Consider the following 70662-nt stretch of genomic DNA (forward strand, 5'->3'; position numbering starts at 1 on the left):
AATCTGTATTCAGACACCATCAGTTCTTTCTCCACAAATGGATAGCGTTTTTCATCATAAGTCCTTCAGAGTTCTCTTGGATCACTCTATTGCAGAGAATAGCTGGTCACTCACAACTGATCATCTTACAATATTGCTGTTAGTTTGTATACAATGCATTTCACTTTGTATCAGCTCATGTAAGTCTTTCCAGGTTCTTCTGAGAACATGCTGCTCTTCATTTCTTACAGGACAACAATATTTCATCATAATCACTTACCACATACCATAATTTGTTAAGTGTTCCCATTTATTTATTTCCTTTTTTTAACTACTGAAACATAAATGTAAATAAAAGAACATATTACCAACTTAAATATTTTAACTTAAATACAAAGGGGAAAAAAGCATGTCATGTGCACAGCAGAATGTAAGATGATTCAAAATATATAGCAACAAATTTCCATCTCAAGAAAGCCTATATAATGCTGTTCATCTTTGGTTTGCTTCCTTGTTGGTTTTCTTTTGTTCTCTGCTGTGCACTTTTTGTTTTTTTTTCCCTCTTTATCTCCCGCCCAGGATATAATTAAGCACAGACACATTTATATATAGATATACACGAACATGCATAAACATACACTTTCTGTAACAAATTCTTCTTCTGATCTTTGGTCTCACGTTTGTGCTACCTCATCTCCTAACCCTCCTACCTCTTCTACTTTACTGACATTCCACACCTTGCCCTCCAATTACTTAACCTGTCCATCCTTCAAGGATTGCTCCCTTATTCTCCATTTCCATTAATCTAAAGTAAAAGTAATTAGGCCTTTTTTTGTGTGGGGAGAGGATACATTGGTGTCTCTGGCTATAATTCTCTGATGCCCACGATTTCTAGTGTTACAGCACAGGACAAAGAAACCTACCCCAAGGGCTCTGGCCTGAGATGCTATTTCAGGAAAGCTGCAACTTGCACTCACCTTCCCGGGCCCGGGTTTCGGGGCAGAAGCCATTCCCTCTTCCTCCAGGCTGTCCTCCTGGGGCAGAGCAAAGGCCACAGAAGGCAGAGCTGGGGAGGAAAGGAGAAGCAGGAGAGTGAGGGGTCACGCTGGAGGTCTGCCCTGCTCAGACCAGACGTTCTCACTTCTCCAGTGCGGGGAGATCAGGGGCGGGGGCAGGGACCAAAAGGAAGCGGTCATTTCTCTCCCGGGGGGCGGGGAGGCCTTTCTTGAGTCCAGCATCTCCTTACAAAGTGGAGGACAAACAGATGACCCTTTCAACACGGGGAGGGCACGGGCCCAGGCAGCATCAGGGAAGGCTTCCCGGAGGAGGGGCTAACCAGGACGATGCTGAGCGAGGAGTGAGAACCAGAGAGACACACGCCGGGAGCACGTTCCCTGGGAGTCTGGGCAAGGGGCAAGCACAGAAGCCTGGAGGGGCAGACCCTGACCAGGGTCACTGGATGCGGGCGTGACTAAGGAAGGATTAAACACCGCTCCCAGGCTCCGCCTCCGCCCGCTCGGCCTCCAACCCCCACCTCTCCCCCCACCACAGTCCGCCCCAGACCCCTGGTAGTCTCGGGGGCTTCCTGCCTCCTCTAACGGACGCTCCTCCCATTCTCCGAGTGCTCCCCAGCCAGCCCCCGGTGCGCCGACCCCGCCGCACCCCCGCACCGGCTCCGCCAGAGACTGGCCCCGCTCTCTGTCCCCGCTCACCCCAACACACTTCAGCCTACCACAGAGAAAAGGAGGCGGGAAGCAGCAAGCCTGGAAAACTGGGAGAGAAAAGGAAGCGGAAGTGTCGTAAAAAGAAGGAACTCTCTCCCTCCCGCCCTTGAGCTTGTATAATGCCCGTGAAGTGAGCACGGCTTTAAGGGAATCCTAGTCTGGAAGCTGAGGCGCCTTGTGCGCATGCCTGGGTCTCGTCCCTTCCCCCGGGCTGGAATGCGGTCCTGCATCCCTGCTTGCCCCTCTCCTCACCGACCTTCCTGCCAGGAGCCCCGCCCCCTCCCTATCTCCCCTTACCTCATGACTGACGGTTTTTTGGTAGACGGACTACATAAAACTAACAGCTGACGTTTACTCGGAACTTACTGTGTTCTAGGCACCGTTAAGTATTTTACACTGACTGTCTCACCTGGTCCTCACACCAACCCTGGAAATCAGGTGCTATTATGGTGCCCAGTTTATAGATGTGGCAACTAGGGTGAAGTGACTTGTCTAGGGACACACAGCTAGCAAGTGCCTGAACTTGGATTTAACTCAGGTCTTCCGTAGGCCATACCCACAACTGTATGAAACTCTGACCTGGCAATACCACTACTAGGTCTGTATCCCAAAAGAGAAAAAACAAAAAGCAAAAGGACGTATGTGTTAGAAAATATATATATTTACAGCAGCCCTTTTCTGGGAGTGAAGAATGAGAAGTTAAGGGGATGCCCATCGCTTGGGCAATGGCTGAATGAGTTGTGGTGTGTGATTATGATGGAATATTATTGTAGTATAAGAAATTATGAGGAAGATGCTCTCATAAAAACCTGGAAAGACTTGCATGGGCTGATGCAAAGTGAAATGTACTGTGTACAAAGTAACAGCAATATTGTAACATCATCACCTGTGAATGACTTAGCTACTCTCAGCAATACACTGGTTCAAGACAATTCTGTGGGACTTAATGACTGTGGGAAAAACGATATCCGTCCCTAGACAAAGAATTGATGGTGTGTAAACACTGATTGAAGCATATTTTTAAGAACTTTATTTTTCTTGAGGTTTCTTTGTCTATGTTTTTTTTTACAACATAACTATTATGGATATGTTTTGCATGACTACATATGTATAACCTATATGGAATTGCTTGTTTTTTCAAGGGGGGAGGAAAGGAGAGAATTTCAAACTCAAAGTTTCAAAAATGAACCTTGTTTTACATGTAACTGGGAAAAAACAAAGTACTAAATAAAAGCTAAAAGACAGAGAGATTAATCAGTATAACAAACTGCACACAAAATATACAGAAGCAATCAAGCATAGTAGCCTAGTGTTTGATAAATCCCAGTGATCTATCTATTCGGGTAAGAATTTCCTATTTAACACACACTTTTTCAAAAACTGGAAAGCAGTTACACGTGAACTATTTATAGATCAACTTCTCATACCACATACAAAGATAAACTCCAAATAGGGATATGACTTAGACACAATGGGTGACAGCATACGGAAATTAGAAAATCAAGAAAGAAATTACCTGTCACATCTGGTGGTAGTCCTTCTCCATCAGTCTTGAAAAGGACCAAAACGACATCACTCTATTGCAGTCAAGGTACAGTGTATTCAACTGTGAATGATCAGATCAATATGAGCTTGGAAAGCTCTACCTCAAGTCAGGCACAAATAGTCCATGCGAACATTTGGAGTGGAGATGTCTCTAAATTTGTGCAGTTCACATATCTTTTGAGCTACTGCAATTCTGCTTTGCTCACAGAACACAGTGCCTTCTTTGACAGGGATATACCATGTGGGTTGGTCCTTTGCCAATGTCTCCCATGTCACACAAGTGATTCCGAAGTTCTTCAGAGAGACATTAGAAGTGTCCTTGGTATTGCTTCTTTTGACCTCATGGGAGAACTTGCTTTGTGTGAGTTCTCCATACAATAGTCTTTTAGGTAAACATGGATTTGGCATTCAAAAAGCATGGCCAGCCAATTGGAGTCACACTCTCTGCAGTATAGTTTGAATGCTTGGCAGTTCAGATAGAGAAAGGATCTTAGCGCCGGGTACTTTGGCCACTTCATCTTCAGAATCTTCGAATGACAATTCAAATGTAAGGGATTTGGTTTCATGGCATGGCATTGGTATCCTGTCCAGGATTCAAAGGTATGCAAGAGTGAGTTCAGCACAACAGCTTTGCAGATGTTCAGTTTCTTAGACATTCCAATACTTCTTTTTCCTCACACTTTCTTTATGAGCCTCCCAAACACTGAGCTAGTTCTGGCAATGGGTACGTCAATCTCATCTTCTATGTGTACATCCATGAAAGTACACTGCCAGGGTAAGTGAACTTATCCACAGCATTCAATATTTCTCCATTTCGAGACAGCTAGTGGATAGAGCACTGGCCCTGGATTCAGGAAGACCTGAGTTCAAATCCAGCCTCAGACACATAACATTTACTACCTGTGTGACCCTAGGCAAATCACTTAACATTGCCCAATCAAAAAAATTTTTTTTCTCCACTTGTTATAACCAATGGTTCCACACATGGATTTTGTGGTGCTCGCTGGTAAACAGCCTGTGGTTTTTTTTGGTGTTAATTGTTAGGGCAAAATTAGCAGAAGGGGCAGACAATTGATCTACACTTTCTTGCATCTCAGCTGAGGGGACTGCACTGAGTCCACAATCATCTGCCAACAGAACGTTGCACACCGACTCTCCCTCCACTTTAGTCTCAGCTTGTAGCCTTTTGAAGTAAAATGATTTACTGCCTGTGAGGCAGCTGACCTTGATGCCATTTTTCTCTTCACGGAAGGCATCTGACAACATCACTGAAAACACCCCCTCAAAACTATGGGAGCAAACACACAGCCCTGCTTCACTGTATGGGTGACTGGAAAGCTTGAGATCATCACCCATTATGCAGAACTTTTGCAAGCATGCCATCATAAAATTGGAGAACACTGATAAACTTCTCCAGGTAACCAAATTTTCCCATAATTTTCAACAAGCCTTCATGAGTGACAGAAAATATCAAAGGCTTTGATTGGTGGGACCAATGAACACTGTATATAGACCTCTGTTCTGCTCATGGCATTTCTCCTAGAGCTCTTGGGCAGGAAACACCATGCTGACCATTTCTTGGTCCTTTCTGAAGCCACACTGACTCTCAGGTAGATGACCACCTTCCAGGTAGAGAATTAGCCTATCGAGGAGGACTCTAGCAGGGATCTTCCTGGCAATAACTAAGAGAGAGACCCCTATGTGATTTTCATAGGACAGTCTATTTCTTTTCCCTGTATAGAGATGGACGATGGAGGCATCCTTGAACCCCTGAGGAATTACCTCCCCTTGTCATGTAACCCAAAAAAATTGAGTTAGGTTTTGTATGGGCACTGGACACCTTGCCGTGTAAATCTCAGCTGGAATAAAATAAGCACCAGGCACTTTGCCACACAACAGGAGCCTAACAACATTCAAAGCCACTTCTTCAGTTGGAAATTTGGCTACAGAGAGGCTGACTTCAATGTGAGGTAAATGGTCAGTGGCTTCATCATTGATTGATGGTGGTCTACTGAGAATACTATGGAATTGTTCAGCCTGTCTCACCAAGATCACATCCTTAACACTAATCAATGTGGCTCCATCAGCACTGAGTAGTTGAAATGTACCATAGGTCTTGGCCCATAAATAGCCTTCAGAACATCACAGAAGCACTTTGGATTGTTACTATCAGCATCAAACTGAATTTCATCTGCCTTCTGACTGAGCCAAGAATCTCGCATCTTTGTAACCGTTGCTTGTGCTTTACTTCTGATGAAGTTAAATGCTGCCTTCTTAGAGTTGGATAGTAAACCTGCTGGCAAACCTTATGGAGTTCCAATTTTTCTTTTAGCAGCTTCTGAATTCCACTTCATTTTTCTCAAACCAAGTTTGATGCTTGTGAGAATTCTGGGCCAGATGCATAAATGCAGTGCTGCACACCAAATATCTGCAAGCTGCCCACTCTTTTTTTTGGGGGGGGAGTGAGGCAATTGGGGGTTAAGTTACTTGCCTAGGGCCACACAGTTAGTAAGTGTCACGTGTGTGAGGCCGGATTTAAACTCAGGTGCTCTTGACTCGAAGGCCACAGTTCTGTCCATTGTGCCACCTAGCTGCCCCCTGCCCATTCCTTTTCTGCTCCACTATGGCTAACCCTGTGTTGGCTCAGTTTTCTCTCCAAGTTAGCAATGAACTGTCCCCGCTCAGAGAAGGGCTCTAATCTGCTGACATTAAGTCATCTGTTAGTTGTCTTTCCTTGGTATCAGCGCATTTGTGGAATGTGAACATTTAGCATGGAGAGCATAAATCTATATTTAGTGTAGAACTCTGTACCGCACATCCCCTTCATTACTCTTACATCCTGTCTGCCTCTTCTACTCACAATGACATAGGTTATTAAATACCAATGCTTTATATGAGCATGAATTCATGAAGTCATTTTGCATTGAGGTAAATGGAAGACAGTGTTGTTATGAGATGCACACGTCTTCAGCAGTAGGTGACTGTTGCTGCTTTTGACTTCATTTCTCCCAAGGACTCTTTTCTGTGTCTAGGAGTCTGTGCCTACATTTGCACTTAGGTCACCCAGAATTATAAACTTGTCCTCTTTCAGATACGGATGATGAGCATCTCCAGATGTTCATTAAATGTTTCTTTGACCACATTTGGCTTCACTATGGTGGGAGAGTATGTACTGATGAGCATGGTGTAGTGCTTTTCTGCAATTGTATTATCATGAGCCTGTCATTCACTCCTTTTGGGATGCATACAAGTTGTGGATGAGATTAGCTTTCATTGCAAAACCTACACCACCTACATGGAGCTCCCTTTTACTGTGGTCCATCCAGAAAAACACATATCCACCTCTGACTTCAGTAAGTTGAACTTCACTTGCCAGCCTTGTTTCATTCAAGGCTGTCATTTGGATGTGATGCCTGCTGGGCTCTCTCACAATACGAACTGTTCATTTTTCAGGCGTACTGGATTTTGTGTTGTCTGCAATTGTGCGAACATTTCACGTACCAATGGTGAGTGCAATCATTGCAAAAGGTTTTGTCCTTTGTTGTGCTTCAGCCACAGTGTGGGATCTCCATCTGCCTCAGTATGCAGGCCAGGGTTGGGTGAAGAAGACAATGTTTAGGGCACCTATTCTGGGTCCCTTCCTCTCACTACGAGGTGAGCATACAGTCGTTCAAAAAGGCTGCTCAGACACCCAGGGAGCTGCCTGATCCCAGAGATATTTTAGTCCAGTGAGGAGACAACCCCGTGGGCTGGGCCCCCTGTGGGCAGAACTGTGACCATAACTCTTAGGGTACCTGCACCTGCTGCTCTGTCATTTGCCTGTCACCACAGGACTCAAAGATAGGTCAAAATGGTAAAATGGTTGATGTCTTTTGATTCATGCATAAATTCGATTTAAGTGAGGCATTGTTGTGCAACATCCTCAGTCTCTCTCTTCTAGAGTCATCAAAATCCAGTGAGAAGACAAAAGTTAAGATGACTCGTCATGGCCCTGTATGCAGTAGGTGACCTTGGCGAGGGCAATGCCTAACCAGGCTCTAAGTGCCCCACAGCACCTGCTTCAGCTGGCCTTGGGACAAATTGTTTTCATCTGCCCATTTAGCAGAGAGAAGTCTTCACGTGCTTGGGTGAGACACCCCTCTAACTCACCAAAGTGTTTGAAACCCCTCAGTTACACTCGGACCTGTGCTTTAAGAAAATCACTTCAGTGGCTGAATGGAGTGGGGAGAGATTTCAGGCCGGCAGACCCACCAGCAGGCTACTGCAACAGTCCAGGCATGGTAGTGATGAGGGTCTATACCAGGGCAGTGGCAGTGTCACAGAAGACAGAGGGGGTATTGAAGAGATGTTGCAAAGGTGAAATGAATTGACCCTGGCAACAGCTTGGATATAAGGTGGTGAGAAATAATAAGGTATCGAAGATGACTCCAAGGTTGTGAGCCTGAGAGACTGGGACAATGGTGTGTTCCCTACAGTACAGGGAAGGGAGGAGAGAGGAACAGTTTAAGTGAAAAGACGATGAGTTTCCTTTTGGAAGTATTGAGTTTAAGACGTCTACTGGACATTCAATTTAGGTGATTAAAAGGCAGTAGGAGATGCAAGATTTGAGGTTATCAGAGAAGGATAGGTAGATTTGAGAACTGTCAGTATAGAGATGGTAATTAAATCCATGAGAGATGATTAAATCACTCAAGTGAAGTAGTATGGAGGGAGAAGAGAAGAGGGCCCAGTACAGAAACCTAAGGACACTTGTTTATTGTTGTTGTTTGTCCATTCTCTAAGACGACCAGGACATCTGGGAAGATGATGTCATCATCTGCAAGTGAATTGGATTTAAGTGAGGCAGGGCTGTGCAAAGTCACCCGCCTAAGGCTCTCCTCCAGAGCCAACTGGGTCCAGTGGCAAGATGTAGATCAGGATGACTGGACATGGCTCAGGATGCAGTGGGAGACATTGGCCTTTTTATGATTAATTAATTTATTTTGATATATCAATAATCATTTCCATAAGCTTTTGAGTTTTAAACTTTTCTCCCCTTCCTTCTCTACTTCCATCCCCATGTTGGCATGTGATCTGATATGGGCATGTAATCTGATAACATGAAATATATTTTCACACTAGTCATGTTGCAAGGAAGAATTAAAAGCAAAGAAGGAAATTCAAGAAAGAGAAAACAAAACGGAAGGGAAAAAAAGGAGCAATCAGTATGCTTTGATCTGCATTCAGACTCCATAGTTCTTTCTCTGCACGTGGACAGCATTTTCCATCATGAGGCCTTTGGAGGTGTCTGAGATCCTTGCATTTCTGAGAATGGCTAAGTCTATCAACGTTAGTCATAGCATAATTAATAACTCATTTTATCTTCACACCAACCCAGGGAGATATGTGGTATGAGATATTAACTGTAGAGCACTTAGCACAGTGCCTGGCGTATACTAGGTCCTCTATCCATGCTAACTATTATTATTTTTACTTGTTTGTGTACTAGCTTGTGCTCTACTCAGAATGTCTCCATGCACACTTCTTTTACCTAGTGAGGGGATATTGATAATAAAAGGAAGAGAGAGTCTGATTTTCTAATGGCACAACAATTTTACAGTGGACCTGTGATTTCACCATATGCCTGTTCTGTTCTATTTGGTTTAGTTTTTAATTTACAAAATGAGGAGAACAATAGCATTTTCTACTCAAGGTTGTTGTGAGGGTCAAATATGACACTATATTTAAAGTTCCTAGCACAGTTCCTGACACATAATAGGAACTATACAAATAATTATTTCCTCTCTCTCCTATACTGTTTCCCAGGAATTAATCCAAGGTTCTTGCAATAGTAGATTGGTGTACCTGTCTTCAACACTGAGATTGTTACATCTTTTATTATCTTTCTTAATTTTAAGGATGCTAGTTTCATTCAACAGGTCCCAAGGACAAATTTGGCAGGGAAACAAGGACTAGATGCATTCCAAGACAAGAAAGATCTAGATGAAAAGGTCCAGAGTAGCTCTTCTTCTTTCTGGATCATGTATCTCTGACATCTTTTGAAACGGAAGGGAGAACATGATTAAAAACTGCATTGATTCTGTTCTCTTGGCCATGAGAGGGGGACATAGACCCTTGAAGCTTATTGGATCACCCTGTTCTACCAGGAGCCACCACTCTGATTTAGGTGGGGAATTCTGAATTACCCCACTGTCACTCCTAGATTCTCTCTTTACCTTCATCACTCGTCTATGAAGTTCAATGACTCCATGTTTACCACCCAGTCAAAAATCTGTTAGCGTTTATATCTCCACCTCCAGGACATTCTCCACCATTGCTCAATGAGTTCATTGACTGGCTCAATATTTTTTTGTTCTCCAATTCCTGCACCCAAACCAGAGGACTTGAACATGCATAGTCACACAACAACATATGCCCGAAACAATGCTATAAATATTTTTTTACATGGGGGATTATCAGCTGTGAACAACTTAGCTATTCTCTGCAAGACAACTATGAAGGAGTTATAATGAAAAAAGCTATCCGTCCGCAGACAGAGAACTGATGATGTCTGAATACAGACTGAAACATGCCTTACTTTTTTTTTTGGATTGGAAAACTGCAATTTTATTTCCAGTAACCTATAACAGAAATTTAGCACACCATTCAATTATGAACTTAAAAAAAAATTCTGAGAAGGGGTCTTTAGGCTTTATGAGGCCAACAGATGCCTGCATGTCACAAAACCAGTTAAGAACCATATGTCCAGTGTCTAATCTCCTATAACACATCCCACCTATGTGGGAAATTATAATCCTTCAATTCCTATCTATACTATTCTTTGGCAGAAAAAGCCTATTGTATTACTTGCCTTATTCTTTCAAATTGAGCTATATTTATGAAAAAGTACAAGTATGAAAAAAGTACAAACGGAATAAGTAAACAAATTGTGGCATAAGATTGTGATGGAATACTAAAAGAAATGATGAGGAGGATGGTTTCAGAAAAAGACTTATAGGAACTGATGGAAAGTGAAGTGAGCTGAACAAAGGGAACATTGTAAACAGTAAGAATAATGGCGTATAACAATCACCTGTGAATGACTTAGCTATCCTGAGCAATACAGTGATCCAAGACAATTCCTAAGGACTTATGCTAAAAAAAAATGCTATCTATATCCACAGAAAGAACTGATGGACTGTGAATGCAGAACAAAGCATACTTTCAAAATTTTCCTTATTACTCAGGACTTTTTTTTGTTTCTGTTTTCTTTTGCAACGTAGCTAACACAGAAATATTTCACATGATGACAGAGATATAATGTCCCTCAAATTGCTTGCCTTGTCAAGGAGTGGGGAGTAAAGGGAAGGAATTTGGAGCTCAAAATTTTGAAAAAGAAGTATTAAAAATTGTTTTCACATGGAATTGAGAAAAAAATAAAAATTTTCAAAAGTCCTCTTTCATTAAATGTCACTTCCCCATCCTGTATAATTATACCCATTTTGCTGAGTAGATTATTCTAAGTTGCAATCCTACTTACTTTGCTTTATAAAATATCATATTCCAAACCATATATCCCTTGATTATATGATATCTTGTGCGATCCTGAGCTGTGAGGAAGTTGATTCATTGAAGACTCCTATTCTATTCCAATCAGTATCAATCAATTTGATATGATTATAAATTCTGTATATTTGTCCCCAGAGCTAATAATTACATAATAATCACTTGCATAATCATAGCAAGCTAGCTAGAGGCCCTCCACCTTTGTTTTTCCTTGTTATGGTAACCAAGTCCAGTGTGATGGATGTGGCTCAACTACATGGAAAGTCCCCCAACTATTTTTGTAACTCCACACCATTCTCTCTTTTCCAGCAACAGCAGGTGTCTATCTTATGACCGCCTAGTCAGCGAAAATATTTCCTACCTTGCCTGTGACCCTATGTTGTTTTGCTTATTTTAGTGTAGGCATCAAATGTCAACCTTTGGAATTATTCTGTATTTGGTACTGCTGTTCTTGAATGTTTAAATATCTAACCCTATAAAAATATGGCCCTGGAGGGAGGGGTCATCTCAGATAGTGAGGAAGATCTGAAGTTCACATTCATCACATGGACTTTTTAATAAAATCACATTGTCTCAGAGCTCTGCCTTAATCTCTCTTATTATAGGCTGGATAATTTTAATCACTATACCTGAGAGACCTGGGTTTTGCCTAGAAGATCCCTGGAAGCTTTTATTTTTGGGTTGTTTTCAGCAGGTGATTGGTAGATTCTTCCTATTTCAACTTTTCCCTCTAATTCTACAATATTTGGGCAGTTTTCCTTTATACTTTCTGGGGAAAAAATGATGTTTAGACTCTTTTCTTGATCAGGTAGTTCAATAGTTCCTAAATAATCTCTCCTCACTCTGCTTTCCAGGTCAGTTTTCTTTTTCTGAGATATTTCACATTTTCTCTGTAGTATCAGTTATCTGACTTTGTTTTATTATTTCTTTACTTTTTTTTTTTTGCTAGGCAATGGGGTTAAGTGACTTCCCCAGCGTCACACAGCTAGTAAGTGTTGTGTCTGAGGCAAGATTTGAACTCAGGTCCTCCTGAATCCAGGGCTGGTGCTCTATCCACTGTGTCACCTAGCTGCCCCTGTTTTATTGTTTCTTGATGTCTCATAAAGTCATTAGCTTTGAACTGAACAATTCAAATTTTTAAGAACTTGTGTTTTTTTGTTTTCTGTGAGGTTTCGTGTTTCATTTGCCATTTGGACAATTCTGATATTTTAATGAGTTATTGCCTTCAGTATTTTTATGTGTGCCTCATTTACAAAGTGGTGAATTGTCATTTATAATTTTCTTGCATTACTCTCATTTCTTTTCCTAATTTTTGCTCTAGATTGATTATTGAAAGCACTGTCTTGCTTTTTCTTTGGCTCTTCTAGGAAATGTTGTTGAAGTTGTGTACAGTCGTATTTTGGGGGCTTGCTTATATTTTAGTCATTACCTTTTTCTTGAGTGCATCTTGAGCTCCCATAGTCACCATAGTACCTTTTGATGGCTTGGTTGCTTTTGATTTCTCCATTTTTTACCCTTTTCATTTTTGATAATGGTACTTTGGTTTTCTTCTTTCTTTTCCAAACAAATTAACCAAAATTTCATCTATCTTATTGGTTTTTCATAAAACCACCTCATAATTTTATTTGTTAGCTCAATAGTTTTCTTAATTTCAATTTTATTAAACTCTCCTTTGATTTTCAGAATCTCTAATTGGGTTTTTATTTGGGGATTTTAATTTCTTCTTTTTCTAACTTTTTAAGTTGCATACCCAATTCATTGATGTCCCTTTTCTCTACTTCATTCATATAAGCATTTAGAGATATAAAACTACCTCTAAGAACCACTTTCGCAGCATCCCAGAAGTTTAGTTATGATGTGTCATGATTGTCATTCTCTTAGATGAAGTTACTGTTTCTATGATTTGTTGTTTGACCCACTCATTCTAAATCTAATCCTAAGATTATTTAGTTTTCTATTAATTTTTATGCTATATTTCCATGGTCCTTTATCACATGTCATTTTTATTGCATAATGATCTGGAAAGGATACATTTAATATTCTGCCTTCCTGCATTGGATTGCGAGGTTTTTATGCCCTAGTACATGGTCAATTGTGTAGGTGCCATATATGGCAAAGAAAAAGCTATATTCCTTCCTATTTCCATTCAGTTTTCTCTAGAGGTCTACCAAATCTAACTTTTCTAAAATTCCATTCATCTCCTTAAGTTCTCTCTTGTTCATTTTACAGTTCGATTTATCTAGTTCTGAGAGGGGGAGGTTGAGAACCCCCACTAGTATAGTTTTGCTATGTATTTCTTCCTATAACTCCTTTAACTTCTCGTCTAAGAAACTGGATGCTATAACACATGGTACATATTATGTATAGTACCTTTTGGCAGGAGGTAGTTTCTTTCATTATCCCTTTTAATTAGATCAATTTTTGCTTTTGTTTTGTCTGAGATCAGGATTGCTACCCCTGCTTTTTTTTTTTTACTTCAGGTGAAGCATAATAGACTCTGCTCTAGGCCCTTACCTTTACTCTGTGACTATCCCTCTGCTCTCAAGGACCCAGTCAGTGGGAGACAACAACAGGCACCCAGCTATACACAAACAATATATAGGCAGGACAAATTGGAGTTAATCAGCAAAAGGTCAGTTCTAGGATGAAAGAGGATGGGGGGAAAGTTCTTGCTGAATGGAGATGAGATTTTAAGTGGGACCTGAAGGAAGCCTGGGATGCCAGAAGATGAACAGGAGGAAGAATTCTAGGCATGGGGCAAAACTGGTACAAATGCTCATTCAGGAAATAGATTGTTGGTGTGTTAAAGCAGTGCAGAAAGACTGGAAAGGTAGGAGGCAGCCAGGTTAGGAAGAGTTTAGAAAACCTAATAGTTTATATTTGATGCTGGAATAGAAAACCATTGGAATTTATTGAATAGAGAACTGACATGAAGAGACCTTAAATAGAGGAGGATCAATTGAACAGCTAAGAGGGAGATGAACTGGATCAGGGTCAGAGTTACAGCAGGGAGATCCATCAGAAGGCTTTTTCTGGTGAGGGCAATTGGGGTTAAGTGACTTGCCCAGGGTCACACAGTGAGTGTTAATGTGTCTGAGGCCATATTTGAACTCAGGTTCTCCTCACTCTAGGCCCAGTGCTCTTGTTCACTACACCACCTAGCTGCCCCCATCAGAAGGCTGTTGCAAAAACCTGGGCATGAGGTGATGACGGGGGTGACCAGGGTGGTAGTATTGTTAGAAGAGAGAAGGGGACACATAACAAAGGTGTTAGGTAGAAATGCAAAGACTTCACTGCTGATTAAAGAGGCAGGAGTTAGGGGTTCAGAGTGACACCCAGGGCGTAAGCCTCAGTTTCCACCTTACATTGGGCATCACTAGTGTGGCTTTCCATAAGAACTTAGACTCCATAAGCCCCTCAATCCTCATCTGGAAAATGAGAAGGCAGAAGTTCATGACCTCTCAGGTCAGTTGCAGCTCTAAATCTATGAACTAATAACAGCAGCTTGGTGGTACAGTGGACAGGGCTCCGGAACTGGTGTCATGAAGACCTGATTTTAAATCTGGCCAGAGACATTAACTGTCTGACCTTGGAGAAGTCACTTAACCTCTATCTGCCTCAGTTTCCTGTTCTGTAAAATGGAGCTAATAATAGTACCTACATCATGGGGTTCTTATTAGGAACAAATGAGACAATGTTTATGCAGTGCTTAGCAAAATTTAAAATGTTAGGTAAATACTAGTAAGTATTACTATTATTCACAATCATTTTCCTTTATATTCTTTTTTTTTTTTGAGGCAATGGGGTGAAGTGACTTGCCTAGGGTCACACAGCTAATGTCAAGTGTCTGAGGTAAGATTTGAACTCAGCTCTTCCTGAATCAAGGCCTGGTGCTCTATCCACTACACCATCTACTTGCCCCTCTTTGTAGTCTTCTTGCAAGAAGAAAGAATAAAGTAGTGGTATGAGCAACTTCTTGCTTACAGACACAGGTGATGAGCTTCCAAGAGTGTTTCTTTGAAATAATCAATTCTCTGACAGCTAAATCTTTACTTTTCTTTTATTATTTGGTTATATCTGAATATGTCTTACCTCCACCTCCAAAAGGCACACACACACACACACACACACACACACTCATACATGAATATATATCACCCATTCCTTAACCATAGCTTGCTGGGAACTGTGCATAATAAAATGTATATGATCAGTCTCCATAGCACCTCTCTCTGTTCCTTTCCTTCTCTGAGGCAGATTGCTTTCCTTTACAGACCAGAGCTGTTGCATCCCTCTTCTCTGCCTCTTTCTCCTTCTTCATTGTAAAAATTATGAACCCAACACTCCACAAGCAAAAACATTGATTCACAAAGAATACAAAAAAGAGGGTGACGGATAAAGCCATAAATTCTTATTCCATGCAGTTCTTTTTTTATAGTATTACAATTAAGAAGGTAACATTAAAATTATTCACTGTCCTCATGCTTTTTATGTATTTTATTTTTAAATGTGTTATTGATACTTTGCTCTTTTTTTTCCTCTTAATTGCTATCACTTTCTCCAAAGGCAGCATCACATAGTGTCTAGAGAGGGGGTCTGAGAGATAGGAAGGTCTGGGTTAAAGTTCAACCTCTGATACACACCTGCTCTTTGATCTAAGGCATAACACTGGTCCCACAGGCAACTCTCTAAGATAAGAAGTTGCAGCTCAACAGAAAATCTGATCTTCAAATACAAGACTCAAGAGAGACATAAAAAGGTAAACGGGACATAAAGAAACAACATGTTATTATTAAGGGCAAACTGTTTACATCCCTACAAGGGAAGATGACAGTTTTAACCCTTGAAAACTGTATTGTTATTACACCACGTTAAAGGGGAATACATACAGGGGGTGGGTATAAGTTGACTTTGAGGTAATGATAAAAATGTAATCAAGTGGGTTAAATGGATCCAGGTAAGTAGATTAATCTGATCTCAGAAATGTACTGAGAGAAAAGGAAAGGAGGAGGCAGACAAGGGTAAATTGCATTACAGGAAAAGGCACAAAACCTATTACAGCAGAGGGAAAGAAGGGAGGTAGACAAGCACTGTTTGAACCTTACTCTCATCAGATTTGGCTCAAGAAGAGAAATAACATTATCAGTTACTAATATTGATTGACTTAACCCTTCTCAGTACTACAAGGATCTAAGACATCTTCAAAGGCCTCATGATGGAAAATGCTGTCCACATCCAAAGAAAGAACTATGGAATTTGAATGCATATCTAAGCATATTATTTGCTTTCTTTTTTCTGTACTTTTTTTTCCTCTTTCTGGTGATTCCTCCTATTCATTCTAATTCTTACAACATGGCTAACGTGCAAATATGTTTAATGGGAATGTATACGTGTAACCTATGTCACACTGCTAGCCCTCTGACAGAAGGAGATGGGGAGGGAGGAGGAAAAAAATTTAAAAATCAAAAGCTTATGGAAGTGATTGTTGAGAAATGAAAATAAAAAAAAAAGATAAGAAGTTGCAGAGAAAGTCTTGACCTGCACTGGTACAGAGTGTTTGTTCATCTGAGAATACCTTATAGCAATGGAACTAAAGGTCCAGTTCTCTCTTCCTACCAATTTCCATCAACACACACTGTCTCCTAATTTGAACCCTGCCCCCAACCCCACTGAAAAAGGTTAAGTATAAGCAAGAAAAATGAAGATATTCACCATGACTGTAAATGTGACTTATTCCAAACATCTGGTCCATCAGCTGTCTGACAAGCTGGGAGGAAGGCTTCATTATCAAGCTTCTGAAGGTAGGATTTTCCTAGTCTCTTTCCAGGTACAGTTCTATGTTGAAAGCTAGTACCCATGCACTTTATGAAGAGTTTAAAGAGTGCCTATTTGAAGGATAATTCTGACTCTGTAATTTTTGACATGCTGATTTTGGATACAAACTCCATACAGAACAGGACCTGCTACCTAGCAACCCCTTAATAAATGCCTGTTTCTTTTGTAGCCACATTTTTCTCCCTTGCATTTATTGTTTTCCCTGCTTTTTCTCAAATTCCTAGAAAGTTGTTTCTGACTCTACTCACTCAAATTCTTTTCCCTCATCATTTAAAAAAATATTATTTAAAAATTCCTTTTTGCATTGAGTTCTAAATTCTTCCTCAGTGATTGAGAAGACAAGGAATATATCAGTTATACATGTGAAATCACACAAAACATGTTTCTATGTTTTAGCCATGTTAGCCATGTCATAAAAAAGCAAGAAAATTAAAAAGTAAAAAAATATACTTCAGTTCATACTAAGTTTATCCATTCTCTCTGGAGGTAGACAGCAATTTTTCTTTTTTTATCATGAATCTTCTGGAATGGTCTTAGATGATTTTCTTGATCAGAGTAACTAAGTCATTCAAAGCTGATCATGTAATTACCATTAAAATGTTGCTGTTACTCTATACAAGGAGCTCCTGGCTCTGCTTGCTTAACTCTGCATCTATTCATAGGTCTTCCCAGGTTTTGCCAACCCACGTCCCTCATTTCTTAAAGCACAACATTCTATCACACTCATACAATCACCTCTGCATCCATTCAGGAACTGATGATCATCCCTCAATTTCCAATTCTTTGCCACCACAAAAAGGCCCACTATAAATATTTTTGTACATATAAGTCCTTTTTCTTTCATGTGTGTGGAATACAGACCTAGCCGTGTTATTGCTGTGTCAAAGGGTATGTACAGCTTTATAATGCTTTCAGCACAGTTCCAAACTGTTCTCCAGTATGCTTGGACCAGTTCTGAATTGTGCATGTTGTACCTATTTTTCACATCCCCTCCAGAATTTGTCATTTTCCTTTTCTGTCATGTTGGCCAGTTTGAGGTAGTGTGAAGTATTACCTCAAAGTTATTTTCATCTGCATTTCTCTAATAGATTTAGTAATTTAGAGCACTTTTCCATTATTGTTGATAGCTTTGATTTCTTCATTGAAAACTCCTTGTTTATATTCCCTAATGATAATGGGAATCTTATTTATCTTTTCATGTGTGTCACCAACTGGATGAGAAGGCATTTGATGACCATAAGGAAGTCACAGTAAATCCTGCTGGTTACCTGCATTTCAATGAATTTCTTTCCTTTGACATGCAGAGCACTGGGCAGAAATCACATTGCATCAAAATTTGCCACAGGCCCATGCTTTGTTCTAATTAAAATGATTCCAAGTCTTTATGGTCCACACTGGCTACCCAAATTAACATGAGCAGAAGCAGCACCAGCAAAATCAGGAACAAAGCTCATTTTGATTTATCAGATTATGCTTTATTCCTCAAGCACTGTCAACAATTATTCATCACTCATTAGGCTCAGGCTCATCTGATGGCCAAGAGGTCATCCCCAAGCATCTTGCACACCATATTCCCAGGGATCAAAGTTAGTACTAAGGCTCTCCCAATAACACTATCCACTCGGTAACCCCTGACTCAGCCAGCATAACCTCTCCCTCCCTGAACACCCATGGAAGGATAACACTAAATCTTTGCCCCTTTACAAGTCTCTGCAGAGAGGAGGAATATCTTCTTCTCCCATGCACCCTAAGTAAAGATTCTCTGAACTATATCTAGGGACTCAGAATCACAGTCTAGTCAGCTGAGGGAATCTTCCCACACTCCTAATATTCATGAAGAATCACTCTAGCATGAATTCTCTGATGGACATCAAGTAGGTCCTGTGTCTAAAGACTTTCCCAAATTCAAAAGGTTTCCCTGCAGAATTAATTCTTTGATGTTGAGCAAGTTGTGTTTTCAGCCTGAAGGTCTTCTCACATTCACTGCATTCATAAGATCTTTCTCCAGTATGAATGCTCTGATGTTGAGTAAGATCTACACTCAAGTGCAAAGCCTTTCCATATACATTACATTCATAAGGTATGATTTGAAGTTGAGGTCTGACTTGTGAGAGAAGGGCTTCCTACACTACTCATATTCAGAGAATTTCTCCAATATGAATTGTGATGAACAGTAAGGTGTACCTTCTTTCTGAAAGCCCTCTCACTTTCACTACATATATAAGATTTTTGTTCCAGCATCAATTTTTGATGTTTAATAACATCTGAGTTGCAATGGAAGGCCTTCCCACAATCCTTACATTCAAGAGGAATCTTATAAATTCTCTGATGGACATAAATTAGTGCCCTCAGTCTAGCCTTCCTGCATGCATTACACATTTAAGGTTTCTCTCCTGAGTGAATTTTTTGGTGTTGAGTAAGCTGTATCTTCACTCTGAAAGTCTTCCCACACTCATTACATTCATTGGGTTTCTCTCCAGCATGAATATTATTATGTTGAGTAAGATCTGAGCTGTAGAGGAAAGCCTTCCCACACTCTTTACATTCATAAACAATGTCTCAAGAATGAATTTTCTGATGCACAGTAATATATGCCTTTCTCTTGAAAGCCTTCTGACATTGACCGCATTCATAAGGTTTCTCTCCAGTGTGAACTCTCTGATGCATTGTAAGTTTTCTCTTAATCCTGAAGGCCTTTCCACATTCATTACATTCATAAGGTTTCTCTCCAGTATGAATTCTGTGATGCACATTAAGTTCTGACTTTCTCCTGAAGGCCTTCCCACATTCACTACATTCATATGGTTTCTCTCCAGTATGAATTCTCTGATGTACAGTAAGCACTGACCTACTCCTGAAGGCGTTCCCACATTCACTACATTCATAAGGCTTCTCTCCACTATGAATTTTCTGATGACGAGTCATATCTGACTTACCCCTGAAGGCCTTTCCACATTCACTACATTCATAAGGTTTCTCTCCAGTATGAACTCTCTGATGCACTGTAACATAATCTTTATTCCTGAAGGTCTTCCCACATTCACTACATTCATAAGGTTTCTCTCCAGTATGCATTCTCTGATGCACTGTAAGTTGATACTTACTCCTGAAGGCCTTCCTACATTCACTACATTCATAAGGTTTGTCTCCAGTATGAATACTCTGATGCAATGTAAATTTTTTCTTAATCCTGAAGGCCTTTCCACATTCACTACATTCATAAGGCTTCTCTCCACTATGAATTTTCTGATGACGAGTAATATCTGACTTACCCCTGAAGGCCTTTCCACATTCACTACATTCATAAGGTTTCTCTCTAGTATGAATTCTCAGATGCACAGTGTGATTTTGCTTATTGTAGAAGGCCTTTCCACATTCTCTACATTCATAAGGTTTCTCTCCAGTGTGAACTCTCTGGTGCAGTGTAAGTTGATACTTACTCCTGAAGGCCTTCCTACATTCACTACATTCATAAGGTTTCTCTCCAGTATGAATACTCTGATGCAATGTAAGTTTTTTCTTAATCCTGAAGGCCTTTCCACATTCACTACATTCATAAGGCTTCTCTCCAGTATGAATACTTTGATGCACGGTAACCTGTGACTTACTCTTGAAGGCTTTCCCACATTCACTACATTCATAAGGTTTCTCTCTAGTATGAATTCTCAGATGCACAGTGTGATTTTGCTTATTGTAGAAGGCCTTTCCACATTCTCTACATTCATAAGGTTTCTCTCCAGTGTGAACTCTCTGGTGCACTGTAAGTTGATACTTACTCCTGAAGGCCTTCCTACATTCACTACATTCATAAGGTTTCTCTCCAGTATGAATGTTGATGCATGATGTGAGTTATAGGAAGCCTTCCCATCACTACATTCATAAGCTCTTTCCAGTATGAATTCTCTGATGCACAGTAAACTCTGACTTCATCCTGAAGGCCCTCCCACATTCACATTCATAATGTTTCTCTCCAGTATGAATTTTTTGATGTCGAGTAAGATATGAATTAGAGTAGAAAGCCTTCCCCCATTCCTTGCATTCATAAAGCATCTCTCCAGTATGAATTCTCTGGTGCACAGTAAGCTTTGACTTAATCCTGAAGGCCTTCAAACATTCACTACATTCATAAGGTTTCTCTCCAGTATGAATTCTCTGATGCACAGTAAGCTCTGACTTACTCCTGAAGGCCTTCCCACATTCACTACATTCATAAGGTTTCTCTCCAGTATGAATTCTCTGATGCACAGTAAGCTCTGACTTACTCCTGAAGGCCTTCCCACATTCACTACATTCATAAGGTTTCTCTCCAGTATGAATCTCTGATGCACTGTAACTATCTTATTCCTGAAGGTCTTCCCACATTCACTACATTCATAAGGTTTCTCTCCAGTATGCATTCTCTGATGCACTGTAAGTTGATACTTACTCCTGAAGGCCTTCCTACATTCACTACATTCATAAGGTTTGTCTCCAGTATGAATTTTTTGATGTTCAATGAGATTTGAGTTATAGGGGAAAGCCTTCCCACACTGCTTACATTCATAAAGCATCTCTCCCGTATGAATTCTCTGATGTACAGTAAACTCTGACTTAAACCTGAAGGCCCGCCCACATTCACTACATTCATAAGATTTCTCTCCAATATGAATTTTTTGATGTCGAGTAAGATGTGAATTATAGTGGAAAGCCTTCCCACACTCCTTGCATTCATAAAGTATCTCTCCAGTATGAATTCTCTGATGCACAGTAAGCTCTGACTTAATCCTAAAGGCTTTTCCACATTTACTACATTTGTAAGGTTTCTCTCCAGTATGAAGTCTCTGATGCTCAGTATGATGTGACTTCTTCCAGAAGGCCTTGCCACATACACTACATTCATAAGGTTTCTCTCCAGGATGAAGTCTCTGACACACAGCAAGATGCTTCTTGCTCCTGAAGGCCTTCCCACATTGACTACATTCAAAAGGCTTACCTCCAGGAAATGCTCGGCTCCCTGAAAGGAAGAATACAGAGCTGATTAACCCTGCCTTTTTCACCCTTTTCCAAGGATCTTAGCTGCTCAAAGGTTTTAGAGCTATTCTCTTGCCTTCTCACTTGAGAAGGCCTGTCTCACTAGCCTTACACTAGAGATTCGTTTACCTTATGGGAAAGTATAATGACTCAAAGGTAACAAGTAAATAATTGACCTAAGATGAAATTACCAAGGGAGATGAACGAACCCTTACTCTACTTTCCCTGGCTGACATCTGAATGGAAAAGACTTTTGGAAAAAAAACAAACCAGATAATATTGATGTATCCTTACCCTCTGAGGTGAAAATACACTGAAAAGAAAACGCAGAATTAAGTTTAGAGTGAGGTAGAGAAATAGATACAAGAAGTAAACAGAATAAAGAAGAAATATGAGGGTGAAAACATAACTGTTGCTATAAATTTCCTCTAACATATCTAGTTTGTAAGGAATTGATTGAAATTTGTGAGATGTAGACATATGGTATTTTTGACAAGACAAATTACCAATAATTACCTGAAACATTACTCAAACTGTGGTAACCAAAGAAGCAAAAATGAAAATAATTTGGAGGTAGCAATAAATAGCCTTCAGGTTAGCAAGATACTTGAAAATAATAAATTTTGGGAATTATGTAGAAAGAGCTACTTATTAAGCTGCTGCTGCCATTTTTCTTAAAAGACAGGAATTTCACCGAGCTACAAAACTGTTCATACCCTTTCACCCAATGGCCCCAGTACTAGGTCTGCACCTTCAATATGTTACTGAAAGGAAACAAAGCACTCTGAGTAAATTTTCACAACAGCTTTTTGCGAAAGAGCAAAATAATACAGGGCAGGTAGGTGGCACAGTGGATAGTGCACTCGCCCTGAAGTCAGGAGGACCAGAGTTCAAATCTGACCTCAGAGCAAACAATTCACACGTACTAACTATGTGACACTGGGAAAGTCCCTTAACCCCACTGCCTTAAAAAAAAGTATTCTTTAAAAAAAAATTTCAAACTAATGAAAATCTATAGGTCCAATGACGGGGTTATGGCTATACAAGTCCTGTGATATGAACATAATAATGTGCCATTATAAACGCAATTTCAAAGCAATAAAGAAAAAAGCAGGAAGACACATAACATGATAGGCTGAAGAAAGAGGAACTAGGTTAGGATTATTTTTAAAAGAAGCAGGAAAGCAATATAATCATGAACACAAAACAGAAGAAGATATCAGAAAAGAACTCACAAGCAAAAATAGCACATTGCCTAATATCTTAAATAATGTGCTTATTTTAAAACAATGAATTCCTGCAACTGTGGCAGGAAAAGTAAGATGATCTTCAACGAACAGAAGAGAAATAACTGCCTTGTACTGAGCCAACAACTTTCTTTGAGAGTGGAGGTACATTTCAGTAAAGAGATAAATTAAAAAAGGAACTTCTTGGGGAAAAAATGAAGTTAAAAGTCTCAACTGCTCTCAACAGGGCTGAGAAGCATTGACAGATCACTTTGTTCAATGTTTTTCAACAGCTTTGACCTAAAATAACCAACAGATTACTAGTTTGCAATGACCCATCTGCTTGGTTTTATGTAGTCACCTGGACAGCTGTTTCTTGGAATATCTGCCTCTGGCAACGAAGATGATTCCTTTCTTTCCAACTGGTTAATCAAATTTGGTTTGGAAGCTGCAAATCCTGTTCATTGAAAATGAAAAAGTGCTAGGCAGTCATCTCATATCGAGTTCCATCACTGAAGAGATAGATGAAATACTCCCTCCAACCTTAGTAGAAAGGTGAGGGAATAAGGGTACTGAATATATCTTATACCACCAACAGTACTATGTAAGCTGATTTTGTCTGAGTTTTTTTTTTTCTTCAATCATGGGGAGCTTAACGGGTTGGTTGGAGGGAGAAGTAGGATTTTTTCTTTCTTTTTGTTTTTTTTTTTTTTAGGTGGCAGAGGAAGGAGAAATTAAACCTTTTTTCAAAAAGTATCCACAAAACTTAATAAAAGAATTTAAAATGAGTTCAAACTCTCTTTGGAAAATAAGGAGGCATGCTAGGAAGACCTCAAGGATAGTAGAAAAGACCACTGGAAGGATACTCCATATTATGGTACAATGGATTACTGAGTAGGACTTGGGAAAAGATAGTTCATTTGACTTACTGACTGCTAGGCAGTGGGAACATTGCGTGATGAACCCCTACATTGGGATTAAAATGAATATCTTGGATTTGAGGTAACAGAGGAGGGAAGACACATTTTCAAGGATAACAACAAATCAAGAAATCAATTTCCAGGCATACTAAGCTTGGACCTTTTTCCTTGAAACAGGAAGCACAAGTAATCTGTCTCTTGGTTACAAAAGTATTAGGAAGAGTTTCCTTTTGTAGGCCAAAGAATAACTGTTAAAATTTTGTTCTCATAGTATATATCAAGACTCCAAAGAGGTAACTGTTCTTACCCAAAGAGACTAAGTTCTTATAGTTCTCCAGCATCACATCCCTGTACAGCTTTTTCTGAGATGGGTTCAATTGTACCCACTCTTCCTGGGTGAATTCCACAGCCACATCCTTGAACGTCACTGATTCCTGAAATATCAAAAACATTTGCACTTACCCAGCTACAGTTCTTAACTGTTTTGAAGTTCAAATATAAACTACTTGCCATTAAGGTGAAGTAATTGAGGGTTTTAGGACAGTTAGTGGTACAGGGAATTGAGGCAATTGAATCAATCACATTGACTCCATTTTGTGACTCATTTCTGAGGGTAGCTCAGTTCTTTTTCTGTTCAATTATAGGTTTAGTCCAACTTCCGTCTTGTGAGAAAAATTTATTCAATTGTGGGAATTGGGAGAAAACCTTACTGCCTTGTTTGAACTTAGTCTTGCACGGCTGATACTCTACCTGATGTTTAGTCCTTAAGGCCCCAGGCTACGCTGATCAAAAACCCAGTCAAATGCAAAAAGATTAACATAAGTTTTCTCACAATTATACATCTGAAGCAACCCACATGTCTTATCTGAAAACTGGACCCATACTTAGCAATTAATCATTGTTCCCATGTTCCCTTCATTGTATACTATTTTTGGGGAGTGGGACACCTCATTCTGAATGGAGGGAACTGAACCTGTTGCCTTTCCCCCTCCCAACATGAAAAGTTCCCAGTCGCTTCTCCAATTGGAAATCAGATTACCTAACATTTTATTTTTTGCTTTTAATTAATTGCTCTTGATTGTTTTTAATTTATAAAAGTATGTCTTGCCCTATTCAGGATCCACATCTAAGATAAGGAAGGGGCCTGGTCCCAGTTTTCTGTGCCAATTGCCATGCACTGCTTAATATACTGATATGCCCAAAAGATTGAACCTTTGTTTCTTTAGCCATTTCATCTTTCACTTGCTATCAATGATTGTTTCATTTATTTATTTGCATCCCAGCAGAGTGTCTGATATATAGCAGGCACTTAAAAATTCCTCTCCCAAAAAGAATATCTGTGTATAGAATTATTTTACATACACATATACACACACACACACACACACACACACACACACACACACACACACACACACACACACAGAGACATTTGTATCTAATGGTAGCCATCTCTAGAGTTGGGAGGGAAGAGAGAAAAATTTAAATGAAACTTTATTTTTTCTGTGAATTTTCCTGTCTTTTTCCATTAGCCCTATGCTGTTTTTTATGGAGTTATTTTCTTCAACATTGTTTTGTGTTTCATTTACCAAGCTGTTAATTCATTGTTCGTGAGTTTCTTGCTTCACTCTCATTTCTCCTCTACTTGATTTTCAAAATCTTTTTTAAGCTCTTTCATGGCCTGATACCAATTAGTATTTTTCTTGTAGGCTTTGGAAGTGGGAGCTTTGACATTGTTTTCTTCTGAGCGTGTGTTTTGACCTACCTTGTCACCACAATAATTTTCTATGGTCAGAATGGGGCTGTACTCACTCAGCCTGCGCTCCACTCCCACCAAGGTACAACAGACACTTCCTGCTGACCTCTAAGTTGTTTTTGGCATCTCTAGGCTGAGAGGTCTGGAAACCACCACTGCTGCAAGTAATTCAGTCACCCCAAGGCCTGCTTGCAGTTTGCTGGGCCCTGATTACACAGTACAAGCTGTGTAGGACTGTACTACTCTCTCACCTTGGTGCAACAAACCTTTCCTGACAACCTTCTAAGTTGTCCTGTGTGGGAAAATTGTTTCACTCTTTTTCTGGCTTCCACTCCTCCAGAATTTGTTTAGAATAATTATTAAAGGCATTTGGAGGAAGGGAGGGGCTCAAGGGAGTCCCTGCCCATTTTACACCACCATCGTGGCTCCAGCTTACATTAAATTAAAAGGGCTTTGTATAAATGAAACAAATGTTGCCAAGAGCGGAGGGAAAGCAAAAAAATGCAAAAATTATTCTCTACACGGTTCTCAGATAAAGGTCTTATAATCTAAAATATATAAAGAACTTTGTGAAATCTGTAATACAAATCATTCCTTAATTGATAAGTGGCCAAAGGATAGGAACAGGCAGTTTTGTAACAAAGGAATCAAAACAATTTATACTCATGTGAAAAAATTGCTCTAAATCATAATTGATTAGAGAAATGAAAATTCAAACAACCTTGGGATATCATTTAATGCCTATCAGGCTGAAATGATAGACAGGGAAAGCAACAAATATCGGGAGGGGATGTGGAAAAATTTGGACACTAATTCATTCTTGGTGGAATTGTCAAGTGATCCAACTATTTTGGAAAGCCACCTGGAATTTTGCCCAAAAAGCTATTAAACTATCTATACTCACTGATCTAGCAATATCAATACTAGATCCATTTCCAAAGATGATTAGGGAAAAACAAAAAGGACCTATATGTTCTCAAATGTTTAAAGCAGCTGTCTTTCTGCTGGCAAAGAACTGGAAATGGTAGGGATGCCCAATAATTGGGGAACGGCTAAAAAAGTTGTGGTATATGATTATGATGAATTTTTAGTGTAATGTAAGAAACGCCAAGCTCAATGAAATTAGAAAGACTTACACAGAACCCAGGGAACATTATATATACTAACAGCAATATTGTTTTAAGAACGAATTTGAATGAATAAGTTATTTTGATTACAATAAATACCTAAATTAACTATGAAGGACATATGAAGACATTATCTGCATCCAGAGAAAGAACTGTAAATTTAAAGGATGTATACAGTAATTTTACATACAAATATATATGTACAGGCATACACACAAACACACACGTTCCTACTTGTGTTCCTACTTGTGTCTCATGGTAGCCATGGTGCGGGGGAGGGAGAAATAAAGAAAACAAAAGAAATTCACTTGGTAACCTTGTTATACATTTTAAAGTAATAACAAGTTGAATATAACAGATTTGCAATTTCATATGTAATTTGTTTTTATTCCATGGTATGAAAATGCTTGTTTTATGCCATGAATTATAAATAACACCAATAAATGTGAAAAGTGAGAAGAAATAGGAAGACAGCACAGTAGCAGCAGTAATGATCAACTGTGAAAGACTCAGCCACCCTGATGAATTCAATGACCCAGGAAAAATTTAAAGGACGCATTATAAAAAACGGAGAGAATTGATGAACTTTGAGTGAGGACTGAAGCAGATTCTTTTTCACTTTCATTTTTCTTACTTTTTTTTTTGAACCAGGGTTAATATAGAACTGTTTTGCATTTCCTTACATGCATAATAGCTATCCTATTTGTCCCTTCTGAAAGGGTGGGGGAAGGCTGGAAGGTGGGAAAGGATTTAGAACTCAAAATTAAAAAATAACAAAAAAAAGTTATTGTAAGGTCTTTTTTTTTTTCCAGTCTGGAGAGGATGCAGTGGTGTCTGTGGCTATGATTCTCTGATGGCCACAATTCCTATTGTTACAGAACAGGACAAAGAAACTTATCCCACGGTCTCTGGTCTGAGATGCTGTTTCAGGAAAGCAGCAAGTGGCACTCACCTTCCGGGGCCCGGCTGTGAGGGCAGGCGCCATTCCCTCTTCCTCCAGGTTGTCCTCCTGGACAGAGCAGCGGCCACAGAAGGGAGAGCTGGGGAGGAAAAGAGAAGCAGGAGACTGAGGGGTTACGCAGGGGTCTGCCCTGATCAGACCAGACGTTCCCACTTCTCCACTGCGGGGAGAAGGGCAGGGAGCTGGGGACGTGACTGAAGGAGAATCAGGATCCAACCCCAGGCTCCGCTTCCGCCTGGTCGGCCTCCAACACAGCCCGCCCCCACGAACCGGCTAACCCCAAACCCCTGGGAGTTCCTCGGGAGATTCCTTCCTCCTCTGCCGGACGCTCCCATTCTCCGGGTGCTCCCCCGGACAGCCCCCGGTGCTTCGACCCCGCCGCACCTCCACAGCCAGCTCCTCCTGGGCCTGGCCCAGCTCTCGGACCCCGCTCGACCCCTCTCACTTCAGCCCAGGATAGAGAAAAGAAAACGGGAACCAGCGAGAGTGGAAGAGACGGAGAGAAAAGGAAGTGGAAGTGTCGTAGTAAGAAGGAAGTACAATCCTCTCGCTGTAGAGGTTGGGGAAATGCCCCTGAGGGGCGCACGGCCTTCTGGGAATCGTAGTCTGAAGGGTGAGGCGCATCCTGCGCATTGCTGGGGCTCGGCCCCTCCCCGTCCTGGAATGCTGTCCTGCTTCCCTGCCTGCCCCGCCCCTCCCCGGCCCTTCCTGCCATTACCCCGCCCCCTCCGCTCGTTCCCTTACCTCGTGCATTGTCTTCACAGCCCCGGAGGGCTCCTCCGCGCGTCGTCCAGCCCAGTCTCTCCCACTCTTGCAGCCAGTCACAACAGGCCGCGACTCTAATGAAGTGCTTCCTGTGCACCAGTGTCTTGTCGCAGGAAGTGACGCAAACAGGCAGGGAAGGCACGGTTCTCAGGGAAACCACAGGCAGGCCATGGATTCCAGAAGAGCTTGCTCAGCCCCCTGGGGCATCCAGGAGGAGCAGGACACGAGTGGGCCCGGGGCAGCAGGAGAGGTTAAGGGGGCGCCCGCCGGGGCAAGACCGTGCTGGCTTTGTGTCTGTTTCCTCTGCCAAGGAGACTGACCCGAGGGAAACCAGGAGACGTGGAGAGTGTTTGGCTGGGCCTGGGGAATGCCAGTGGTCTGCTAGATGGGCTCAATAAAACTCAGAGCTAACATTTACTTGGTGCTTACTGTGTTCCAAGCACAGCTAACTACCTTATAATGACTATCTCATCTGGTCTTCACAAAATCCCTGCGAAGCAGGTGCTGTTAAAGACCCTATTTTGTACATGTGTAAACTAGGGTGAAGTGACTTGCCCAGGGTCCCACAGCTAGCAAGTGTCTGAACTTGGATTTGAGCTCAGGTCTGGGAGAAGTAACAGCAACAATGGGACAAGTTTGATTCATAATAGGACTTCATCACCAGAACATGGGTACTTCTCTGGTGCTTTTCTGAGCTCACAGAATACCTGGTCAAAGCAACGTCGTAATTATATGATTTTGCCAGGGGTGAGCTCACCCAGATGGTGAGGACAGAGGATCATTGTTATGCCAAGCTCAGGACACAGCTTACTTGCTTGGCCTTAGCCCTGGAAAACAGGGTGTCTACGAATATCTTGACAAGAGAATATTGACAAGCAATAATTTAGCCTGCTGCTATCAGCCACCAAGACAGCCTCCCAATCTCCTTATCTATGGTGCTGCCATCCTGCATTCTGGAGTCCCTGCCTGGTTCAGTGGCAGTGGGTCTCGGACAGACTATACTCTCCCAGTCATCACTGTAGAGGCTGAAGATGATGGACTGCATTACTATCAAAATCATTACAGCTGGCCTGTACTGGGCAAGTCACTTGACACCAATTGCCCTCACCAACCCCCCCCAAAAAAAAGCCTTCTCATGGATCTCCCTGCAATAACTTTGTCCCTGATCCAGTCCATCTCACTCTCAGCTGTTCAACTGATTCTGCTCTATTTAAGGTCTCTTCATATCAGTTCTCTATTCAAGAAATTCTAGTGGTTTTCTATTCCAGAATCAAATATAAAGTCCTATTAGGTTTCCTAAACTCTTCCTAACCTGGCTGCCTAATACCTTTGTAGTCTTTCTGCACTACTTTAACACACCAACAACGTATTTCCTGACTCTCAGCATTTCTACCCGTTTTCCCCCTTGCCTGGAACTCTCTCCTTTCTCCTGCTCATCTCCTGGCATGCCAGTCTTCCTTCAGGTACCACCTAAAATCGCATCTCCATTCAGCAAGAACTTCCCCCCCATCCCCTTAATCCTAGAACAGACCTTTTGTTGACTAACTCCAATTTGTCCTTTTTACATAATGTTTGTACATAGCTGGGTGCCTTTTGTTGTCTCCCACTGACTGGGTCCTTGAGAGCAGAGGTTGATTTTCCCTGTCTTTGTACCTGCACCACTTAGCACAGTGTCTGGCACACAGAAGGTGATTAAAAATGCTTGGTGACTTACCCTGAATGACTGTGAATAAATGAGGACATGGATGCAAGGTTGGTTGTTGTTCAGTCATTTCAGTCGTGTCTGACCCTTTTGTGACCCCGTTTAGGGTATTCTTAGCTGGGATACTGGAGTGGTTTGCCATTTCTTTCTCGATCTGATCTCATTTTATGGGTAAAGAAAATGAAGCAGACCAAGTTCTGTGACTTGCCCAGGGTCACAAAGCCAATAAGTGTTTGAGGCCAGATTTGAACTCAAAAAAAGGATTCTACCTGACTTCTGGCTGTGCCACCTAGCTGCCTGATTTACCTGAAGGGTGTAAGGCTTGGATTAAAATGAGCCAACATTTTGTCATTCTTCGTAAAACTCACAGTTTTGCTTCCCCAATGTATACATGAGGGATAGAATGAAGAATTTTGGATGTATTTGCAAAATTAATATTAATTATCCAACTTGTTTATGTCCTTCCCACATTCCCCCAAATCTCTAGGAGGATTATTATCAGCTCTCTGCCCTGCCTTTGTTGGGAGAATGTAAAGTGTGAATGATGTGGGGCCTGGGATGAGTGAGGCAGTGGGGGTGGGGGTGGGGACAACAGAGCTCAGTCCTGACAAGACAGCAGTCACTGCTCTGACCTAAGATTAAGCAGCTGTGCCCCTGTGCTAAGGCAGCCAGATGTCACCAGGAGGTTTTTGTTCAGGGCTGAATCACTGTGCACAGTGAATGTTAAGTATGTCTGAGGCTAGATTTGAACTCAGGTCTTCCTGAATCCAGGGCTAGTGCTCTCTACCCACTGCACCATCTACTTGCCCCACTTTGTAGTGTTCTCGCAAGAAGAAAGAATAAAGTAGTGGTATAAGCAACTTCTTATAGAGGTGATGAGCTTCCAAAAGTACTTCTTTGAAATAATCAATTCCCTGAGAGCTAAGTCTTTACTTTTGTTTTATTTTTTGGCTATATCTGAATATGTCTTACCTCCATCTCCAAAAGACACACACACACACACACACACACACACAGAGTCAGGCATGAATGTACTGCACCCCCTTCCTTATCCACAGCTTGGCTGGGAATTGCGCATAATAATATGTGTGTGATCACGCTCCATAGCATCTCTCTCTGTTCCATCCCTTCTCTGAGGTGGACTGCTTTCCTTTACAGACTAGAGCTGCTGCATTCCTCTTCTCTGCCTCTTCCTCCTTCTTCAGTGTAAAAATTATGAACTCATCACTCCACAAGCAGAAACATTCTGATTCATAAAGAATACAAAAAAGAGGGTGGTGGATAAAGCCATAAACTCTTATTCCAGTTTTTACATTTAAGAAGGTAACAAAATTATTCACTGTCCTCATGTTTTTGTTTTTTTATGTATTTTATTTTTAAATGTGTTATTGATACTTTGTTTTTTTTTTCTTAATTGCTATCACTTTCTCCAAAGGCAGCAGAGGGGTCTAAGAGACAGGAAGGCCTGGGTTAAAGTTCAACCTCTGATACACACCTGCTCCTTGATCTAAGGCACAACACTGAACCACTCGGTCCCACAGGCAACTCTCTAACATGAGAAGTTGCAGCTCAACAGAAAATCTGATCTTCAAATACAAGACTCAAGAGAGATATAAAAAGGTAAACAGGACATAAAGAAACAACATGTTATTAATAAGGGCAAACTGTTCACATCCCTACAAGGGAAGATGACAGTTTTAACCCTTGAGAACTGTGTTGTTATTACACCCTGTTAAAGGGGAATACATACAGGGGGTGGGTATTACTTGACTTGGATGTAATGATTAAAAAAAAATCTAATCCAAGTGAGTTAAATGGATCCTACTAAGTGGATTAATCTGGTATGACTAAGAAAATGTACTAAGAGAAAAGGAAAGGAGGAGGTAGACAAGGGTAAATTGCATTACATGAAAAGGCAGAAAAACTTATTATAGCAGAGGGAAAGAAGGGAGGGAGATGAACATTGTTTGAACCTCACTCTCATCAGATTTGACTCAAGAAGAGAAATAACATAATCAGTTATGTGGTAATACTGATAGACTTAACTCTTCTCAGCAATACAAGGATCTAAGACATCTCCAAAGGTCTCATGATGGAAAATGCTGTCCACATCCAAAGAAAGAATGATGGAATTTGAATGCATATCTAAGCATACTATTTGCTTTTCTTTTAATTCTGTGATGTTTTGTTTCCTCTTTCTGCTGGTTCCTCCACCAGAATTCTTACTTACAACATGATTAATATGAAAATATGTTTACTAGGAATGTATATGTATACCCTGTATCACATTGCTTGCCATCTTGGGCATGGAGGTGGAGAAGGAGGAGGAGAAAAATTTAAAACTCAAAAGCTTATGGGAGTGATTGTTCATAAATCAAAATAAATTAATTTAAATTAGTTTTAAAAATATATGGGAAGTTGCAGAGAAAGTCTTGACCTGCACTGGTAGAGGGTGTTTGTTCATCTGAGAATACCTTATAGCAGTGGAGCTAAAGGTCCAGTCCCTTAGGTTGGAGGAAGGCTTCATTATCAAGTTTCTGAAGTTAGGATTTTCCTAGTCTCTTTCCAGGTACAGTCTTATGTTTAAAGTTGCTGCCCCATACACTTCATGAGCAATTTAAAGAGTGCCTATTTAAAGGATAATGCTGATTCTGTGATTTTTGACATGCTCATTTTAGATACAAACTCCATACAGAACAGGACCTGGCACCTAGTAAGCACTTAATAAATGTCTGTTTCCTTTGTTAGCCACATTTTCTCTCTTGCATTTATTGTTTTTTCTGCTTTTTCTAAAATTCCCAGAAAGTTGTTTCTGACTCTTCTTCTCACTCTTTGTCCTTTCATTCTTTCAAGGAGTCTCTGGCCAACCAGGTGGGGCTCTCTTGCTGGTGCACTCACTAAACCCTTATTGGCTCTTAAAATTTGGGAGTTTGGGGTTTGGTATTGGTTCTGGTTTGTTCCAACAATGACAGTTTCACCCACAAGAGCAACAATCTACTGTAATCATTCAATAATGAGGTAATGATGGTTTGCCCCAGGTTGGTGCCAATGTCATCAGAGAGAAAGAGAAATATATGAGAGATGATATGAAGGTAAAATCAACAAGCTGTCACAACAGATGGGATATAGGGGATGGGAAAGAGCAAAGAGTCAAGGATGAAACATTTAGGTTTAAATCTGGGTGATCCCCTGCAGGTCCCCTGGACAGTAATCAAGAAGTCAGAAAGAGGTGAGAGTCAAGAGAAAGGGGAGATTGTGATTTCAGTTTTAGAATTGTTGAGGTCAAAGTGTCTAGGGGACATTCAACGTCTAGTAGGCCATAAGAGATGTGAGCCTGGAGGATAAGCAAAGAGGCTATGGCTGGATAAGTATTTTGAGAATCACATGATACAGATCATAATTGAATGCACAGGACATAATGAAATCATCAAGTGAATCATATAGGGGGAGAAGGGGACCAAACTAGCAGGTGTTCCATTGATGAAAATCCCAGCAAATGGATTTATTTACCAGTCACGTAGCCAGGAGAACTAGGAGAGAGTACTGTCACAAAAACTTAAAGAGGACAGTCTGTTAACCAGAGTTCTTTGTCCACTGCCTGCCCAGCACCGGAACACTTGCCTCAGTCCATGTGCGGTGTCTGGGCAGAGGAGGAGCGTGGCAGTGGTGGTCCCTGCCCCTGCACACAGGCAGGTTTCAGGGCTATTCCTACAGTCGAGCCGCCAATATAGTGACTTGCTCTCTCTGACACTGGAGAGCACTAAGGACCGTGTCCTTTGTGTCTTGAATCTATGTGATAAGATTGATCTAGAAAACTTTCAGTATCTCCACACTTCATGTAAGACCTGGGCTTGGATAGTTTGGACCAAGCAGAAATGATCATTTGATATTAATTATAATATAAATCCTTTGGAGGATGTCTCCTGTTTTCATAATCATCAGATTTTACTGTTTGAGGAAGATTAAACATAATACAATTCAAGTTTTCAAAGCCCTTAGAGGCACAAAGACTTCTGGGGCATCCTGTATAACATGAATTAGAAAGGGCTTCATGAACATTAGCTAGCATTATATGTCATTTTAGGAATATAAGAACTGGTTGTACATTTCAAGGTTGAATTGACTTCCCTGTATTTGTATCAATTATTAGTTATAATTCCAAGCCTTTATGGTCCACACTGGCTACCGAAATGACTATGAGCAGAAGCAGCACCAGCAACATCAGGAACACAGCTCAGATTATGATATATTCCTCAAGCACCGTCAGTAATTATTCATCGCTCATTAGGCTCAGGCTCACCTCCTGGCCAAGAGGTCATCCCCAAGCATCCTGCATATCATATGCCCAGGATTACCCGGGATCAAAATTCATACTAAGGCTCTCCCAATATTACTAGCAGTAACCTCTGCTCGATCAGCATAACCTTTCGCTCCCTGAAGGTCCATGGGAGGATAACACTAAATCTTTGCCCCTTAAGAGGTCAGAGTTCTCTTTTCCCATGAAGCCTAAATAAGGACTCTCTGAACTGCATCTAGGGACTCAGAATCACAGTCTAGTTAGCTGGGGGAATCTTCCCACACTTCTTACATTCATGAAGACTCACTCTAGTGTGAATTCTCTGATGGACATAAAGTAGTGTCCTCAGTCCAAAGGCCTGCCTACATGCATTACACTCTTAAGGTTTGTTTCTTGAATGAATTCTTTGGTGTTGAGTACATGGTATCCTCACTCTCAAGATCTTCCCACATTTATTACATTTATAAGGTCTCTTTCCAATATGAACACTTTGATGTCAAGTAAGATATGAGCTGTAGGGGATGGCCTTTCCACACTCCTTACACTTATAAAGAATGTCTCCGATGTGAATTTTCTAACATACAGTAATATGTGTCTTTGTCCTGAAAGCCTTCTGACATTGACTACATTCCTAAGTTTTCTCTCCAGTATGAATTCTCTGATACACAGTAAGCTGTGACTTACTCATGAAGTTCTTGCCACATACAGTACACTGATAAGATTTCTCTACAGTGCGAATTGTTTGGTGTCAAATAAGTCCTGAGTTATATGGGAAATCCTTCCCACACTCCTTCCATTCAAAAAGAATATCTCCAATATGAATTTTCTGATGCAGAGTAAGTTGTGTCTTAATCCTGAAGGCCTTCCCACATTCACAACATTCATAAGGTTCCTCTCCAGTGTGAACTCTTTGATGGCGAATAAGTTCTGAGTTGTAAAGAAAAGCTTCCCCACACACCTTACATTTATAAAGCATCTCTCCAGTATGAATCCTCTGGTGCACAGAAAGTAGTGTCTTACTTCTGAAGGCCTCCATACATTCACAACATTCATAAGGTTTCTCTTCACTATGAATTTTTTGATGTTGAGTAAGACCTGAGTTGTTGAGGAAACCCTTCCCACACTCCTTACATTCATAAAGAAAGTCTCCAGCATGAATTTTCTGATACTCAGTGTGATATCCCTTACTTCTGAAGGCCTGTCCACATTTCACTACATTCATAAGGTTTCTGTCTTTTATGAATTCTTTTATGATGAACAAATTCTGAGTTGTAGAGAAAAGCTTTCTCACACTCCTTACATTCGTAAAAATATCTCCAATACGAATTCTGTGATGCACTGTAAGTTGTGAGTTACTCCTGAAGGCCTTCCCACGTTCATTACATTCAGGAGGTTTATCTCCAGTAAATTCTCTGCTCTCTGAAAGGAAAAATAAAGAGCTGATTAAACTGGCCTTTTTTTAAAAACCCTTTCCCAAGGTTCTTAGTTGTTCAAAGGTTTTAGAGCTGTTCTCTTGCGTTCTCCCTAGTTTCACTACTCACTAAGGATCAATTTATCTTATGTGAAAGTTTGATGACTCAAAGGTAATGTATGTAAATGAATTCATTTGGGATAAAATTACCAGGGGGGATAAATGAACCCTTATCGTACTTTCATTGGCTGACATTTGAAAGGGATAAGACAAAACAGATGACTTTCAGAACTTGCAAATATATCCTTACCCTCTGAGGTGAAAATAGGAAGGGAAAAGACTGAACAGAAAGAAAATGGAAAATTTGGTTTAGAGTAAAGAGGAGACATAGTTACATGAAGTAAACAGAATAAAGAAGAAGTATAAGGGGGAAAATGTTGCCATAAATTTCCTCTAAAAATCCAACATATCTACTTTGCAAGGAATTGATTGAAATTCATAAGAGTAAGACATACAGGTATTTTTGACAAGAGAAATTATTAATTGACTGAAACAGTACTGAACCTCTGGTAATCAAAGAAATTAAAATGAAAACAATTAGGAAGTACCAATAAATAGCCATTAGATTAGCAAAACTTCTTTAAAATGATAAATTTTGGCAGTGATGTTGAAATTGGTATTTAAGCTACTGCTGCCATTTTTCTTAAAAGTAACACAGCAATTTTAGCTAGTGGTACAAAACTGTTCATATCATTTGACACAATGGTCCCACTGCTAGGTCTGCGTCCTTAAAATGTTACCAAAAACAAAGAATGCTCTAAATTTTTCACAACTTTTTGTGAAACAGCGAAGTAATGAAAACCTATAGGTCCAATACTGGAGTTATGGCCACACAAGCCCTGTCATATAAACATGTTGTTATGCCTTTATAAACATAATTTCAGAACATAAAGAAAAATAGGATGACATATAACATGACAGACTGAAAGAAGAGGAATGAGATTAGGATTAAGTATTTTAAAAATTAATAGCATCAAAGGAACATAATCATAAAAACAAAACAGAAGGAATTATCAGAAAGGAAGTTGGAGGCAAAAAGAGTACATTACTTTATACCTTAAGCAATGTGCACATTTTAAAAGGGAGAATGAATTCATGCAATTGAGGTAGGAAAATACCTGCTTACGATAAAATAATCTTCAACAAATAGAATAGAAATAACTGCCTTGTACTGAGGCAACAAATTTCTTTGAGAGTAGATGTACATTTCAGTAAAGAGATACACAAAAAAAAGTAATTTTTTGAGGTAAAAAACCAAATTTTTAAAGTCTTAGCTCCTCTCAACAGGCCTGAGAAACCTTGATGAACCACTTTCTTCAACATTTTACAAGGGTTCTGACCTAAAGTGAACAACAGATCAGTATTTTGCAATGACCCATCTGGTTGATTTTTATGTAGTCACCTGGAAAGCTGCTTCTTTGAATATCTGCCTCTGGCATCCAAGATGATTCCTTTCTTTCCATCTGGTAGATCATATCTGGTTTGGAAACTGCAAATCCTGTTCACTGAAAAAGAAAAAGTGCTATGGAGTCATTTCAGAGTTCCATCATGAAACAGATAGATGAAATACTCCTCCCAACTCTTAGTGGAAAGGGGGTTAATAAGGGTGCTGAATGTATCTTATACCACCAAGGGCAGTATGTTAGCTGATTCTGGGATTTTTTTTTCAACCATGTGGAGCGCAATGGACTGGTTAAAGGGAAAAGTAAGGTTTTTTTCTCTCTTTTTTACTTAAGGTGGCAGAGGAAGAAAATAATTTTTTTAAAAGCTTAATAAAAGCCTTTAGAGCATAAACTTAATAAAAGAACTCAAAACTAGTTCAAACTCTCTTTGGGAAAAAGATAGTACAAAGGACCATCGAAGAACATTCTGTATTAAGGTACAATGGAATACTGAGTAGGACTTAGAAAAAAACAGTTCTTTTGACTCACTGCCTCTTAGACAATGGGGACACTGTGTATGATGAAACCTATATTGGGATTAAAAAGAAAATCTTTTTCACCCTCGGATGTGATTGGTCCACCACTCCACCTGGCTGCCCCTACTTTCACCCTTACTTCTGAAAGAACTGAGAGACTGACTGCTGAGCTTGCCACTGTGGTATTGAAAGATCATGGATAAAAGGAAAGGAACAGGAGAAACAGGAATGTTTCTTTCAGAAAACAGAACAGGATCAGGAAATTATAGGTGCTGTGTTGTTGTTCAGTCCTATTCAATTCTTCCTAACCTCATTTGGGGTTTTCTTTGCAAAGATGCTGGAGTTGTTTGCCATTGCCTTCTCTGGCTCAATTTAGAAGTGAGGAAACTGAGCTTTAAACAAGGTTAAATGACTTGCCTTGAGACACAGAGCTAATAAAAGTTTAAGGCTGAATTTGAACTCAGTCCTGCTGACCCACTCTGTGGACTGTGCCATCTAACTGTTCTCATAATCTCAGTGAGTGCTTTTATTATCGCACAAAATTCTAGGATGTGTTATCAAATTAACCAAAATCTGCTTTCCCCCCCAAAATCCATAGTGTCTTTTGTCCTCAGTCCTCTGGAATTATGGATGGTCATTCAGTTGATTAGAATTCTTACACCTTCAAAAATTACATTTTTAAAAAACTAATATTATTAATTTATTGTTCTTCCTCTGGCTCTGTTCATTTTACTCTGCATCAGTTCATACTATTCTTTCCATGTCTCTTTTATTGATTTTATTTATTTTGAGTCAGAGAACAGGGGTTTTTTTTGTCTTTGTTGTTTATTGTTTTCTTTTTTTAACAATGGTATTTTTTTTCAATTCCACATAAAGATAGTTTTCAACATTTTTGTAAGATTTTGAATTACAAGTTTTTCTCCGCCTTCCCCAAGACAGCAAGCAATCTTACATAAGTTATACCTGCGCAATCATGCCAAACATATTTCCACATCATATTCTGAAAGAGGAATCAGAAAAAAAAGGGGAAAACAACAAGAAAGAAAAAACAAAAAAAGTAAAATCAGTATGTTTCAATCTGCATTCAGACTCCACAGTTCTCTCTCTGGATGTGGTTCCATCACGATTCTTTTGGAATTGTCTTCGATCGTTGTATTGCTGAGAAGAGCTAAGTCTGTCATAGTTGATAATTGCACAATGTTGCTGTGAACAATCTTCTGGTTCTGCTCACTTCACCCAACATCAGTTCACGTAAGTCTTTCCAGGTTTTTCCTAAAATCCACCTGCTCATCATTTCTTATAGAACAACAGTATCACAATACATCCATATACCACAACTTGTTCAGTCATTAACCCACGTTTCTTTTAAATTACCTATTTCCTCATTTCTTTTAGCACAGAAGCATTCCATTATACACACATCCTGGAATTTTTCCGTCATTCCCCAATTGATAGAAAACCCTGGAGTTTCTGGGTTTTTGGTTTTTGTTTGTTTTTTTTTTCCATCACAAAAGCAGTGGTATAAATGTTTTTGTATATATGTAGGCCTAGTAGTAGGATATCTGAGCCAAAAGGCATGTACTGTTCAGTAACTTTGGGGAGATATTTCCAAAATTTCTTTTTAGAATGGTTGGACCCATTCATAGCTCCTCCAATAATAAGTTCATCCATATGCCTTTTTCCTACAACTCCTCCACTTTATTTACGTTCCTTGTTTTTTGTCACCATTGTTAATCTGATGGTTGTGAGATGCAGCCTTAAAATTGCTTGAATTTGCATCCTTCAAATAGTAATAATTTGGAGCATTGTTTCACATGGCTATATATACTGTGGGCTTTTCCCTTCTGAAACTGATGGTCATATCCTTACAGTACGTACAAATTGGAGAATGGTTCTTATCCCAGTAAATTTGAATCAGTTCCTCATGTATGTTGGAAGCTAAATTTTTAGTAAAGAAACTGGCTAGAAAGATATTCCTCCATTGTTTCCCCTTTAAACTGACCTTTATTAGATTTGTTTGTACAAAACTTTTAATCAAATTTGAATTTTAATCAAAATCACCCATTTTGTCTTTTATGATTCTTTCAATCCCTTCTTGGTCATGAGTTTTTTTTCAAATTCACATATTTTATAGGTAATTTTTTACATATTTCTCTAATGTATTCATGATGTGATCTTTTACATGTAGAACATCCACCCATGTGGAGCTTATCTTTGTATAAAGTGTCAGGTTTTGGTCTACAGCTCATTTCTTTCACATCACTATATAATTTTGCTAGCAATATTTTTAAATATTGAGTCTTTATCCCATTAACTTGTTTCTGTAATTTTGGAACTAATTATTTTTGAATGTTTGATAGAATTCACTTTTGACTACATCTGATCCTGCAGTCCCCATCCCCACATTCCTACTCTAATCCTATAAGGAGGCATTTATGCCTTGTTCACTTTCTTACTTTGAAATTGGGTTGTTCAAATTTTTTTGTTTCTTATTCTGTTGAGTAGTTTATATTTTATAAATATTTATTGTAGATTGATGTATTTCATATATAATTGGGCAAAATAATTCCTAAAAAAATCCTTTATTTCTTTAATATAAATTTTTTCATTTTTGTTAATGGTAATCCTTCTCCTTTCTTGTTTTAAATCAAATTAGCCAACAATTTATCTGTTTTATTTAGCAATCAAGTGATTATCCCCTGAAATGTTCATACTTTTATCTATTTATTAATTTTTTGCTTTCATTTTCTTAATGTATTCCTTGATTTCAGCATTTCTATTTTGGTATTTAATTGCTATTATTTTTCTTTTTGACTTGTGCTTTTAGCACTTTACTAAGTGCTGTTGATACCAAACAAGGCAGGAAAACACAGTCTTTGCCCTCAAGAAACTCACACTCCAGTAGGAAACTATATAAACAACTCTCCAAAAACAAAATATATGTAGTACAAGTTGAGTTTGGCCTCAAAGAGAAGGCCCAAAGTTTAAGGAGGATTGGAAAAGGCTTCTCGGAGAAGTTGGAACTTTAGCTGGGACTTGAAGGACTCCAGGGAAGCCAGGATGAAGACAGGAAGAATTCCAGGCATGGAGACCAGGCAGTGAAAATAGTTATTCAGCCTCCGTTGGACTTTAATCTCTTTTTTCATTGGCCCATTAAAAATATTGCTTTCACTGTTGTCATTAAAGAATGTGTATAATAATTCTGGTTTTCTGAATTTGTGAGTACTCTGTGTCCAAATATATTATCAATTTTTGGTAAGATTCAAACCCAGGTGAGAATTATGTATACTCTTTTGAATACCCATTCTAAATTTTCTAAAATTGTATACAGGTCATCACTTCTTATTTATTGTTTGGTAAGATTTATTTAGGGTTCAAAGGGCTATATTGGGGTAATCCACTATTATACTTTTACTATCCATTTTTCTTTGTAATTCATTTAGTTCTTCCTTTAAGTCTTTAGCTGTGATATCATTCAGCACACACATTTTAAGAACTGAAATTGAATCACTGTCTACCTTGCCTTTTTAAAAAACATAAGTTTTTCCATTTATCTCTTTTAACTGTCTATTTTTGCTGTTGCCTTGTCTGAAATCACAATCAAGTCAATGGTGATACATCTGGCCTGCAAGCCAGGGTGACTGGGAGCATGGTGGTTCCCTGGGACAGTAATAAAGAAGGCAGGAAGATGGGACAGTTAGGGGGAAAGATTGTGATGTACCTCACTTGGGGAGCAGGGAAAAACGTCTTCTTTTGAAATGTTCAGGCAATGTAATTCACACTAGGGGGAGGTCTGCATAATGTGTATTGATGATCCATAGATAAGGGACAGAATATGCTTGGTTAATAAACGATTTAAGTATAGAAAATGCAAGAATGAGGAAGGTGATTTTCAAAAGACAAGGATGGAAAGAACTATTACATACCAAGGAATCAAAAATAAATGTAACAAAATTATAAAGATCAAGTGGGTCTCAAATGAAGAGATATGAGGAGATACTCCCAACTTACCTCTCAGTGAAAGTGGGAGGTCCACAAATGTTATACATAGCATATGTTTTTAGACTTTCTCAATGTATTGATCAGTTGGGCTGATTATTTTTCCTCTTTAAAAACAAATAAAAAACCCCACTACTTCTCTTATGGGACGGCTCTCATGGGAGACGAAGGTGGGACTACACATGGAATATTTTGATGATGTAAGAAAATGGAAACATCAATAAAATTATTTTTTAAAATCTGTGATGTGATTGTTTTCAGTTTTGGACCTTTTGAGTTCAAGACGTCTATGGGATGTCCAGTTTGTTATGTCCAATATGCACAGCTGTGAGACTGAAGGATGGCAAAGACAGTATGGATGGATAAGTAATTTTGAGAATCCTCAGGACACAGATTATAACATACTTTGATGACCCTAGAAAAGGCAGTGAGGCTGACAACTTTGAGTAACTGTGCCTTGCTAAAATCCAATTCATTGTTTATTACTGAAAGTTCAAAGAAGGCAGTCCAGAACCCATACCCAGTCAATACAACACACAATAGACTAGAAGAAAAGAGGGGCAAAGATAGGGCCACAGGAGAAAGGAAGCAAGGGGTGGTATTGTAAGGGCAATAATCAAAAACTGGAATCCATAGTAAGCTTTGAAGGATGCTTCTCCCTCTAGAACTATGATGATATGACTTCTTCCATCAACTTCTGAGATACCCCAAAATATGGGTTCTCAACCTGGGGTCTGAGACCCAAAAGGGCCCACGAACAGATTCCATGTGGTCTTTGCACATGGTTGGGGAAGTTCGATATTTATTTCAATATAATTATTTTCCTTGTTTCCTGTTTTTTTAATTTGTGCATTTCAAAATGTGGTTCTGGGCAACATCCATCAACTTCACCAGTTTACTAAGAAGGACCACGACATTAACAAGGGTAAGAAGCCCTGCACTAGAAGAGTTTAAAACAAGCTTATGCCAGAGAGGGCTGCAGTTCTTTTGTTAGCTAGACTTCACTGACCTGTGTCTGCAGTTAGTCCTAAGAGAGACATCATCAGTTTTGCTATTTTTGCTTCTTTGTGCCTGTACCCTGGCCACTTTACATACTTCCTAATTTGTCCAATTTTCACACTCAGGAGATTCTATTGTTCTAGGAAGATAAAACACAGTACAATTTAAGTTTTGATAACAGTTAAATGCACTGAAACTTCTGGGACACCTGTATAAACGTAAAGTAGAAAAGCCCCCATTAACATTAGCTAGCATTATATGTCATTTCAGGAAAATAAGACCTGATTGTACATTTCAAGGTTTAACTGATTTCCCTAGATTTTTATTATTTCTTGGGGAATTCAGGTTACTGGGGGACCACAGCCTTCTTGGCAGTGACCCCAGGAGAAACAGTCACCGTCAGACATGAGGCCAGTTCAAGCACTGGTAACCATCTAAACTGGTACCAAAAGAAGCCAGCATGGGCACTTCGGCTCTATCACAAATACAATCAGGCACTCTGGGGCCCCAACCATGCTCAGTGGCAGTGGTTACACTGACTACACCCTCATTATCAATCCTGTGGAGTCTGCTGACACTGCAGACTAAAAGTCAGCATAGTAACTGTGCCCCTCCCACAGTGCTCTAACGTTAAACAAGCCTTTCTGGCCACCTAAGCAGTGAGGTTCAGCTAACCCATCTCCTGTCCTTCACCCCACCATCGGTGACAGAAGCCTTGTTTCTGGGTTTGTTCACAGCAAGGTGTTTTAGGGGCTGGTGGACACTGTGGTCTTGGCCCTACTTTGGAACACCTATTCCAAGTATGGAGTACATTACCATTGTGTTCTAATTAAGTAGAGTGGTACTTGATTTTTTTTTTTTGCCAGATAATTGGGGTTAAGTGACTTGCCCAGGGTCACACAGCTATTTAAGTGTCAAGTGTCTGAGGTCAGATTTGAAATCAGGTCCTCCCGACTCCAAGGCCGCTCTATCCACTTTGCCACCTAGCTGCCCCATGGTACTTGATTTTTAAGGTGATGGTTTAAAAGCATTAATGGCCTTGATGCTGTGGGATTTTCTTTTTCTCCCTTCCCCCCATATTTGAGGAGAGAAAGAGAAATACCTATTTCCTAGAAGTGATAGTATAAGAAGTAGGCAGGGTATGCAAAACCCAGGCACCAGGCAACATCTCCCATTGGAATGGGCAGCCCAGCCCATTTCTGCACAGCTTTAATAGGGAAGAAATTTGTTCTGACATTGAGCCTAAACTGCCTCCTTGAAACTTTCCCTCACTGACCATAGCTCTTCTCTTTGGGTCAAACAAGGCAAGATTAATCCTTTTCTCCACCTGATAAAGAGTTGTGCAGCAGGAAACTGAATGAGAACCCAAACCACAGAACATAAAGGGGAGGCTGCCACTAGCCTCAGGGCCTGTCACTGGTTGGATGTTTTGAGTTACAAATTGAATGTTTATAAAAATACAGCCAGGGGGGCAGAGCCAAGATAGTGAAAGCAGTGACTTGCTTGAGCTCTCCCCCAAACCCCTCCAAATACTCATAAAAAATGGCTCTAAACAAATTCTGAAGCAGTTGAACCCACAAAAAGACAGAGTGAAACAAATTTCTAGCCTAAGATAACCCGGATGATTTATCAGAAAGGTATATCGCTCTGGGCTGGGAGGGCAGCGCAGCGTGGCATGGGTGCGCAGGCCACAGTGAACCTGGAGCAGGCCTTAGATGACTGAATCCCAGGCAGCTGTGAAGGTTTCCAGACTCCTCAATGCACAAATGCCAAAGACAACTTAGAAGGTCAGTGGGAAAAGTGTGTTTCTGTGGTGCTGAGAGAGGAAGGCAAGGTCTCAGCTCCATTCCCCAAGAGCATGGCCCTGTGGGGGGCAAGCTGCTTCCCAAGCTTCTGGCCCACAGACTGAGGGGGAATACAGTGGCTGATCAGAGAGGGATTGCAAGGATCTCTTTGCCAGTGCTGAGGCAGGAATCTCTTGCTTTGCCTGTGTCTGGATCTGGGTTACTGTTCCACGCAGTGGTGCTGGGGTGAGGAGGAGTGCTGGCGTGGTGGAACTTGTAGTGGCTGTGGAGAGGAACCGCAAGATGACAACAAAGTCAAAGCTCCTACATCTAAAGACTCCAAGAAAAATATGAATCAATCCCAGGAGTTGGAAGATCTCAAAAGGCATTTTGAGAACCAAGTAAGGGAAGTCGAGGAAAAACTGGGAAGACAAATGAGAGTGATGCAAGAAAATCATGAAAAACAAGTCAACAGCTTGCTAAAGGAGACCCAAAATAATACTGAAGAAAATAACACCTTAAAAAATAGCCTAACCCAAATGGCAAAAGAGGTCCAAAAAGCCAATGAGGAGAAAAATGCCCTAAAAAGAAAAATTGGCCAAATGGAAAAGGAAGTTCAAAAGATTACTGAAGAAAATACTTCCTTAGAAATTGGAATAGAGCAATTGGAAGCTAGTGACTTTACGAGAAATCAAGACACTGTAAAACAAATCCAAAAGAATGAAACATTACAAAACAATGTGAAATATTTTACTGGAAAAACAACTGACCTGGAAAATAGATCCAGGAGAGAGAATTTTAAAATTATTGGACTACCTCAAAGCCATGATCAAAAAAAGAGCCTAGAGACCATCTTTCAAGAAATTATGAAGGAAAACTGCCTTGATACATTAGAGCCAGAGGACAAAATGGAAATGGAAAGAATCCACAGATCTCCTCCTGAATGAGATCCCCAAAGGAAAACTCCTAGGAATATTATAGCCAAATTCCAGAGTTCCCAGGTCAAGGAGAAAATATCAGAAGCTGCCAGAAAGAAACAAATCAAGTACTGTGGAAACACAATCAGGATAACACAACATTTAGCAGCTTCTACATTAAGGGACCAGAGGGCATGGAATATAATATTCCAGAGGGGAAAGGAGACAGGATTACAACCAAGAATCACCTACCCAGAAAAACTGAGTATAATCCTTCCAGGGGATAAATGGACATTCACTGAAATAGAGGACTTTAAAATATTCCTGATGAAAAGACCAGAGCTGAATAGAAAATTTGATTTTCAAATACAAGACTCAAGTGGAACATGAAGAGGTAAACAGGAAAGAGAAATCATAAGAGACTTATTAAAATTGAACTGTTTACATTCCTGTATGGAAAGATGATATTTATAACTCATGAGACCTTTGCCAGTATTAGGGTAGTTGGAAGAAAAAAACTGTATGTCTGTATATATAGATAGATAGATAGAGGGCACAGGGTGAGTTGAAGATTAAGGGGTAGTATCTGGAGAACAAAATTAAGGGATGAGAGAAGATTATACTTGGAGAAGAAGGGAGAGGTAGAATGGGGTAAATTATCTCACAAAAAAAAAGAAAAGTAAGTCTCATACAGTGGAGGGGAAACAGGGGAAGATGAGGGAATCTTATTCTCATAGGATTTGGCTTAACGAGCGAATAACATACACACTCAATTGGGTAAGGAAATCTGTCTTACCCTACCGGAAAAGAGGGGGAGAAGGGGACAAGAGAACAGAGGGATGAGAGAGATGAGGGCAGACTGGGAAAGGGTATAATCAGAAGTAAATACTTCTGAGGAGGGACAGGGTCAAAAGAAAGAATAAAATAAATGGGGGGGCAGGATAGGATTAAGGGAAATAGAGTTAGTTTTTCACAACATCTCTACTATGGACGTGTTTTGCATAACTGCACATGTACAACCTATATTGAGTTGCTTGCCTTTTCAGTGAGGGTGGATGGGGACAGAGGAGGAGAGAAAATTTGAAACCTAGTTTTAAAAACATATGTTTAAAAAAATGTTTTCCCATGCTACTGGGAAATAAGAAATACAGGAAATGGGGTAGAGAAGTCTGTCCTGCCCTACAGGAAAACAGAAGGGGAAGGGGATAAGAGAAAGGGGGAGAGATGGAAGAGAGGACAGACTAGGGGAAGGGATATTCAGAATACATGCCATCTTGGGGTGGGGGGGTGAGATGGGGTCAAAATTTGGAATTCAAAAACTTGTGGAAGTGAATGTTGAAACTTAAAAATCAATAAATTTACATCTAAAAAAAATACAGCCAGCATTTATATAGTGTTGTAGTCATCTCATTTTATGCTCACAACAACCTTGAAAGGTAGGTGGTCTTATTATCCTCATTTTACAGAATTTTGAAATAAGGCAGAGTTAAGTAACACTCCATGCTTAGCAAAATGAAGTCCAAAAAAAGTTAAAACCAGGTACAATCAGCAGGTAAGGAAATTTAAAACAATCAAAAGGGAGGTTCCCTGGGATGTCAGGAGTTTCTCACCAATGCTGGTTTTTTGTTTTTTAAATATTCTCCATGCTCCAAAAAGTCCCTAAATGGGTCCCAAATCAGTCCACGTGGGACGAAACTTAACTGAAACTGCTCCAGGTCTGCTGTATAATATCTCCTTTGCTCACAACAGCCCTTGTTGCTATTGTGGGAATGGGAGAGTTTAACTCCACTGTCCTGGGCTTCATCAGGGACTGTGCTTCCAATGAGAGATCTTTATAGATGAAGTAATAAAGGTCTTTTGTTTTACAGATGAAGAGGTCAGACAGGTGAGGTAACTTGTCCAAGGTTCCACAGAGGAGTGGGTTAGAACACCATTCCCAATTAACTCTTATCATTTGAAATTTGAGTGGTTCATCAATGCAGGTCCATGTCAAAGGAGCTGTATGGCATGAACATTTCTCCCACTGCCTCCAATTCCTTTATCATGTCAGCTTAGCATTTGTCTCCCATTATCTTCATGATCAATCACTTGTGCCACATTCTCTGCCCATCTGTCTATGGGAACAAGGCCTCATATATGTTCCTAACTCCTCTTGCTGGTGCCCTGTACAATCTCTTCTTCTCCTTCTTCTATCTAGCAGGGCATGAAAGAAGGACTGAGGGAGGAAAGGAGGTATGACTCCCCACTGAGCATACATACTGGGACCCACGGTTACTGGACATGTTCTGAGCTATAAAGATGCTGTCCTTGTTTCTCACCTCCTGCTACTGTGCTGAAGTAAGCCCTGGGTATAGGGATGTTTTCAGATGTTCCAAGGAAGCTACTTGAATTCTCCCTAGGGCCAGATGGAGGAAGAAGAATTTGGGGAAAGCTGGATTGACATATTAAAAAAAAATTGTGGCCAACCTGAAACTAAATTCACAGAAGCACATAATGTGAGACTTAGAAAGGACTTTGTGGGCTATCTACTTCAAATCATGTTTGAAAATGAATTTCCTTCATGACATATCATTAAACGTGCCTATCAAGTTTCCAATGAGGGCAGAACCCTAACTGCCTCTGATTCAGGAAGCCCAATTCTACTTTCAGATAGGTCTAATGCTGAGTTTTCTTACCTCAAACCTAAATTTGCCTGACTGCAATTTTGACCAATTATTCCTAATCCCACCTTCTGAAGCCAAAATAAGGAGTTCTAATCCTTCTTGCATGGGGTAGCCTTTAAAACCAACCAAATAATAAGTTATTAGGTATCTACTGTGCACCAGGCACTGAGTTCAACAAAGGTGACAAGGGCAAAGAATGACAGTCCTGCTTTCCAAAAAGCTTACACACAAATGTATGTATCTACACACACACACACACACACACACACACACACACACACACACACACACAGAAACAAATATTTGTTGTTGTTCTGTCATTTGAGTTATGTTTGACTCTTTGTGACCCCATTTGGGGTTTTCTTGACAAAGATATTGGAGTGGTTTGCCATTTCTTTCTCCAGCTGAATTTACAGACAGGAAAACTGAAAAAACAGGGTTAAGTGACTTGCCAGAATCACAGCCAGTGATTGCCTGAGGCCATGTTTGAACTCAGTAAGATAAGTCTTACTGACTCCAGGCCTAGCACTCTATCCATCACATCACCTTGATGCCCCTAATATAATGCTGGTCTACATATATTCCAGCTCAGGAGGTCTAGACATGCTCTAGACTCTCATTAGAGATTTTTTTCTAGTTTAAAATTTTATTTCTGTTTTTAGCAATTACTTTTTTCTTCTCCTTATGGAACAAAAAAGACAAGAGAAGTATAAACCCTCATAACACATGCACACACACACGCACACACACACAGAGTCCAACAAAATAAATGGCCACATTGGTTACACCTTAAAATGTAAGTTTCATTCTGTACTTTAAATCCATCACCTCTCCAGAAAGAGATGGGCAGCATACTTACCTTCAGTCTTCTGGAATCATGGTTTGCCTGGACTAGGACAATCATTTACAGAACAGTTGTCCATCTTGATGAGGGCAGGTAACCTCCACACTGTGAATTCCCCATAAGGATGAAATCACAGGTAAAGAACAAAGCAGACAGGCAGTTTTAAAATCATAGGTCAGACCATGTCATTCTGTTCCAGGGCTTCAGCAGCTTTTTGACTGGGCAGCTAGCTGCTACAGTGGCAATTGTGCCAGGCTAGGAGTCAGGAAAACTCATCTTCTTGAGTTCACAATCTGGCCTCCAACACTTACTAAGTGTGTGACCTGGGCAAGTCACTTCACCCTCTCTGCTTCTGTTTCCTCTTCAGTAAAATGACCGAGAGAAGGAAATAGCAAGCCACTCCAGTATCTTTTCCATGAAAAGCCCAAATGGGCTCACAGTCAGACACAACTGAAAAATGACTGAACAACAAAAAGCCTTCCAACTGACTCTAGGAAAAAACACTAACTGCTGAATTAAAGCTCACCACAGTGTGACTTCAGCCTGTCTTTACAAGCTGATTACATATTGCCTGCCCACCAGGATGAGACAAGATGCCTCAACATCACTGAAGAGGAGCTGGAAGAGGATAACAGCTCCAGATGCTGATCTTGAGCGGACATCTACGGTTGAGGGAATGGGCACACCGGACAAACTGGGTTTGTAATTGGTAGATCATCCCCAACTCTTTGAAGCAGAACAGACCAGCTGACTACCTTCTAAGATTACCTGAGTGGCTGCAGAGTCAACTTCTAGCTGCTGTGTACATGAGTCACTCACTAAAACCTACCACCCTACAGCCCAAGACTGAACCTCTGCAAACTGGCTGGCATTGGACTTTGCACCAATCTGGCTAGAATTGGCAGCACATTACTGGGGATCAAGCAGGCAGAAATCTTAGGCTTTTCCTCTCTGCTGCAGAAAAATCCAGGTCTCAAGAGTACAATAATATGATATTATGAGGGATTTCAAATCCTTTTCCCTCATCATTTAAAAAAATATTATTTATGTTAAACATTCTTTTTTAAATCGAATTCTAAATTCTCCCTCAGTCACTGAGAAGACAAGGAATATATCAATTATACGTGTGAAATCACACAAAACATATTTCTATGTTTTAGCCATGTTAGCCATGGCATAAAAAAGCAAGAAAATTAAAAAGTAAAAAAACATACTTCAATTCATACTAAATTTGTCAGTTCTCTCTGGAGGTAGACAGCAATTTTTTTTTTATCATCAATCCTCTGGAATGGTCTTATTTTCTTGATCAGAGTAAGTCATTCACAGCCGATTGCGTAATCATCATTAAAATTTTGTTGTTATTCTATACAAGGAGCTCCTGGTTCTGCTTACTTAACTCTGCATCTATTCACATAGGTCTTCCTAGGTTTGGCCAAACCATTTCCCTCGTTTCTTAGAGCACAACATTCCGTCACAATCATATACAACCACCTCTTCAGCCATTCAGGAACTGATGATCATCCCCTCAATTTCCAATTCTTTGCCACCACAAAAAAGCCCACTATAAATATTTTTCTACATGTAGGTCCCTTTCCTTTTATGTGCGTGGAATACAGACCTAGCTGTGGTATTGCTGTGTCAAAGGGTATTTACAGCTTTATCATTATTTTGACACAGTTCCAAATTGTTCTGCAGAATGGTTGGACCAGTCCTGAATTGTGCAAAGTGCAAGAATTTTTCCATATTCCCTCCAGAATTTGTCATTTTCCTTTTCTGTCACGTTGGCCAGTCTGAGGTATTATGAGGTATTACCTCAAAGTTGTTTTCATCTGCATTTCTCTAACAGATTTAGTAATTTAGAGCACTCTTTCATTATTATTGATAACTTTAATTTCTTCATTGAAAACTCCTTGTTTATATTCCCTACCCATAATGGGAATCTTATTTATCTTTTCATGTGTGTCACTAACTGGATGACAAGGCACTGGCTACCATAAGAAGGTCACAGTCAAACCTGCTGTTTACCTGCATTTCAGTAAATTTCTTCCCTTTAACATTCAGAGCACTGGGCAGAAATCCCATTGCATCAAAATCTGCCACAGCCCCTGGGATGCTTTATTTTAATTAAGATGATTACAAGTCTTTATGGTCCACACTGGCTACCAAAATGAACATGAGCAGAAGCAGCACCAGCAAAATCAGGAACAAAGCTCATTATGATTCATCATATTACGATTTATTCCTCAAGCACCATCAACGATTACACCTTATATCTCACACCACCAAGAGCACTATGTTAGCTGATTTTGTCGGAGTTTTTTTTTCTTCTTCAATGGAACTCAATGGGTTGGTTGAAGGGACATATAGGACTTTTTTGTTTCTTTTTATTGTTTTTTTTTTTAGGTGGCAGGAGAAGGAGAAATTACATTTTTTTCCAAAAATATCCACAAAACTTAAGAAAACAATTCAAAACAAGTTCAAACTCTCTTTGGAAAAAAAGTAGGCATGCTAGGAAGACCTCAAAGATAGTACAAAAGATCACTGGAAGGATACTCTGCATTATGGTAAAATGGATTACTGAGTAGGACTCGAGAAAAAATAGTTCGTTTGACTTACTGACTACTTAGGCAGTGGGAACACTGCATGATGAACCCTACATTGGGATTAAAAAGAATATCTTGGATTTGAGGTAACAGAGAGGGGAGGATACATTCTCAAGGATAACAACAAATTAAGAAATCAATTTCCAGGCATACTAAGCCTGGACCTTTTTCCTGGAAACAGGTAGCACAAGTAATCTGTCTCTTGGCTACAAATGGATTAGGAAGAGTTTCCTTTTCTATACCAAAGAATAACTGTTAAAATCTTGCTCTCACAGTATATATCAAGACTCCAAAGGGGGTAACTGTTCTTACCCAAAGACAGCAGGTTCCTATAGTTCTCCAGCACCACATCCCTGTACAATTTTTTCTGAGATGGGTTCAATTGTACCCACTCTTCCTTGCTGAATTCCACAGCCACATCTTTGAGTGTCACTGATTCCTGAAATACCAAAAGCATTTGTGCTTACCCAGCCATAGCTCTTAACTGTTATGAAGTTCAAATATAAACTACTTGCTATTAAGGTGAGGGAATTGAGGGTTTTAGGACAGCAAGTAGTACAGGGAATTGAGGCAACTGAGTCAACCACATTGACTCCATTTTGTGACTCAATTCTGGAGGTAGCTCAGTTCTTTTTCTGTTTAATTATACATCTAGTCCAACTTCTGTATTGTGAGAAAAACTAATTCAATTGTGGGAATTGGGAGAAAACCTTACTGCATTGTTTGAATTTAGCCTTGCATGGCTGAGAAATGAGACCTACTTTACCTCCTGTTTAGTCCTTAAGGACCTAGATTATGCTATCAGAAATCCATTCAAATGCAAAAAGACTGATGTAAGGAGTTTTCTCACAATTGTACATCTGAAGCAACCCATAAGTTTTATCTGAAAGCTGGCCACATACTGAACAATTAATTACTGTTCCCATGTTGCTTTCATTGTATACTACTTTCAGGGAGTGGGACACCTAATTCTGAATTTAAGGAACTGAACCTGTTGCCTTTACCCCTCCCAACATGAAAAGTCCCCAGTCGTTTCTCCAATCAGCAATCAGATTACCTAACATTTTATTATTTGCTTTTAATTAATTGCTCTTTGATTGTTTTTAATTTAGATCCAGCCTAAGATGAGGAAGGGGCCTGGTCCCAGTTTTCTGTGCAATTGCCATACATTGCTTAATATACTGATATGTCCAAAAGATTGAACCTTTCTTTCTTCAGCCATTTCATCTTTCACTTGCCATGAGGATTTCTTTCATTTATTTATTTGCATCCCAGTACACTGTCTAGTATATAGCAGGCACTTAAGAATTCCTCTCCCAAAAACAACTAATACAAGTGTGTATAGACTGATTTTACATACACACACACACACACACACAGATACACGCACACATACAGATATTTGTATCTAATGGTAGCCACCTCTAGAGTTGGGGGGGAGGGAAGGGAGAAAAATTTATATGGAATTTCATTATATATTTAAAAGGAATACCAAGTTTAAATAATAGATTTTTAGTTTCCCATACAATCGTCTTTTTTTTATTATACACGTATTGGAAATGCTTGTTTTACTCCATAAATTAAAAATTAAACAAATAAAAATTAAAAAAAAGGATTCTTCTCTGATTAGTCTGTAAATTCCTTAAGGAAGGAGCTATTATTGCCATCCTTGGTATCCTTGGCACTCAGCACAGTGCCTGGTGGCAGGTAGGTATTTAACAAATGCTTTATTGTTGTAAATGGTTCCAATGACATCAATTTTAAACTTGTCCTTTATTCTTTTTTTTTAGATTGAACACCTGTGCCTCCTACTTCTACCCTCTGAGCTGAAGGAGAAATATGGCTAATTTGTTTTCTATTTGCTGAAATAAACAATGAAAATGAAATAGCTGAAGATAGCTATCATGCAGTCCGAAGTATTCACTTCCAATCTAAACAAGCCCAGTTTCTCTGACCAATCAGCCTGGTCTCTTCACAAGTAAGACAGTTACCTTCCTCTTTTCATCCAATCACTCTGCTTCTTAAAATGTGCTGCTCTGATTCTTCTTTGCCTATTCTAATGCCTTCAATTTCTTTTTCTCCTCTTATTGCTAAAGCGAAGGTTTCCAGTACAATATTGAATAGCACTGGTGATAATGGATATCCTTGTTTTACCCCCGATCTTATTGGAAATGCTTCTAGCCTGTCCCCATTATATATAATGCTTGCTGAAGGTTTTAGATATATGCTATTTATTATTTTAAGGAAGAGTCCATTTATACCTAATGCTTTCTAGTGTTTTTAGTAGGAATGGGTGTTGTATTTTACCAAAAGCTTTTTCTGCATCTATTGAGAAGATCATGTGCTTTCTGTTGGTTTTGGTGTTGATATGCTCAATTATGCCGATAGTTTTCCTAATAGTGAATCAACCCTGCATTCCTGGTATAAATCCTACCTGGTCATACTGTATTATTCTTGTGATAAGTTGATGCAATCTATTTGCTAGTATTTTGTTTAAAATTTTTGCATCTATATTCATTAGAGAAATTGGTCTATATTTTTCTTTCTCTATTTTGATTCTTCCTGGTTTAGGTATCAACAGCATATTTGTATCATAAACAAAATTTGGTAAGACTCCTTCTTCACCTATTTTCCCAAATAGTCTATATAGTATTGGAATTAATTGTTCTTTACATGTTTGATAGAATTCGTGAGCACAACCAAGAGGACTCTACACAGTAACAACCACGTTATGCAATGACTAAGATTGTTAAACTGAACCCTTCTGAGCATTACAAAGATCTAAGACATCTCCAGAGCCCTTGGGATAGAAAATACAGTCCACATCCAAAGAAAGAACTATGGAAGTAGCTGAATCGCTATCACTTATTTTTACCTCCTGTTGAGTTTTGTTTCATCGTTCTGATGGTTCCTCCTATTGGTTTTAATTTTTACTCACAACTTCACTAATGTGAAAATATGTACCATGGGTATGTAAATGTAAAGCCTATATCAGATTGTGCGCCATCATGGGGAGGGTGGGGAGGAGGAAAGGGGAGAAAAATTTTCAACTCAAAAGCATATGGAAGCGATTGTTGATAAATCCAAATAAATTAATAAAATTTTAAAAAGAAAAGTGCTGCTCTGAAATGAACACCATTGTGTTCCACGCTCCTGGAACCACAAGAGCAAAGGAGAGCATGGGGAACTACAATCTCCTGTCTGTAACAACATGTGACCAATTTTTCACTATTGAAGAGGGTGTTCAAGGACCATTACTTTCCAATTCATGTATTTAGAGAGGGAAGAAACTTAAGAATCCAATTTTCTCATTTTACAAATTAGGGAAATGAAGCCCTCAGACGGAAAGTTGAGTTAAGGTCAAAAGGGGAGTAACCGGTGGTCTATTCTTAATGTACAATACTGCCATTTCCTTTCAGTATAACCAGACCAAGGCCACAATTCAGTTTTTGGACAAAAACATTCATAAGATCACTCTTTGGGGCAGCAAAGAACTGGAAACAAGCTGAATTCTCAACACTAAAGAAGAGCTAGAAAAAAATTGCATATGAATAACAGTCATTTATAGAGTTAAAAATGACAAAAAGAAGCAATTCTGAGAAGCATTTGAAGATATGCATTAACTGACAGTGCAAAATTAGCAGACCCAATAAAATATAATACACAAAAACTTCAAAAATATAAATAATAAAAAGAAGATCCTGAACTATGAAAAAAAAATAGTCCATGTGAACATTTGGGGTGGATTCTCTAAATTTAATCATCTCATATTTCTTCTGAGCTACTTCCATTCTGCTCTGCTCATAGAATATAGCATCCTCTCTGACGAGGGCACGCCATGATGGGCAGTCCTGTACCAGTGTCTCCCAAGTCACATATCCCTTTCCAAAGTTCTTAAAAGACACCTTGAGAGTCCTTTCTGTTAGAGCAAAGTATTAGGAACAAAGGGATACCCATCAACTGGAAAATACCTGATCATTTCATGAAGTGGAAATCTTGAAAACGATACTTTCAAAGAAAATAGGAAGACTTGCACAAAGTAATGAAGGGAGAAAACAGCAGAACTAAGAAAACAATTTACAAATGACAATACCATTCACTGATCAGCCATGATTCCAGAGAACTGATGATGAAACCTGCTATGTAAATTCTGACAGAAAAGTGGTGACAAACTTGTTTATTTATTTTACATGACTATGCTTACTGGCTATAAATGCACTGTGTTTTTCTTTTTTTTACTGGAGGTGCAAGGAGACGGTAGCATTTAAAAGGAAGAGAGCTAGAGATACTGTTGTCAGAATAAAAGAAAAAGATGCACAGAAGAGAACAGAGGGAAGTTGGAAAAGAAAAAGAGGACAGTTTTAAAAGTCACATGCTGAATTTATTAGACGAAAACAACCAAACAATCTATACCCAAGCCTCAAAGAAACATAGTTTAGAGAAAAGCCCAACAAGAATTGATGGAGTTGTGAAGTGATTCAACCATTCTGGAGAGCAATTTGGAACTATGCCCAAAGGGCTATAAAACTGCCCAGTTTTTAATCCAGCAATAGCATTACTAGGTCTGTATCCCAAAGAGATTATAAGAAGGGCAAAGGGACCCACATGTACAAAAACATATATATATAGCAGCTCTTTTTCTGGTGGCAAAGAATTGGAAATTGAAAGGATGCCTGTCAATTAGGGAATGGCTGAACAACTTCTGGTTTCTGAATGTAACAGAATACAATTGTGCTATAAGAAATAATGAGCAGGCAGATTTCAGAATAACAGAGGAAGACTTACATGAACTAAGGCTGAGTGAAGTGAGCAGAACTAGGAGAACATTATACAAAGCAACAGCAAAATTGTGTAATGATCGACTTTGACAGACTTGGCTCTTCTCAGCAACACAATAATGTAAGACAATTACAAAAGACTCATGAGGAGAAATGCTATCTATATCCAAACAAAGAACTATGAAGACTGAATTCAGAGCAAGCACACTATTTCCACTTTTTATTCTTTCACATTTTGTTCTTTCTCATGCCTTTTTCCAGGCTGTTCTGATTCTTCTCTCACAACAATTATGTTCAATATGAGTGTATACATAGAACCTACATCTGATTGCTTGCCATGTAGGAAAAAGAGAAGGAAACACTGGGAGAGAAAAAAAAATTTGGAACTCAAAATCAAAAGTGAATGTTGAAAACTATCTTTATGTGTAATTAGAAAAAAATAAAATACTATTAAGTCGAAAAATAAAATACAATTTTCAAAAGTCTTTATATCTCTTTCTCCAATTGGCTAACTCTCTTTTAATAATTTTTTCAATTGCTTTTAGTTTTTTTCCCAATTTTATCCTCAGTCTCTCTCATTTGATTTTTGAGTTCCATTTTAAGTTCACTGAAGAATTCTTTTTGGGCTAGTGACCATTTCACACTACTTTCTCGGACAGGAGTGGTTTTTAACCTCACTATTTTCCTCTGAATGTGAAACCAGATATTGTTTATCACCAAAGTATCTATCAATGATTGGGTTCTTTTTCCTCTGCTTGCTTATTTTGATTTTCAGCAGTTTATTATAATCAACTTTTAATCCCAAGTTCTGGGTAATGTTGCCCTAGGCCTCAAGTCCTGCTTACTGTTATTTTCTGAATTCTGTGGAAGGGCTCAACCTCAGGGTCTCTTTTCCTACCTTAAACCACAGTCCAGGTCTCCAGCCATTCTGCTCCCAAAACGTTCTTCCTCCCTGTGGTACTGCAGTCACCAGGTACGTGTTCAGTTCTCACAAACAACTACAACCCAAGATAACTTTTGGTCAGCTCTGCTAGAGCTAGCTTCAGGAAATGGCGGCCTGGGTGGGGGGACGGGACTAGGGTTGTTTTCAACCTTCCTACACTCAGCCATCTGCTGGTCCTTAGGCAAAAGTTTGAGGTGCAAGTTTGTGAGGTAAAATTTCAGCAGGCCTAGCTTGCTTCCTGATAGAGCTGATCCAGGGCCTCTTATTTGTTGATTCAGTGAAGTCGGATTGGAAATGACTACACTTCACTTACTCCCAGACTCAGCCCTTGGAGGGCCTCTCTTTTCTGAGGTCATCTCAAGTTTTCTCAGTAGAACAACTGCTTTACCCCTTTATTTCTGGTGCTCTCCATTCATTATTTTCTTCAACATTTTTTTGCATCTCATTTACCAAGCTGTTGATTCATTTTTCATGACTTTCTTGCTTCACTCGCATTTCTCCTCTACTTACTTGATTTTCAAAATCTTTTTAAAGCTCTTTCACCGCCAGACACCAATTAATATTTTTCTCATTGGCTTTGAATGTAGGAGCTTTAACTTTTTTTTCTTCTGAGTGTATGTTTTGATCTTCCTTGTCACCATGGTAATTTTCCATGGTCAGAATGGGGCTGCAACTCACTCCTGTGCTCCACTCCCACCAAGGTGCAACAGACCTTTCCTGCTGACCTTCTAACTTGTTTTTGGCATCTCTAGGCTGAAAGGTCTGGAAACCACCACTGCTGCCAGTTATTCAGTCGCCCCAAGGCCCACTTCCGCTTTGCTGGGACCTGACTGCACTGGTACAACCTCTCTAGGACTACACTACTCTCTCACCTTGCTGCAACAAACCTTTCCTGACAGCCTTATAAGTTGTCTTCTGCTGGAAAACTGTATCACTCTGACTTTTTGTGGATTTCACTGGTCTAGAATTTGTTTAGAAAAATTATTAAAGATATTGGGGGGGGGCTCAGGGGAGTTCTTGCCTTTTTTACATCGCCATCCTGGCTCCAGCTTACATTAAATTAAATTAAAAAGGTTTTGTATAAATGAAACAAATGTTGCCAAGATAACAGGGAAAGCAAAAAATTGCAAAAAATACTCTCTAGACGGCTCTCACATAAAGATCTTATATCTAAAAATACATAAAGAACTTTGTGAAATCTGTAATACAAATCATTCCTTAATTGATAAGCGGTCAAAGGATATGAACAGGCAGGTTTGTAACAAAGAAATCAAAACAATTTATAGTCATGTGAAAAAATGCTCTAAATCATAATCGATTAGAAAAATGAAAATTCAAACACCTTGAGATATCATTTTATACCTATCCGTGTGGCTGAAATGATAAACAGGGAAAGCAACAAACATTGGGAGGGGATGTGGAAAAATTTGGACACTAATTCATTCTTCATGGAATTGTCAACTGATCCAACTGTTTTGGACAGCAACTGGGAATTTTGACCAAAAAGCTATTAAACTATCTATACTCATTGATCCAGCAATACCAATACTAGATCCATTTCCAAAGATGACCAGGGAGAAAAGAAAAGAACTTACATGTTCTCAAATGTTTATACCACCTCTCTTTCTGGTGGCAAAGAACTGGAAACTGCAGGGATGCCCAACCACTAGGGAATGGCTGAACAAGTTCTGGTGTATGATTATGATGGATTTTTGGTGTAACATAAAAAAGTATGAGCTCAATGATCTTAGAAAGACTTACACAGAACCAAGGGAACATTGTATATACTAATAGCAATGTTGTTTTAAGAATGAATTTGAATAAGTTATTTTGATTACTGTAAATACCTAAATTAAGTATGAAGGAAAATATGAAGATATCTACATTCAGAGAAAGAACTGAAAATTAAAGAATGTATAGAATAATTTTACATATACATATGTACATATAGGGATACACACAAACACACATGCGCTCCTACTTGTGTCTAATGGTAGCCATAGTGGGGAGGAGGGAGGAAAAAAAATTCACATGGTAAGTTTGTAATACATTTAAAAGGAATAACAAGTTGAACGTAACAGATGTGCAATTTCATATGTAATTCATTTTTATTCTTTGTTGTGAAAGTGCTTGCTTTATCCCATGAATTATAAATAACACCAATAAATGTGAAAAGTGAGAAGAAACAGGAAAGACTGAGCACAGCAGCAGCAGTAATGATCAGCTGTGAAAGACTCAGCCACTCTGATGAATACAAAGACCCAGGAAAAGTTTAAAGGACCCATTATAAAAAAACAGAGAGAACTGATGAACTTTGAGTGAGGACTGAAGCTCGCTCTTTCTCACTTTCATTTTTCTTACTTTTTTTTTTGTACCAGGAGTAATATAGAACTGTTCTGCATTATCTTACAGCATAATGGCTATCCTATCTTTCCCTTCTCAAAGGGTGGGGGAAGGACTGGAAGGTGGGAAAGGATTTAGAACTCAAAATTAGAAAAAAACCCACAAAGTAATTGTAAGGTCTTTTTTCTTTTTTTTTCAGTGTGGAGAGGATGCAGTGGTGTCTGTGGTTATGATTCTCTGATGCCCACGATTTCTAGTGTTACAGCACAGGACAAAGAAACCTATCCCACGGTCTCTGGCCTCAGATGTTATTTGAGGAAAGCAGCAAGTGGCACTCACCTTCCCGGGCCTGGCTGTGTGGGCAGGAGCCATTCCCTCCTCCTCCAGGCTGTCCTCCTGGGGCAGAGCAGAGGCCACAGAAGGGAGAGCTGGGGAGGAAAGGAGAAGCAGGAGAGTGAGGGGTCACGCGGGGGTCTGCCCTGCTCAGACCAGACATTTCCACTGCTCCACTGATGGGAGATCGGGGAGGGGGACAGGGAGCTGGGGGCGAGACTGAAGAAGCATTAGAACCCGCCCCCAGGCTCCGCCTCCGCCTGGTCCGCCTCCAAGCCCCCGAACCCCCCCAAGCACTGGCCGCCCCCAGACCCCGGGGAGCCCCTCGGGGGCCTTCCTTCCTCCTCTGCCGGACGTTCCTCCCATTCTCCGTGAGCTCCCCAGCCAGCCCCCGGCGCTCCGACCCCGCCGCACCCCCGCACCGGCTCCGCCTGGGCCTGGCCAAGCTCTAAGCCCCGATCACCGGGTCACACTTCAGCCCAGAACAGAGAAGGGGAAGCGGGAACCAGCGAGAGTGCAACAGGCAGAGAGAAAAGCAAGCGGAACTGGCGTAGTAAGAAGGAAGTGCAGCCTCCCTCCTCTGGGGTTGGCAAAATGCCCCTGAAGCGAGCACGGCCTTCTGGGAATCGTAGCGTGATACGTGAGGCGCCTTCTGCGCATGCCTGGAGCTCGGCCTTTCCCCAACTTGGAATGTGTCCTGCCTCCCCGTTTCCCCGCCCCTCCCAGCCCTTCCTGCCAGCAGGCCCGCCCCCCGACTCCTCCCCTTACCTACTGCGTGGTCTTTACAACCGCAGAGCGCACAGGGAGTAACTAGACGTGCGCTCACAGACCTCGAGGGCTGCTCCATGGGTAGTCAAGGCCACAGTCTCTGCCACTCTGGCACCCAGTGACAACACGCCACGAATCCAATGAAAGGCTTGCTGTGCACCAGCATCCTGTCGCAGAAAGTGACGGAAACACGCAGGGAAGACAGGGCTCTGAGGAGGGAGACCACGGGCTGGGGCAGGATCCCCGCAGCGCTCGCTCAGCCCCCTGGGGCGTCCAGGAGGAGCAGGACACGAGTGGGCCCGGGGCAGCAGGAGAGGTGAAGGGGGCGCCGGCCAGGACGAGGCCGTGCTGGCTTTGTGTCTATTTCCTCTGCCAAGGAGGCTGACCCGAGGGAAACCAGGAGACGTGGAAAGCATTTGGCTGGGCCTGGGGAGTGCTAGTCGTCTGCTAGATGGGCTCAATAAAACTCAGAGCTAACATTTATTTGGTGCTTACCGTGTTCCAAGCCCGGCCAAGTACCTTATAATGACTATCTCATCCGGTCTTCACAAAATCCCTGGGAAGCAGGTGATGTTAAAGACCATTTTATAGATGTGGAACCTAGGGTGAAGTGACTTGCCCACGGTCACACAGCTAGCAAGTGTCTGAACTTGGATGTGAGCTCAGGTCTGGGAGAGGTAACAGCAGCAATGTGACAAGTTTAATTCATAACAGGACTTCATCACCAGAACGTGGTACCTGTCTGGTGCTTTTCTGAGTTCAGAGAGTACCTGGTCAAAGCAACGTCATAATTATATGATTTTGCAAGGGGGGTGAGATCACCCAGATTGTGAGGACAGAGGATCGTTGTTATGACAAGCTCAGGACACAGCTTACTTGGCCTTAGCGCTGGAAAACAGGGTGTCTAAGAAAATCTTGACAAGAGAATACTGACAAGCAATAATTTAGCCTGGTACCATCAGCCACCAACACAGCCTCCCAAGCTCCTTATCTATGGTGCTGCCATCCTGCATTCTGGAGTCCCTGTCTCTTCAGTGGCAGTGGGTCTGGGACAGACTATACTCTCCCAGTCATCACTGTAGAGGCTGAAGATGCTGGACTGCATTGCTATCACCATCATTACTGCTGGCCTGTCACAGTGATCCAGCCCTGAAAAAAAACCTCCTGGTGACATTTGGCTGCCTTAATACAGGGGCACAGCTGCTTAACCTTAGGTCAGAGCAGTGACTGCTGTCTTGTCAGGACTGAGCTCTGTTGCCCCACCCCCCCACTACCCCACTCATCCCAGGCCCCACATCATTCACACATTATATTCTCCCAACAAAGGCAGGGCAGAGAGCTGAGAATAATCCTGATAGAGATTTAGGGGAATGTGGGAGGGACATAAACAAGTTCGACAATTAATATTAATATTGCAAATACATCTAGAATTCTTCATTCTATCCCTCATGTGTACGTTGGAGAAGCAAAACTTTGGGTTTTACTAAGAATGACAAATACTGGCTCATTTTGATCCAAGCCTTACGCTCTTCAGGTACATCAGGCAGGTAGGTGGCACAGCCTGAAATCAGGAAGAATCCTTTTCTTGAGTTCAAATCTGGCCTCTGACACTTATTGCCTGTGTGACCCTGGGCAAGTCACAGAACTTGTTCTGCTTCATTTTCTTTATCCATGAAACGAAATGGAGAAAGAAATGGCCAACCACTCCAGTATCCCAGCCAAGAATACCCTAAATGGGGTCACAAAAGGGTCAGACACGACTGAAATGACTGAACAACAACCGACCTTGCATCCACGTCCTCATTCATTCACAGTCATTCAGGGTAAGTCACCAAGCATTTTTAAGCACCTTCTGTGTACCAGGCAGTGTGCTAAGTGGTTCAGGTACCACTTAGAAAGATATGGTAGACCTCTAGAGAAAATTGAGTGGGAATAGGAAGGAATATACCTGTTTCTTTGCCATATATGGCACCTACACAATTGACCATGTACTAGGGCATAAAAACCTCGCAATCCAATGCAGAAAGGCAGAATATTAAATGCATCCTTTTCAGATCATTATACAATAAAAATTACATGGAATAATGGGCCATGGAAATATAGAATAAAAATTTATAGGAAACTAAATAATCTTAGGATTAGATTTAGAATGAGTGGGTCAAGCAACAAATCACAGAAACTGTAACTTCATCTAAGAGAATGACAATAATGACACATCATAACTAAACTTAAGGGATACAGCAAAAGTGGTTCTTAGAGGAAATTTTACATCTCTAAATGCTTACATGAATGAAATAGAGAAAAAGGACATCAATGAATTAGGCATGCAACTTACAAAGTTAGAAAAAGAAGAAATTAAAAATCCCCAAATAAATACCAAATTAAAAATTCTGAAAATCAAAGGAGAGTTTAATAAAATTGAAATTAAGAAAACTTTGAGCTAACAAATAACACTCTGAGGTGGTTTTATGAAAAACCAATAAGATGGATGAAAGTTTGGTTAATTTGATTTAAAAAAAAAAAGAAAACCAAAGTACCAGTATCAAAAATGAAAAGTGTGAAAAATGGACAAATCAAAAAAGAACGAAACCATCAAAAGGTACTATGGTGACTATGGGAGCTCAACACAGAGACTCAGAAAAAGGTAATAACTAAAATATAAGCAAGCCCCCAAAATATGACTGTACAGAAATTCAACAAAATTTCCTAGAAGAGCCAAAGAAAAAGCAAGACAGTGATTTCAATAATCAGAGTCTAGAGCAAAAATTAGGAAAAGAAATGAGAGTAATGCAAGAAAATTATGAATGACAATTCACCACTTTGTAAATGAGGCACACAAAAAATACTGAAGACAATAACTCATTAAGATATCATAACTGTCTAAAAGGAAATGAAACACAAAACCTCACAGAAAAAAAAATAAGTTCTTAAAAATTTGAATTGGTCAGTTCAAAGCTAATTACTTTACAAGACATTAAGAAACAATAAAACGGGCAGCTAGGAGACATAGTGGATAGAGCACTAGCCCTGGATTCAAGAGGACCTGAGTTCAAATCCTGTCTCAGACACCAACACTTACTAGCTGTGTGACTTGGGCAAGTCACTTAACCCCATTGCCTAGCAGAAAATAAAAATACAAAAAATAATAAAACAAAGTCAGATAACTGAAAATATAGATGAAAATGTCCAATATCTCATAGGAAAAAAAATGACCTGGAAAGTAGAGTGAGGAGAGATCATTTAGGAACTATTGAACTACCTGATCAAGAAAAGAGTCTAAACATCATTTTTTCCCCAGAAATTATAAAGGAAAACTGCCCAAATATTGTAGAATTAGAGGAAAGTTGAAATGGAAAGAAACTACCAATCACCTACTGAAAAAGACCTGAAAATGAAAACTTCCAGGCATTTTCTAGCCAAAACCCAGGTCTCTCAGGTATAGTGACTAAAATTATGCAACGTATAATAAGAGAGACTAAGGCAGAGCTCTGAGGCAATGTGAGTTTATTAAAAGGTCCACGTGATGAATGTGAACTTCAGATCTTCCTCACGATCTGAGATACCTCCTCCCATATTTTTATAGGGTTAGATATTTAAACATTCGAGAGCAGCTGTACCAAATACAGAATAATTGCATTGGTAAACATTTGATGCCTAGACTAAAATAAGCAAAACAACACATCAGGGTCACAGGAAAGGTAGGAAATGTTTTCGCTGACTAGGTGGTCCTAAGACAGACACCTGCTGTTGCTGGAAAAGACAGAATGGTCCGGAGCTACAAAAATAGTTGGGGGACTTTCCATGTAGTTGAGCCACATCCATCACACTGGACTTGTTACCATAACAAGGAAAAACAAAGGTGGAGGGCCTCTAGCCTAAGCTTGCTATGATTATGCAAGTGATTATTATGTAATTATTAGCTCTGGGGACAAATATACAGAATTTATAATCATATCAAATTGATTGATACTGATTGGAATAGAATAGGAGTCTTCAATGAATCAACTTCCTCACAGCTCAGGATCGCACAAGATATCATATAATCAAGGGATATACGGTTTGGAATATGATATTTTATAACGCAAAGTAAGTAGGATTGCAACTTAGAATAATCTACTTAGCAAAATGGGTATAATTATACAGGATGGGGAAGTGACATTTAATGAAAGAGGACTTTTGAAAATTTTTATTTTTTTCTCAATTCCATGTGAAAACAATTTTTAATACTTCTTTTTCAAAATTTTGAGCTCCAAATTCCTTCCCTTTACTCCCCACTCCTTGACAAGGCAAGCAATTTGAGGGACATTATATCTCTGTCATCATGTGAAATATTTCTGTGTTAGCTACGTTGCAAAAGAAAACAGAAACAAAAAAAAGTCCTGAGTAATAAGGAAAATTTTGAAAGTATGCTTTGTTCTGCATTCACAGTCCATCAGTTCTTTCTGTGGATATAGATAGCATTTTTTTTAGCATAAGTCCTTAGGAATTGTCTTGGATCACTGTATTGCTCAGGATAGCTAAGTCATTCACAGGTGATTGTTATACGCCATTATTCTTACTGTTTACAATGTTCCCTTTGTTCAGCTCACTTCACTTTCCATCAGTTCCTATAAGTCTTTTTCTGAAACCATCCTCCTCATCATTTCTTTTAGTATTCCATCACAATCTTATGCCACAATTTGTTTACTTATTCCGTTTGTACTTTTTTCATACTTGTACTTTTTCATAAATATAGCTCAATTTGAAAGAATAAGGCAAGTAATACAATAGGCTTTTTCTGCCAAAGAATAGTATAGATAGGAATTGAAGGATTATAATTTCCTACATAGGTGGGATGTGTTACAGGAGATTAGACACTGGACATATGGTTCTTAACTGGTTTTGTGACATGCAGGCATCTGTTGGCCTCATAAAGCCTAAAGACCCCTTCTCAGAATTTTTTTTTAAGTTCATAATTGAATGGTGTGCTAAATTTCTGTTATAGGTTACTGGAAATAAAATTGCAGTTTTCCAATCCAAAAAAAAAAGTAAGGCATGTTTCAGTCTGTATTCAGACATCATCAGTTCTCTGTCTGTGGACGGATAGCTTTTTTCATTATAACTCCTTCATAGTTGTCTTGCAGAGAATAGCTAAGTTGTTCACAGCTGATAATCCCCCATGTAAAAAAATATTTATAGCATTGTTTCGGGCATATGTTGTTGTGTGACTATGCATGTTCAAGTCCTCTGGTTTGGGTGCAGGAATTGGAGAACAAAAAAATATTGAGCCAGTCAATGAACTCATTGAGCAATGGTGGAGAATGTCCTGGAGGTGGAGATATAAACGCTAACAGATTTTTGACTGGGTGGTAAACATGGAGTCATTGAACTTCATAGACGAGTGATGAAGGTAAAGAGAGAATCTAGGAGTGACAGTGGGGTAATTCAGAATTCCCCACCTAAATCAGAGTGGTGGCTCCTGGTAGAACAGGGTGATCCAATAAGCTTCAAGGGTCTATGTCCCCCTCTCATGGCCAAGAGAACAGAATCAATGCAGTTTTTAATCATTTCTCCCTTCCGTTTCAAAAGATGTCAGAGATACATGATCCAGAAAGAAGAAGAGCTACTCTGGACCTTTTCATCTAGATCTTTCTTGTCTTGGAATGCATCTAGTCCTTGTTTCCCTGCCAAATTTGTCCTTGGGACCTGTTGAATGAAACTAGCATCCTTAAAATTAAGAAAGATAATAAAAGATGTAACAATCTCAGTGTTGAAGACAGGTACACCAATCTACTATTGCAAGAACCTTGGATTAATTCCTGGGAAACAGTATAGGAGAGAGAGGAAATAATTATTTGTATAGTTCCTATTATGTGTCAGGAACTGTGCTAGGAACTTTAAATATAGTGTCATATTTGACCCTCACAACAACCTTGAGTAGAAAATGCTATTGTTCTCCTCATTTTGTAAATTAAAAACTAAACCAAATAGAACAGAACAGGCATATGGTGAAATCACAGGTCCACTGTAAAATTGTTGTGCCATTAGAAAATCAGACTCTCTCTTCCTTTTATTATCAATATACCCCCTCACTAGGTAAAAGAAGTGTGCATGGAGACATTCTGAGTAGAGCACAAGCTAGTACACAAACAAGTAAAAATAATAATAGTTAGCATGGATAGAGGACCTAGTATACGCCAGGCACTGTGCTAAGTGCTCTACAGTTAATATCTCATACCACATATCTCCCTGGGTTGGTGTGAAGATAAAATGAGTTATTAATTATGCTATGACTAACGTTGATAGACTTAGCCATTCTCAGAAATGCAAGGATCTCAGACACCTCCAAAGGCCTCATGATGGAAAATGCTGTCCACGTGCAGAGAAAGAACTATGGAGTCTGAATGCAGATCAAAGCATACTGATTGCTCCTTTTTTTCCCTTCCGTTTTGTTTTCTCTTTCTTGAATTTCCTTCTTTGCTTTTAATTCTTCCTTGCAACATGACTAGTGTGAAAATATATTTCATGTTATCAGATTACATGCCCATATCAGATCACATGCCAACATGGGGATGGAAGTAGAGAAGGAAGGGGAGAAAAGTTTAAAACTCAAAAGCTTATGGAAATGATTATTGATATATCAAAATAAATTAATTAATCATAAAAAGGCCAATGTCTCCCACTGCATCCTGAGCCATGTCCAGTCATCCTGATCTACATCTTGCCACTGGACCCAGTTGGCTCTGGAGGAGAGCCTTAGGCGGGTGACTTTGCACAGCCCTGCCTCACTTAAATCCAATTCACTTGCAGATGATGACATCATCTTCCCAGATGTCCTGGTCTCTTAGAGAATGGACAAACAACAACAATAAACAAGTGTCCTTCAGGTTTCTGTACTGGGCCCTCTTCTCTTCTCCCTCCATACTACTTCACTTGAGTGATTTAATCATCTCTCATGGATTTAATTACCATCTCTATACTGACAGTTCTCAAATCTACCTATCCTTCTCTGATAACCTCAAATCTTGCATCTCCTACTGCCTTTTAATCACCTAAATTGAATGTCCAGTAGACGTCTTAAACTCAATACTTCCAAAAGGAAACTCATCGTCTTTTCACTTAAACTGTTCCTCTCTCCTCCCTTCCCTGTACTGTAGGGAACACACCATTGTCCCAGTCTCTCAGGCTCACAACCTTGGAGTCATCTTCGATACCTTATTATTTCTCACCACCTTATATCCAAGCTGTTGCCAGGGTCAATTCATTTCACCTTTGCAACATCTCTTCAATACCCCCTCTGTCTTCTGTGACACTGCCACTGCCCTGGTATAGACCCTCATCACTACCATGCCTGGACTGTTGCAGTAGCCTGCTGGTGGGTCTGCCGGCCTGAAATCTCTCCCCACTCCATTCAGCCACTGAAGTGATTTTCTTAAAGCACAGGTCCGAGTGTAACTGAGGGGTTTCAAACACTTTGGTGAGTTAGAGGGGTGTCTCACCCAAGCACGTGAAGACTTCTCTCTGCTAAATGGGCAGATGAAAACAATTTGTCCCAAGGCCAGCTGAAGCAGGTGCTGTGGGGCACTTAGAGCCTGGTTAGGCATTGCCCTCGCCAAGGTCACCTACTGCATACAGGGCCATGACGAGTCATCTTAACTTTTGTCTTCTCACTGGATTTTGATGACTCTAGAAGAGAGAGACTGAGGATGTTGCACAACAATGCCTCACTTAAATCGAATTTATGCATGAATCAAAAGACATCAACCATTTTACCATTTTGACCTATCTTTGAGTCCTGTGGTGACAGGCAAATGACAGAGCAGCAGGTGCAGGTACCCTAAGAGTTATGGTCACAGTTCTGCCCACAGGGGGCCCAGCCCACGGGGTTGTCTCCTCACTGGACTAAAATATCTCTGGGATCAGGCAGCTCCCTGGGTGTCTGAGCAGCCTTTTTGAACGACTGTATGCTCACCTCGTAGTGAGAGGAAGGGACCCAGAATAGGTGCCCTAAACATTGTCTTCTTCACCCAACCCTGGCCTGCATACTGAGGCAGATGGAGATCCCACACTGTGGCTGAAGCACAACAAAGGACAAAACCTTTTGCAATGATTGCACTCACCATTGGTACGTGAAATGTTCGCACAATTGCAGACAACACAAAATCCAGTACGCCTGAAAAATGAACAGTTCGTATTGTGAGAGAGCCCAGCAGGCATCACATCCAAATGACAGCCTTGAATGAAACAAGGCTGGCAAGTGAAGTTCAACTTACTGAAGTCAGAGGTGGATATGTGTTTTTCTGGATGGACCACAGTAAAAGGGAGCTCCATGTAGGTGGTGTAGGTTTTGCAATGAAAGCTAATCTCATCCACAACTTGTATGCATCCCAAAAGGAGTGAATGACAGGCTCATGATAATACAATTGCAGAAAAGCACTACACCATGCTCATCAGTACATACTCTCCCACCATAGTGAAGCCAAATGTGGTCAAAGAAACATTTAATGAACATCTGGAGATGCTCATCATCCGTATCTGAAAGAGGACAAGTTTATAATTCTGGGTGACCTAAGTGCAAATGTAGGCACAGACTCCTAGACACAGAAAAGAGTCCTTGGGAGAAATGAAGTCAAAAGCAGCAACAGTCACCTACTGCTGAAGACGTGTGCATCTCATAACAACACTGTCTTCCATTTACCTCAATGCAAAATGACTTCATGAATTCACGCTCATATAAAGCATTGGTATTTAATAACCTATGTCATTGTGAGTAGAAGAGGCAGACAGGATGTAAGAGTAATGAAGGGGATGTGCGGTACAGAGTTCTACACTAAATATAGATTTATGCTCTCCATGCTAAATGTTCACATTCCACAAATGCGCTGATACCAAGGAAAGACAACTAACAGATGACTTAATGTCAGCAGATTAGAGCCCTTCTCTGAGCGGGGACAGTTCATTGCTAACTTGGAGAGAAAACTGAGCCAACACAGGGTTAGCCATAGTGGAGCAGAAAAGGAATGGGCAGGGGGCAGCTAGGTGGCACAATGGACAGAACTGTGGCCTTCGAGTCAAGAGCACCTGAGTTTAAATCCGGCCTCACACACGTGACACTTACTAACTGTGTGGCCCTAGGCAAGTAACTTAACCCCCAATTGCCTCACTCCCCCCCCAAAAAAAAGAGTGGGCAGCTTGCAGATATTTGGTGTGCAGCACTGCATTTATGCATCTGGCCCAGAATTCTCACAAGCATCAAACTTGGTTTGAGAAAAATGAAGTGGAATTCAGAAGCTGCTAAAAGAAAAATTGGAACTCCATAAGGTTTGCCAGCAGGTTTACTATCCAACTCTAAGAAGGCAGCATTTAACTTCATCAGAAGTAAAGCACAAGCAACGGTTACAAAGATGCGAGATTCTTGGCTCAGTCAGAAGGCAGATGAAATTCAGTTTGATGCTGATAGTAACAATCCAAAGTGCTTCTGTGATGTTCTGAAGGCTATTTATGGGCCAAGACCTATGGTACATTTCAACTACTCAGTGCTGATGGAGCCACATTGATTAGTGTTAAGGATGTGATCTTGGTGAGACAGGCTGAACAATTCCATAGTATTCTCAGTAGACCACCATCAATCAATGATGAAGCCACTGACCATTTACCTCACATTGAAGTCAGCCTCTCTGTAGCCAAATTTCCAACTGAAGAAGTGGCTTTGAATGTTGTTAGGCTCCTGTTGTGTGGCAAAGTGCCTGGTGCTTATTTTATTCCAGCTGAGATTTACACGGCAAGGTGTCCAGTGCCCATACAAAACCTAACTCAATTTTTTTGGGTTACATGACAAGGGGAGGTAATTCCTCAGGGGTTCAAGGATGCCTCCATCGTCCATCTCTATACAGGGAAAAGAAATAGACTGTCCTATGAAAATCACATA

General features: G+C 40.0%; 2 protein-coding genes across 5 annotated transcripts; both read right to left on the bottom strand.

Moving 5' to 3' along the window:
- Nucleotides 1-18081: 18081 nt before the first annotated feature.
- Nucleotides 18082-28159, bottom strand: LOC110203977 (uncharacterized). The gene is given in 7 exon segments (XM_078149304.1): nt 18082-20459; nt 20529-20944; nt 20947-21621; nt 23226-23321; nt 24092-24218; nt 27620-27707; nt 28013-28159. Coding segments are annotated over 6 exon segments (2799 nt in total). The 5' UTR covers nt 27653-27707; nt 28013-28159; the 3' UTR covers nt 18082-19007.
- Nucleotides 28160-33576: 5417 nt separating this feature from the next.
- LOC110203978 (uncharacterized) lies at nt 33577-60619 on the bottom strand. 4 transcript variants are annotated; one of them, XM_020980364.2, is made up of 6 exons: nt 60410-60619; nt 59994-60082; nt 57267-57366; nt 51903-52029; nt 37266-37368; nt 33577-35811 (listed from the first exon to the last, which is right to left on the bottom strand). In XM_020980364.2, the coding sequence occupies exons 5-6, from the start codon at nt 37336-37338 to the stop codon at nt 35141-35143; spliced, it is 744 nt and encodes a 247-aa protein (XP_020836023.1). In that variant the 5' UTR covers nt 37339-37368; nt 51903-52029; nt 57267-57366; nt 59994-60082; nt 60410-60619; the 3' UTR covers nt 33577-35140. The 4 variants fall into 4 exon arrangements, with proteins under 4 accessions (XP_020836023.1, XP_020836026.1, XP_020836024.1 ...); XM_020980367.2 differs by lacking the exon at nt 57267-57366; XM_020980365.2 differs by lacking the exon at nt 51903-52029.
- Between the last annotated feature and the right edge of the window lie 10043 nt (nt 60620-70662).

Source organism: Phascolarctos cinereus, unplaced genomic scaffold, assembly GCF_003287225.1.
Source record: "Phascolarctos cinereus isolate Bilbo 61053 unplaced genomic scaffold, phaCin_HiC Scaffold_2;HRSCAF=192, whole genome shotgun sequence".
Lineage (NCBI taxonomy): Eukaryota > Metazoa > Chordata > Mammalia > Diprotodontia > Phascolarctidae > Phascolarctos > Phascolarctos cinereus.

What these genes read in the sequence shown, in the direction of transcription:
- LOC110203978 (XM_020980368.2), bottom strand. Translation starts at nt 37,338, where the DNA reads ATGATCTACCAGATGGAAAGAAAGGAATCATCTTGGATGCCAGAGGCA. An exon ending in TCAAAGAAGCAGCTTTCCAG is followed by an intron (nt 35,812 to 37,265) that starts GTGACTACATAA and finishes TTTTCCTTTCAG; the next exon opens with AGAGCAGAGAATTTACTGGA.